Source organism: Podarcis erhardii, assembly GCF_964252035.2.
Source record: "Podarcis erhardii genome assembly, chromosome: 9".
Taxonomy (NCBI): Eukaryota; Metazoa; Chordata; class Lepidosauria; order Squamata; family Lacertidae; genus Podarcis; species Podarcis erhardii.
In genome coordinates this window covers 27,764,420-27,836,508 of record NC_138512.1, presented here as the reverse complement: position 1 = coordinate 27,836,508, position 72,089 = coordinate 27,764,420, and the positions used below count along the sequence as shown (strand labels likewise).

The window sequence follows — 72,089 nt, the reverse complement described above, 5'->3', positions numbered from 1 at the left end:
AGCTTTTCATTCCCTTGGCTCCCTTGCCTTCCATCACTAGACAATTTTTTAAAATTTTCATTAAGATTCCCCCTCCCTGGCCTGTGTTTGAAGATACAATCAATAACATGCAAGGAATACCAGAATCATTTATTTGTAAAAATCATTGTAATGAAGAGACACTTCCTTTATGAGGCAAACAGGCTGCAAGGTGACCTTTCATAAACTCATTAACCAGTTGCCACAATCTTCCTCCTTTTTTGCTCCCAAGCTAGTACACACTTGAGAACTACAAAAATTAATCTGAGGACAGGGGAGCACTCATAGCAAGCCCTCCGGTTTTCCAGGGAAGTGCCCAATTCATGCAATAACACATTGTAAAAGCTGGAGACATGAGAGATCCTGAGCTAGCAGAATGTCTACCACAGAGCTTGAATCAAAGCCTTTTAGAAAAGTACTCAAGATAAAGTGAGTTAAGAGAGATAGGAGGTTGCATCCCAATGAAAATAAACAGCAATTTCCAGACTTCATACCATGAGTGTTTTTAAGGAACAACAGCATCCTTATTTGGGAACCCTCTGGAGGATGAAGCCAACATGCTGTGATCTTTAGGTGTTGCATAAACAGAAGGTGGAATCATTTAATCAGCCAGGGTCACATGGATGATAATCTTAACACCTTGTTTTGCAAATGGAAACAATTTTAAGAGGTGTAAACTAGAAGAAATGTCACTCTTCACTTTCTGCTAAATGGATTAACATGGGAAAACGTTATCTTGTTGCGTTTTTTGGGGGGTATTTTTGCAAAAGCTCTGATTTAGGCTACCTTGTTAGCCATCTTTCTCCTGCTTAAGGATAGAGTAGATTTTAAGAAGAAAACAGGGTTGAAGCTTTGGATTCCATCGCAACACCTAATATGGAGATGGGGAATCTGTGGCTACACTGGATGGTGTGGGACTCTGGCTTCCATCAGCCCCAGCCAGCATGGTTAATGGTCATGGTTAAAGAGGCTGGGTTCTATAGCCTCTCTCTGTAAATACTGAATAAAAATCAGATGGTAAGAAACATTTCCTTGTCTTTGTATGGCTGGGAGTCGCTGGCAGCAGCCTGACAGCACAACATTCACTACTAAAGGTGCAGACAACACTGAGTTAGCTGTATGAGTTTCTTTCCTGTGTGGAGGCCTACTCTGGCTCCTGAAGTTGGCAAGTGGCCTGGAGATGTGTGCACTTGAGGATTAGGAAATAGATCCTTGCTCAGGAACACTATAGAATCCTCATTGGCAAAAGAGAGAGAGAAAGAAATCCATCTATTCTCAAGTGACTGAAGAGTGCAGAGGACTAGACGTTCACACAGGCAGAATTTTACAAAGCAGTTGATGGGAGTTGATGTGCAAAATGTCTGGAGGGTCTCAGGTTGGCATGAGATACCCTAGAAAGAAATGCAAAGTTACTGTAAATTATGAATCCAGATAAATTGCAGATATCAGATTGGATCCAGGCTGCAATCCTAAAGCCACCTACCTTTAAGTCCCACTGAATTCAATGAGACTCCTCAGAGTAGACGTGGTTTGAATTGCAGCCTTACTCACAACTGAGGTTGATTTCAATGGGTCTACTCTAAGCATGGCCAAGGCTGGATCCAACCCATCCATAACCATAGAGATATTTTTGTAATTATGAAATAGTCATGCCCTTTCGTGGTCTCCATTTGAGGAGGGGAGAGGAACCTGTGAAACAGCCAAATCCTATTTTAAAATACTGAGATGCTCTCCCATGGAATCACACAGTTTTAAATGGCTGACTTACTGCTAGCAGCAAGTGTAGGCTTGCATAAAAGGATTTAATTTATCAAGTGCTTGGGGACATTATCCAATTGCTTAATACCTCCTTGACTGACGGTCAAACAAGATAATTGTAACGCTGTATTTGCAAATATCTGAATCTTACTAGAAGTGTGGTGTGTAATCCCTTAATCTGAGGGAAAAGGTACCATAATGATTATGATAACTGCCTGACAGCCCTTGAACATTCCTTATGTTTTTAAACATAAAGTAAACACTTCTATTGAACTGGGCTGTGCTCAGCATGGATTACTTTAGCTTTGAGAACAGCAATAGAGAACAATAAAACAAGGCTTGCTTGGAACACACTCTGTTTATCAGATGCAGTCCACACAACTTCAATTTTGGAACATCACCTGTTGAATATCAATAAAATGTTTACTCAGATGCTGAAAACACATTTTCAGTCCTGCTGAGTGCCATAAGCCTTACCTTTGAAAGCTGGTAAAAATATATAAAAATTTTTTGGAATCAATTGTCTTGTAGCTCACAGTCCTTGTTCTTATGATGTGAAAATATTTTTCCCCAGCTCTTTTTCAAATCTGTTTGCAAATGATTAATGTCATTTTCAAAAATGTGTTAGATAATGAGCCATATTAGAAAGGCACTTTAAGGCTTGTCCTACATTTTCCCCCAGCTGTACTGATGGTGCAATATGTTCAAATTGTTAACAACAACAACAACAACAAATTTTATTTGTATCGTGCCCTCCCCTTTCGGAGCTGGGCCCAGAGTAGCTAACATCATATAAAAACACAATATACATAAAAACAAACAATCAATCAATTAAAATGCACCCCAAAATTAATTCAATTAATTAATTCAAATAAATTAAAATGATGGTGGTGAGGCAAGGGAGAAGGGCTACCCCTATGCTATCCACATAATCAGTTATCAGAAACCAATATATTCAATATATTCAATATATATCCACACATGCTTATACAAATCAAGGATTACAGTACTTTATAATCCATTTTGAATCAAAAGGGAAGCTGTGCTGCAAACTGCTTGAAACGGCAAGAAATTAGGAGCCGACCTTTCCCCTAAATATCTGTGCACCCCGGACAAGGGGGAAAGACATGAATCAGAGATTCTGGTACAAAATCCCCTCAGATACAGGCTAAATTAATCCACAGAACAGGAAGAGCAAAACCACAAAATGTCCAAGCTCCCTGTCCTGTCATTACTGGGGGAAAGGTTAGACAGAGCGTCACTACAAGCATCGGAAAGCAGAAGTAGAATCCGGTGCCGACCAAGGTTTGACCGGGGGTCAAGTAGCGTGACAACCGCTTGCTGATTGGCTGATTCACGCTGACAATATTGTGAATCCTTCCTGATTGTCTCATGATCAATGATTTGCTGTGTTCTGCTCAGGTATAAAGACCTCTGGATTTCTGTCAATCGGGGTTCCCAGTTCTTTGGAAAATATTCCAACTGGGTACCTTATTGCCTGGCAATAAACCTCACCTTCTTATTCTCCATTGCTGTCTGGCTGATCTATTTTTAACACAATGCGAGTACCTCTTTGCTTCATTTGGTGCCGTGACTCGGATCAGACAGGCCAGTAGGGTTTTTTTTAACCCAAAAGAGCCTCGCTCGGTTCTTGCGGGGGGGCGTGTCGGGGACCTTGCTCACTCCAGGCGCCACTCGGACATCATTTCCGAAGGAGGGGGGCAATCGCCTCGGCCCGGATCCCCGGCAAGACGGAGGCAAGGACCGAGGAAGGAGAATCTGAACGTGAGCCAACAGGAAAAGCGCGCCACGGAAGGAACTCACGGTGAGTTGAGATAAAAATGAGTGCTTGATCAACACTCGGGCGACCCACTAGTAACCTCCCGTTAAAGGGAAAAGGATTCCCAGAAGGGAAAGGGAGGAGAAGCTGGGTGAGCTCCAAAAAGGAGGAAATAAGGGAGTTTCTGCAGGAAAAGGTTAGGAAAAACAAGAAACAAAACAGCTGTGTGTGTGTGTGTGTGGGTTTCTCTGCCAAAGTTGTTTCGCCGCAGGCAAAGGGGGGCGAAAAGGGCGGTGTGTATGTGTATGATCGAATGGAAGAGTGTCCCGGGACTTGTGGTTGAATGAGTAAGGACTGTGATATATATAAAAGGAAGAGTGTTTGAAAGGAAAAAAAAAAAAGGGGGAAGTGTGCTGTGGGTTTCCTTGTCCTATTTTTGAAACTGCCTAGCTAAAAGCTTGCCTGGCGAAGAGGGAAAGTTTTTGCAAAGAACAACTATGGGGGGAAAATGTTCAAAACCAGTTCAAGCCTGTACACCCCTAGAATGCATGTTAGAGAATTTTAAAAGAGTTTTTCCAGAAGAACAGGGAGAGGTCAAACCAAGTAAGGAGGTTTTAAAGAAATATTGCCAGCAGATTTGGCCCCAACAGGTCAAAAATTGGCCACGGGGAGGTACCTTCAGGATTGAGCTATGTCAAGCAGTTATGGACTCAATAATGCAGAAACCGGATTTGCTTAAGGAGCAGTTTTATTATATTTCAAAATGGACTACTATTTGTTTAAAAAATCCGGACTGGCTCAGGATAAAGGGGAATAATAGCAACTGTGAGATTTTTGCTGTAAGACAGGAAGCCAGGAAAACCACAAATTCTTCTGCAACTGATAGGAAAATTTATGTTGCTCCGCCAGAGGAGGAGGGAATCCCTCCACCGCCATACAATTATAGCAGCACAAATCAAGCAATGCAGCCGCCTTCAGGGCAAGTGTTGCCAAGTCAAAATGCAATGGCAGGACAAGCCCAACAGATACCTGTGCTCAGCCCATCTCAGCTGGCGGTAAATAACTCACAACAAGCTTCTCAGGCAGCCCCACCTTTTCAGGCAACGCTGGATGTGCCTAGCCTTCCAAATTTGCCTTCCCAGCCAAATCAAGCGGCTGCCTTAGATCAAGGCATGTTACCCTCCCCTCCCGAGGAAAAATTCAACCAGGACATGTCAGTCCGGCAGACACAGACAGAGGGAGCGGAAGGAGGAACCAGTACATTTCAAATGTCTGGAGCATGGGGGGAACAAACTAATTCATTAAGAACCCCAGGAAGCCATGACAGTTCAAAATAATGGAAATTAATGGATGCAATTACAGATTCAGGCCTTTGATCCAGAAGCCCCAGAAAGTAAGCAAATGGTAAATGCGGCATTTGTGGCTCAGAGTGCTACGGACATTAAGAGGAAATTACAAAAGTTAGACGCTTTTGAAACATTGCAAATGGATCAGCTCCTAGCAATCGCTCAAAAGGTTTTCTTGAACAGAGAGAATGAGGTTAAGAAGGACAGAGTTCGGGAAATGAAGCAAAAGGCAGTGTTTTTGGCTGCAGCCATCAGCCAAGGATCGGCATTTGATGCAGGTGCCCAAGGGAGAGGTTCAAGTAGGGCACGTGGAGGTAGAAGTGGAAGGGGAAGAGGACTGCCATTGGGAAGGAATCAATGTGCAATTTGCAGGAAGGAAGGTCATTGGAAGCAAGAGTGCCCTGATGCAAGGGAAGCAGAGGGAGAAGGTGGATTCAGGGATCAGAGGGAACGTGGACGTGAATGGGGATCGCAGAGAGGAAGGATGCAAGCAGGAAGATATGTGAGAAACAGAGGAAGTAGCAGAGATTTTGTTGGATTAGCGCAATTGGAGGAATATGAGAATGAGAATGCATAGGATAGACCGGGCTCAACTCTTTCTTTAGGCTCCCAGGAGCCCATGGTCTCGGTTAAACTGGGGAGCCGTTTAGTAAATTTCATGATAGACACTGGAGCGCAATTTTCGGTGCTCACGAAGCCATTAAAAGCAAAAAGCAACCAAGCAGTGACAATTGTGGGGGCCACAGGCAACAGGGTCCTAAAACCGTTTCTGCAACCTCAAGAATGCCAGATAGGAGGGAAAACACTTACACATCAATTCCTGTATGTGCCTGAATGCCCAATTCCCTTGCTGGGACGTGACTTTCTATCAAAGGTCCAGGCACAGATTACATTCACACCAAAAGGGGCAGAAATGAAATTACCCCAGGCTGCATCTGGGATAGTCACAGTAGAGGTGCCTAGGGAACAGGCATGGAAAATGATGGTGGCCTTGTCAAGTAAAGACTCTCAAAAAGAAATTTCACAGATTCCCAAAAATCTGAGAGCCCCACCTGGAGTATGGGCAGAGGACAACCCACCAGGCATGGCAAAGAATATAGCCCCATTCATAATAAATTTAAAACCAGGGGCAAAGCCGATAGCAACTCGACAATATCCAATCCCAAGACAAGCAGCAGAGGGAATGCAGTTGCATATAGATAAGTTTTTGCAATATGGGCTTTTGGTAAAGTGCCAGTCCAGCTGGAATTCTCCATTTTTTCCGGTGCGCAAGCCGAATTCAGATCAGTTTCGCCCAGTCCAAGATCTGAAAAGGATTAATAATTTAATACAGACTCTGCATCCATGTCTGCCCAATCCTTACAACCTCCTAGGATTGATTCCCTCAGAGGCAACTGTGTTTACAGTATTGGACTTAAAAGATGCATTTTTCTGTTGCCGTGTTGCCTCCCAGAGTCAGCCAATATTTGCATTTCAATGGGAGGATCCTTACAAGGGGACAAAGACTCAGTTAACTTGGACAAGGTTGCCTCAAGGATTCAAGAATTCCCCAACACTTTTTGGCATTGCAAATACAATGGAAACTGCATGCGGCATATAGACCTCAAAGTTCAGGAAAAACAGAAAGGATGAATCGGACTCTGAAAGCGCAATTAGCGAAATTGTGCCAGGAAACTCATTGTAAATGGATAGACATGTTGCCTATAGCTTTGTTTAGGATCAGATGTTCACCAACAAAGAGACTGAAACTTTCTCCGTTTGAACTTTTGTATGGGAGACCACCTCCAATAGCCAGGGGGAAAACAGCAGACTTGACTCAGGTGGGGGGGCAGATAACAGCAGAACAAATCCAGGCTCTTTCTCGTGTTTTTCTTGATTTAAACAGGTGGTGTCTCCAGCGCATTCCCATCTGCTTATCCGACCCAGTTCATACTTTTCGGCCAGGAGACCGAGTGTGGGTACGAGATTGGAAAGACGAACCACTGACGGCTCGCTGGAGAGGTCCCTACACGGTTCTGCTGGCCACACCTACTGCAGTAAAAGTAGCGGAAGTAACCCCGTGGATTCATCATTCTCGTCTGAAGCGGTCTGAGGGTCATTGGAACTGTGAGCTGAACCCGTCTGACCCTCTGAAGCTGAAGCTCACCAGGAAACCTTGCACCTAGCCCCTCCGGAAGCGGGCAGGAGCACGGGCAACGGGACTACAGGTCTGCTCTCACTGCACCTGGAAGCCAGTGAGTCTACGCACACCGGAAGATTTTGGAGCTGCACCGGCGTATGGGAGGACCCCTACCAGTTAAAATTTCGGTCAATCCTAAATTCCAGCCAGACTTTGCTCATAAACCCTTAGTGCAAATAACAATAACAAGGGTGGACAAAAAGGGGGACATTCGTGACAAGTGGGTGGATTGGGTAACTGCATACAGTTGTTACATCCCTTTCTTTCTTTGGGAACTCTACATACCAGATTGGGCACAAGCAGGTCCAAGACAATAGTTCACATACAAGGAAAGAGTACATGCCAGGGGAACCAAGGAGAGCCATACGAAGCTTCTCCTACCCACCTCCCCAAAAGAGCTTTTCCTGGTGCTACACTGGTCACTGTAGTTGTATTTCCTCCACCACCCACAGGTCCCTTCAAGGTAGCAGTTGCAGAGTGTATACAGTGTGAGTTGACCTCACCAGTTCGATCAGAACCTGGGGACCACCAATAAGTCCACTGGGTGCGGCCGAGCGGGAGGCTATATCTCACTGAAGGGTATGTTCTGGTACCTGCTACCTTATTTAATTGTTGCAATTTCGCTCCTTCTGGTCCTGATCATTGTATTTTGTTTATACAAGAAGGATCACAGTATTAACATCGACCTAGAGCCAGAACTGATAAGGTTCAACCTTGAAGGCATACATGGGGAAAATGAAAATGAAGCTTCTGTTGATATTGATGTGCTTGTGGCTCCAGAGAGGCCCAATGGTAGTAGGTAATGTCTTTATAAACCATGCTAAACACATGTTCCAGATATATGGGGAGAATGCTACCCTATATTATGAACACCCAAGGAAGGTAGCAGACATGTCCCTTATACCAGGATTAATCAAGGATCCTGATGTTGTTTTGGCAGGCCTACTTTACAATCAGAGTGGTCTCTTTGCAGCCCCACCTACTGAAATGAATGACATCCCCTACCGATATATCAGATATACCAGAACCACAAAAGGTCTATGTTTTTGTTGTCATGCCACTGGAGTATGGAATTCCAAATGGAAGTATTGGCCCCAAGTTAAGTACCACATTGACAAAGGATGGCTGGGAAATTATACCCAATGCTCGGATAAATTTTGGCTTTGGGGATCCCACAATGCCTCCTACCAGGGCAATACGACCTCATCAGATTTATACCCATACTTTCCTCAGTATTCAGTTAATTTCACCGGACAAGGGTCCATTTGTTCTGGTTGGATGATTAAAGATCCTAACCTCTGGTTTCTATATGATGGATTGGCGACAAATTTCCACCCAGGAAATTTCCAGTGTGTCGGTGTAGGGGCATTCACCTTTCCGGTTGCAGTGGAGGTCAACCACATGGTACCTCGTCTTGCAAGCAGACGGAAAAGGGCGGCCCTAGGCGAACACTGTGAAGATGAAATTTATCTGACAAGTTCTGTAGGGAGCGTTGGGGGTGGATTTATAGGATTCCTCTCAATGGGAATTTACCCAGGAGTAGTTTCCGAGCAAAATAAGAAAGCACTGTTTGCTCTTACATGCAGGCTGGAAAAATCTATCAATGCCACCACCCATGTCTTGCGCTCTTTGCAGTCAGAGGTTGAGGATTTGAACCAACTGACGATGACCCATAGATTGGTTTTAGACTACCTCCTTGCACGTTCAGGTGGTTTTTGTAAAATTGTCCCAAAAGGTCAATGCCAGGTTAAGTTCCACGACCTTAACAAGACAATCGAGGATGAATTGGAAAAACTTCAATCCCTGGTAGTTGACAACACACCCACTCAGAATCCCTGGGGGAAGATGTGGTCATGGATCCCAGGAGAGGGGTGGGTGCATGGCCTTCTGACCGCCTTAGCTATAGGAGGAATTGTTTTTCTGTTGTTTCTTTCTGTAATCCCTTGTTGTCTGTCTTTGCTTAGAGGAATGATAGCCCGCAATGTTAAACATCTCACTGACCCTCAGATTCTGGCAATATATCGAGCTTTGCCACCAGCGCCAGATGAGCCAGAGGAAGACGATGGTTACGAGCGAATGCATAGGAAACCGGTTCCGGTGCAGGAACAAGCCCCATTGCAGGAAGCAACGGTTTATTCTGATGTCTTGAGTGGTGTTCAAGCTCAGGAGTCAGATGAATCTTCTCTCTGAGCTTGAAAAGGGGGGAATGAGGCAAGGGAGAAGGGCTACCCCTATGCTATCCACATAATCAGTTATCAGAAACCAATATATTCAATATATTCAATATATATCCACACATGCTTATACAAATCAAGGATTACAGTACTTTATAATCCATTTTGAATCAAAAGGGAAGCTGTGCTGCAAACTGCTTGAAACGGCAAGAAATTAGGAGCCGACCTTTCCCCTAAATATCTGTGCACCCCGGACAAGGGGGAAAGACATGAATCAGAGATTCTGGTACAAAATCCCCTCAGATACAGGCTAAATTAATCCACAGAACAGGAAGAGCAAAACCACAAAATGTCCAAGCTCCCTGTCCTGTCATTACTGGGGGAAAGGTTAGACAGAGCGTCACTACAAGCATCGGAAAGCAGAAGTAGAATCCGGTGCCGACCAAGGTTTGACCGGGGGTCAAGTAGCGTGACAACCGCTTGCTGATTGGCTGATTCACGCTGACAATATTGTGAATCCTTCCTGATTGTCTCATGATCAATGATTTGCTGTGTTCTGCTCAGGTATAAAGACCTCTGGATTTCTGTCAATCGGGGTTCCCAGTTCTTTGGAAAATATTCCAACTGGGTACCTTATTGCCTGGCAATAAACCTCACCTTCTTATTCTCCATTGCTGTCTGGCTGATCTATTTTTAACACAATGCGAGTACCTCTTTGCTTCAGTGGGATTGTGATGGGATTACTTTGAATGTATGGGGTGTTTCATGAAATGGTGAAAGCAGATTTTTTTTTGCCATTTATATTCTGATCATTAGCTCTTTCAGTGAAAGGGGACTGTGAGTAGTAGTAGTAGTAGTAGTAGTACAGTGGTACCTCAGGTTACATATGCTTCAGGTTACAGACTCCGCTAACCCAGAAACAGTGCCTCAGGTTAAGAACTTTCCTTTAGGATGAGCACAGAAATCGTGCTCTGGCGGCTCGGTGGCAGCAGGAGACGCCATTAGCTAAAGTGGTGCTTCAGGTTAAGAACAGTTTCAGGTTAAGAACGGACCTCCGGAACGAATTAAGTACTTAACCTGATGTACCACTGTAGTAGTAGTAGTACTACTAGTAGTAGTAGTAGTAGTAGGAAGAAGAAGAAGAAGAAGAAGAAGAAGAAGAAGAAGAAGACGAAGAAGACGGGCCCCAGATGGTATGTTTGATGTTGTTGGGTCCAGTGATTGTGTTGTCTGGGTGTATGTGGCAGCAAAGTTGGCATCTGGGTTTATTGCTACTATTGCTACTAGAATTACTCTTTCAAAACTCCAACAATAGGTACAAGTGACGGTACATAGTTTCAAAAAAGTAATTTCGTTATGGGGAAAAGAGAGGAGGTAAAAAACAACCAATATAATATCCAAGAAACCAATGTTTTCCCCTGCCTTTCTTCTCTTCTCTCTCTCTTTACTCATTTTCTCTTTCCTGATGTGTGCAGAAACTGACACACTATTCCTAATGAAACACTCTTCAAATGCCATAGAGAGGCAGTGGCTTCTCTCTACTTCACATCAGGATTCTTTTATCTTGTCAGCTGTTATGTGACATAAAGGAGGGGGGAAAACCTTTCCCCCCCAACACTAGATATTTTTCAACATCTACAGTTTATGAGTTTCTCTCCATAGTTTGAACTGGCAGATATCGCTCATTGCTTTCCTGGCAATTAGCTTTTGGCAGGAGGACATTCATAATAGATAGACAGCCTGGAAAGCAGACGACACAGTATTGACATTGCATGGACTTTTAGATACTATTTGGTTTTATTTATTTTTTTTAAAAAATGACGTTGTTTTGGCCGTCAGAAAAAGCCCGAAATGCATTACAGGATAATGCTTTTATCAGTTTAATTAAAATGTCGCAAACGAGTGAGCAAACTTTTGAATTCTCCATGACCCTTCATCAAATATTTGATGAAGAACTCTGGAGAACTTGACCACGATTTGGTGATATTTTGTTGGGCTACTGATGGCATTGCCCCATTATGGAGTTTGGTTTCTTGTGTGTCTATGGCAGTGTTTCTATTTTTCTCAAGCCATTTCACTCCAGGGAAGACTAATTCCTGGATTGTGACACAAAGTGAAGGAACTTGGATAGTAAACATGCTATGATTCGTAACATCCACAGTGTAAGGGTTGCCCACCAGCAATCAGCAAGTGAGAGTGCGGCAGTGTATCCTTATTCCCTAAGAGATGTGTTCCTTTTCATGTCTCCAGACACTCTTCGAAGAGTGAGCTTCAGGCGTGGTTGTAAACTCGGGGTTCTAAAATGCACTGCAGAAGCACATGAGATTCCCCGCCGCCCAAACGGCTGTTGCGATGGATGTGAACACACCGAGTGGGACCAAAAATGGTGCCGACAAGAAGCGCTTTGAAGTAAAGAAGTGGAATGCAGTTGCACTCTGGGCTTGGGACATCGTGGTTGACAACTGTGCCATTTACAGAAACCATATTATGGATCAAGCTAACCAAGCATCAGATACCTTCGAAGAATGCACTGTTGTCAACACACTGTTGGCAGGTGTGTACATTAGACAATCGAGAATGGGAATTCCAGAAGTATGGGCACTAGTAGGAGAGAGAAGACCACCAAGTTTATTGTTCTGTCTTCAGATAAGCCTTTCACCTTGCAAGCAGGTTGATGAAGTCTGTGTAACTTAATAGACACTTACCCTGCTCTTTGTTTTCACCTTAAAATAGTTATTGTGAATAGTAATAAACAACTGTGTCTCCTGTCAGGAGGTTCCCCACTGCCCATGTTCACCCTCCACCTCAAGGAAGGCTATCAAAATACAGTGGTACCTCGGGTTAAGAACTTAATTCGTTCCGGAGGTCCGTTCTTGACCTGAAACTGTTTGTAACCTGAAGCACCACTTTAGCAAATGGGGCCTCCCGCTTCTGCCGCACCGCTGGAGCACGATTTCTGTTCTCATCCTGAAGCAAAGTTCTTAACCCGAGGTAATATTTCTGGGTTAGCGGAGTCTGTAACCTGAACCGTCTGTAACCTGAAGCGTTTGTAACCCAAGGTACCACTGTAGTGAAGACAGCATGCCAGCAGTGCGGTCTCCTCCCCTGCTTCCTGTGAATAAAGAATAAGTTTATTCCTGTAAATAAACAAATTCCAGCATATTAAGAAGTCGTTAGGATTACAATTGCATTAAGTCTCATTGATTTCAATCGGACCAAAGCATGCTCATTTAGACTAGATCCAACCTGTTTAGATTTTCTCTTGTGAAAACTAACATACTGGCTGAGTGAAACACTTATGATTGACCAGCATCAGCTTTATATAACACCAAGAGCAATGTTGGAACTAACCTCCTTATCAGTTTTGCCTGCCTACGATTTCTTAATTAAGCATATCACATCTGCGAAGTGCAGAGCCGGTTTATAAAAATGGCTTCAGGTTCTGGGGATGGTGGAATTATTCTAATCTCATCTGAACAAAACTCTTCAAGATTATTCTACTCAGAGTTTTCTAGGACAGAGATATGATTCTGAAATTATATTTGCTTGTCTGGCTGAAAGCTGCTTGTTTGGAGATTATTTTTTTGAAGTACAGCTGCATGTTTCATTGTCAGATTAAAATGACCACTGTAGGGGTGGGTGGGTTAATAAATAAATAAATCTCAATATAAATGGGTGAAATTTGTTTCTGTGGTGGGGTGAGGAATGCTCAGTTGAACCTGCATGGCAGCAAGTTTTCTTCTTTTTTAATCACTGCCTATGAAGTTCTGAAGAGACTCATTTTGGAACCCATAATTGCTAATTTAGTGAGGTCTACAGCCACTCATCACCACCATGTGGAGGAAAGCTATCTATAGAAAAAAATGTTAAACCATTTGTATGGGATGCCAGCTTTTCAAAACACAGCATTCTTAAACATATGCTTTGTCTTATTATTTCCCAAAATAGTACTTTGGAGCCACACTTAAAAGAATGCTGTAAACTTTGGTGAACCAAAAATTGGGCACATCTTGTTTCGTTCTTTATAAACATCTGTTGACGGCTGCCATATTTATTGTTCACATGGCATATTATGCAGGCAAGTCTTACGATGTGCAAATCCTTTTCATCTATTGGCTTATGGGGAAATATTACAGAAAAGATTCTAAATTTCATGTGAATAAATTAGTCTCCCACCTTCTTCTTTTTCAGAACGCCTCTTGTATGATATGAAAACAGAACTGGAGGTACAGGCCAGTTAACTTATCTCTGTAGTGAGGTCCCAAATGTTTTTGAGGAAGCAAGCCTGCAACTCTCTCTACCTTCTTCCAAAGCATGGCATTAGTCCCAGCTTTTGCAAAACTTTTAAGGCTCCTTCCAATTACCTATTGATTGCACATTAATCCTGATTTGCTTGCAGGGGGATTAGATCATATTCATTCTTTAGTGAGCACTCATAGTGATTTGGTTTCAGGGAAGTTATACAACAAGGAGGGTTGGTCCTGCATTCATCTTGATATGTTCATGCCACTCTTTTCAGTAATTTTCCTAAAAAGTCTGCTTCTTTTTTAAACTGGATTTGTTGCATTAGGATGACCGAGTACTTTAATCCATCATCATCATCATAGTCCAGCATTCTAGATTCATAGAATTGTAGAGTTCTAAGGGACCACAAGGGTCATCTAGTCCAACCCCCTGAAATGCAGATTTTTTTCACCAAACATGGGGCTTGAACCATGAGATTAAGAACCAGCTGAACTATCCCAAGTTGCTCTAATTGTGCAAACTTAAATTTCCCAGGATGCATGTAAATCCCTCCCACAAAATACCAACGGTTTACAGGTACTCTTAGATAGTGGGGAGGGATTAGAACAGGGTTTCCAAAACTTTGGTCTCCAGCAGTTTTTAGACTACAACTCCCATCATCCCTAGCTAGCAGGACCAGTGGTCAGGGATGGTGGGAACTGTGGTCCATAAACAACTGGAGGCCGAATTCTGGGACACCCTGGACTAAAATATAACATACTGTGTAAGTATACTTACTTAGACCTCTCAATTAATACATCCCCCTGCAATGGCCATCAACTCTAGAGATATCCGCCCCCCTCAAATATTTTGTTAGGGGGCCCCTAGAAGTTGGCTCCGATGATGCCAAGTTAATGTAATAATTATTAGTCTAATGGGGGCTTGTCTTATTCATGCACTGGGATTCTTACATGGGGAAGGGACCCTTGGCCAACCAGTGTTTCCATCCCTCTGTTGGAAACCCTGTGCATAAGTAAAGCAGCCTTCCTCAGCCTAACACCAATAATGCATTATCTAGGGAGGAACAGAAGGAGCATGGACCTCCAAAAGATGAAAGCAGAGGCCAGACCAGGCTGCAGGTCAAGGGAAGCAGGAATAGCTAAAAAGAAAAGAAAAAAGAAGTGGAAGAGAGAGGGAGGCTCCACAAATGAGGGGAAAGGAGCTGGAACATAGGAAGCCAGCCCATTCAGTGTTGTCTACACCAGGGATGTCCAACAGGTCGATCATGATCTACTGGTAGATCCCTGGGAGGTTTTGGTAGATCACGGTTGATCGCTGGGTCCCTTTCCTTAGGGCTGGTGAAACAGAATCCTGCCCCACCCCTTGCCCCAACCTCCATTGTTGCACAATCTGCAGAATGGAAGACGGGGTTCACTCAGTGAGGCTGTTTGTTTCCCCAGTGATCTGCTGGTGAGTGACTGTTCCCCTTCCTCCCTAGAGCTTTGGCTTGAACCCCCGAAAACTGGGGCTTTCCTCCCCCAAGAAAGCTTAACAACTTTGACCTGAACCCCCCAAAAGGGGGTAGATCACTGCCAGTCTTTAATTCTGTGAGTAGATTGCAGTCTCTTGGGAGTTGGCCACCCCTGGTCTACACTAACTATGGCGGCTGCCCAAGGTTTCAGACAGGAGTGTCTCCAAGCCTTAAAGGGGATGCTGGAGTTTTCACCCGGGACTTTCTGCATGCGAAGCAGATGCTCTACCATTAAGCTACTGCCATGAAGGAAAATTGGAACAAGCAAAGAGGAGAGATGGACATGACTACAGATGAGAGAGGTTGAAGTTTCTATATGGTTTTGTAATAACAGCCACATTTTTGGCTTCAGGCTTGCGGTATTTATGCATTGTATGATAATACAATCTGACAATAAAACAGTGTTGTAGCCCAGCAGGGATGATAACTCTGGAATTACAGCTACTGTCTCGAAATGGCATAATTCATGGAGGAGGGGGACCACTTTGAAGACATATTTGCAACAGAGGCGTCATTGTTAAAGTAGGTTTATGAGATTTTTATATATATATAAAATACTTCTCTGCATCTTTCTTTCAGGAGAATCTGCTCTCTTTTTCTCTCTTTCCATAACTGCATTGTCAGAAGAAAGACAGCAATTGTCGCTTCTCCATTTTTCATACCTGGCTGGATGGCATAATTGTAGCTGAAAAGGAGAATGAAGTTTGAAAAAGAAAAAGAAAAACTAGTATAGTCAAACGATCACCAGTTTGATATTGTCTTATTTGAAGGGTGCTTGCTTTTCAGTAGAAATAATCTCTTGGCAAACTACCTAAATAAAACTTCAGAAATGTAGCAAAGCGTCTTGTGTTACTTTAAAGACTAAGGACAAATTCAACATAGTGCTAAAGTTATTGTTGCATGAGTGCAAGCATTTCTGTGATAGAACAATCTCCCTTTCCTCATCTGAATGCTCTTCTGGTGTTATCCCCAACACCACCCAAACTGATTTGAGGGGCCCAGGGGCACACAGGAGGAGAAGAGGGGGTGAAAACCCAATTGCACTAGTTGAACCCAGTCCTAACCTATTTATTATGGCATAACCTTCCTTTGAGCACTGTCCTTTTCATCAGATGTATAATGTGTTGTTCTCATATATATACAAATGGTGTATGTGTGTGTGAGAGAGAGCTCTCAGGTCAGAGGGAAATGAAGTGTAGAAAGTACATACAGTGATATCATCATCATCAATGCTTTTTTTCTAAAAAATGTTTAGGGGTACTCTCATTTTGACTCAAGAAAATCACTATTTTATAGTTCAAATTGTGAAAAATGAATACAGTAAATGGGCAAAAGTACAAAGATTCACGAAATGTTTAGGGTATGTGTACCCCTGCGTCCCCCCAGAAAAAGCACTGATGATGATGATGATGATGCTAACGATGATGATAATGTTAATAATAATAGTAATAATAATAATAACAACAACAATAATATAGTTATTAATGATAATAATATAGTTATTTATACCCCACCCGGCTGGCTGGACCTCCCCAGCCACTCTGGGCGGCTCCCAACAGAATATTAAAAACACGATTCCAACATCTCATTCTAACACTTCTTGCATTAGCACAGATATCCTGCCATTGGTAAGCCAAATAACAAATACAGGTTAAGAACTTTGCTTCAGGATGAGAACAGAAATCGTGCTCCGGCAGCATGGCGCGGTGGCAGCAGGAGGCCCCATTAGCTAAAGTGGTGCTTCAGATTAAGAACAGTTTCAGGTTAAGAATGGACCTCTGGAACAAATTAAGTACTTAACCTGAGGTACCACTGTAATATGTAATGTGCCACCCCAGATTCCTTTGAGAGGAAGGGTGGGATACAAATTTAATGAATTATTCATCGTCATCATCATCCTGAAACTTGGTTCAGTCCACTAGAGATCCTCTTGATGTATTGTTATTCAATGGATTTATGGTGCAGTTTCCCATTGAATTTCCTAGGTCTGGAAATGTATAGCAAGTCTTCACTTTTATGTAGTTATTTGTAAAGGCTGCTTTACATTACATATCTCCAGTGACCCCCTTGTTTAATGGTACTTTTTTATAGTGTGGCAGAACTCAATTATATGTTGTCATGAGAGAGCAAGCAGGGACTTGCACTCCTAATGACAATGTGGCATCTAATGTCACACAAGTAGAACAGGGTAGTATATCTTTCCTCCAGTAGCTTTTGAAGAAGCCATACAAACAGTTATTCCCAAGCTGTTTGCCAAGTCACACTTGAATGCTGTAAGATGAGTTGAAGTGTACCCTGGAGAATGAAGTCATATTACTGAACACATATTACAGGAGGAGCCAATGAGATGCTCTACAGACATTATTGGGCTACAATTCCCCATCACCCCTGACTATTGGCCATGCAGGCTGGAGCTGATGGGAATCCAACAATGGTTGAAGGACCCCAAATTGGTTGTCCTTGCTCTATTCTATGATTGCAGTCCCTGAGCTGCACTGAGCTTTATTTTCTCTCCCAGTATATGAACCATGGCATCCTCCTGAGAAGGGATGCTGTAGGATCCCCTGAGCCTGCCAGATACCTGGGAAACTCAGAAGCATCCCTTTGATGAAGTTTGCAATCTTGGGTGTCTTGTAGTTAAGACAGAAAAGGCAAGATATAACAAAAGAATGTACAATTACAAAACATGCAGTCAAAAAGTAGGGTGGCAAAATTCCACAGTGGTGTACAAATCAATAAAAGCATGCAATATATAAGCAGCAGAAAATTCAAATTCAAAACCTGCTTGATAAAAAGAAAAGAAAAGTATTAGGGTGATCCTGATCCATGTATATAAGGCTCACATTGGTGTGTATGTGCATTGATGCATATGTAGGTTCCCTTCTCATGCTCCTCAAACATACAGCAAGGTCAGTGCCTGCATTGACAATGAGGTGATGTGGAAGTTTCACCAGCTCTGTGGTGCTATATCAGAAAGTGACCCATTCACACATGCAAACCATTACTTTGCATTATAATTACTGAATAGTGAGCCTTTACAAACCATCCCCAGGATTACAGTAAATCAGCTGTCAAAACATTTAGGGATGTATGTGTTTGTGTGAACCAGTCCCCTAGTCCCCTTCAAAAGGCGTAAGGCAGAGTCAAGTTAGGAATGACTGTTTGTTCAATATATATTGTGGCCAAAAACAAATAGCCATTAGCAAATGGGACAGTTTTTGACTTGTAGCCATGAAAACACCTTTGGCTATCACCGAAAATTTCATTCCTCACGCAGATTACTATCTAGAAAGAGCAGGGGATGAAGTACAATAACGATAACATTGTACCAATTTATAATGTTTATCAAATAAGTATTGAGTTTTCCTTCCAAATGCTGGGATTGATTTTTAACCTCCTCCCCTTTCCACTTTTACAGCTAGGGCAACTATAAATAAGTTGCAGGAAAATTACTTCTCCACTGTTTCACAATGCTTTTCTTATCTAACAGGCACAGCTGTCACAAACCTAAATGCTTTTATTTACAATATCTATTGCTGAAAAATGGTAGAGACGGTGTCCTTTAATCAAGGGAGTTAGCATTATCAAAAGTACTTTATGAATTTTAACTAACTTGCCAATTTGGAACTTATTACAGTGCCCTGTGCCTGTTTATCTTATCCAACTCAAAATATTTCATCTTTCCTCCCTCTCTTGGCATAGTAGTTTTCTGGTGGCTGTATCAGGACTAAGCAACTGAAGTGTTAAGTCTCTCATTTCTGTCTATATTAAAGGTCAACTTCTATCTCTGGTTCTTCACCTTTAACAAAAACTGGACCAGGGAAAGCCAAAATGAAGTGTAAAGTGGTGCTAAGTAAATATGCTCTGTGAAGCCCACAGCTGTACAGGGTTTGGAAGAACTAAAAAGGAAAAAGTCATTCCGAAAAGAAGCAGCAAAAATTACCTTTCACAATTTGTCTTCCTTATTGATATTTGCATTGAATCCAGATAAAACCTGACACCAGTGAAGTTCATTCAGTTTATGATTATTATAAGTAAATTTGCTCTGCAATGTCTGGTTCACGCATAGTGTGATCTAGAACAAGGGAAATGCTTTTTAAGTCCCATTGATTTCAGTGTGAGAGATGTTTCTTTCAAGTTTAGTTTCAGTGCTAGGAAGGGCTCTATGGGCACCAGGAAAGGGAATGTGACAACTCCTGGTGACATGCAATTATTCTGCGGTATAAAAATGGCAACCACAAAAAAGGCTCTTCAAGTACACTGACCGCAATGCAGCACAGAGTTCAGAATGACTAAATCTATTGAAATAAATAGGTCTGCACATGCCTAACTTTGTGTTGATTGATTCCACTGCTTTTTTGCAGTTGAATATTGAATGTATCCAAAAGAGCAAGTGAGCACACACACACACACACACACACACACAAAATGGCTATCCCGTCCCATTGATTGCTATAGGTTTCATTCTATTGTAGCCAATAGAATAGGTGTGGGTGGGTGTGGGGGAGAGAGAGAGAGAGAGAGAGAGAGAGAGAGAGAAAGAGAAAGAAAGAAAGAAAGAAAGAAAGAAAGAAAGAAAGAGAAAGGGGTCCACGAGTTTCTTCTCTTTACAAAAATGCCCATGAGCCAAAAAGAGACTGGCAAACCCAGATTGTGTATCTAGTACCCAGGCCTACATAATCCTTTATAACAAAGTTCACTACATGGATAGAACTAGTGTGTCTGTCAGAAAGACTGAGGATAAATGCAAGTTCTGTCATGCTGGCTCTGTGATGGCTCCAATTCCAACATCTCTGAACCTTCAGGTTCCTTTAATGGTAATGTTTTCAAATGCTCTGTGAACATCATTATTCTATCTCTTGTTATAGTTCAGTACCAGGGCAATATTTTCTAGTGTCCAGGCCATCAGATTTCCTCCCCCCACGTTCTTGCGAATTCATGAGAGTGGCCACACCTTACAAACTGGATGGGGTACTATTCTCTGATGGCTATGCCATCAAATTCCATTATCTGTCCAAATCCATTACTCTGCTTCCTGTATGTGGAGGGAGACAGTTGAATGGCACTGTGACAAAAAGCTTGAAAGGCAAGATTTAAAAAAGGGATTTCCTGATTCATAGTCCTTGATTCTATCCTACACAAAATAATCACTTGTATATGGTACCCATGGGCATATCAGCTTAAACAAAATGGATGACATACTATAGGTAGATTCCATCAGTAGTCTTTACAAATGAGATTTTAAAAGCAAGTAAAAAAATACAGGGTTGTATCCAATGGTGTCCATGCACAGGACCCTCTAGAGCAGATTTGGGTCCACAAAAACGGGTCTTCCTGTTCATAACGGGGGGGGGGGGGCCTTCTGTGTATATTTATTCTCATATCTATCCTGCCTTCTCCCACATCATAGAACTCAGGTTAGTGTACACATGTCTCCAAAGTGATATCCCATCCAGGCAGTTAACCAGACTCAGACCTGCTTAGATTCAGCAAGGTGATGGCCCCATGTGCCTTCAGGCCACTCACTGGTGTGAAAGTTAGATTATCCATCTGTAGATGTGAAAATGTATTAGCTACTGGTAATAGAAAGGGATTTGGAATGGTAAAAGAATCGCCAGCTATAAACAAACCCACCTGCCAGGAAGCTAGAATAATGGCTTTCCCCAACCCAAGCCACTTCTGATGAGGCTAATTTTAGGAGGAAAAAATATAATCCCTGTGACCCACACATGTGGGGTAAAAAAACAAAAGAATTGGCTGGGTATCTGGGTTCAAACTATGGGGCTAAGCTCACTCTCCAGCAGGAGAGAGCCACCAGTAACAGAGTTTAAACTCAAAAAAGTCAAGCAGCAGTATAGTGTTAGGAATATAAGTTGTTGGAACCCTTTATCCCATTTAGTCCACTTGCAAACAGTACTCCTCTTTCTACCTCTCTTGCAATGATCTGACCTCCCACTGTTAAGTAAGTTTAAAATGCTTTACTTACAAAATGTTACAAAGGTCAAATAGATGCATTTATCCAAGCAGTAGCAAGGAGAACACAGGCATTTTCATAGAAAATACAGAAAGATAGCTTCAAACATGTGCTCTAAGCTTTGAATTTTCTTAGGCACACCTTCCTTGGTCAGTTATATGTCACAAAGAGAGTGAGAAAGAGAATGCTTCACTTCTTCCCTCATCAGAGAAGAAGGAGCACAACCAAGGTAAGTCTAGGAATGTAACTCTGTGGTTTTAACCCCTCATGCACTAACTAGGACTCACACACAGTTATGTTTGACTACTTTCCCCCACAAGTACAACAAACAGTAGACCCATGTCGCATTTCTCACTCTCTATGGCTATGTGAGTTCACCTTTTCCCCTGACCTGATGCCATTACTGCGCATGTTTTTGTGTCCTGCTCATAGTATTGGTTGCTGCTTACAGGGGTGGGGGTGTACTCAATTTAATGTCACCAGGATCTGAGGTACAGTGAACTCACAGCTATAGAGAGGAAGGGGGAAATCAATATGAGGCTGCTTTTCTGCAGCACCAGGCCAATAGTTTTGTAATGTCTTGCTCTGCTCTCAGCTTTTGAAAGAATGAGATTATACATTTTTAAAAGAATGATTTTATTCGACCAATTAAAGTTTTATGAATTATCATAAGAATTTGTGATCCTTCTCAATGTTCCATTTATTGCTCCCTTAACATGAAAGAAGCATGTGTGTGTGTGAGAGAGAGAGAGAGAGAGAGAGGGAGAGAATGCAAGTGCTACAGACTCCTATCATAATTCATACTGCAGATCAAGCATTCAGAACTCACCTGAAAAAAACATGAAATAGAAAATGGCACATCGTTAAACCGTTCTCATAACAAAATCTCTCAAGAGACTGCAGGAAATATCACATTAAAAAAGGAATGCTCCTACACTCTCATTTAACCCGCCTCCTAGTAATTCAATACCACAACATGTTGGGCAGAAATGATCACAGGACTTTATTTACAATACCTAATGCATAGCCAGGGTGGCGGTAAGCAATAATTCTGCAGAATGCACTTGACTTGCAGGAAAACCACCATAGCAATTATAGGAAAGCGGCCTTTTCATAAAGGAGGATTGCATCTCACTGAAAAGCTGGGCCTCCTACACAGTGCACAATGGATACATTTCATTTCATCCATATTGCAACAAGACAGTTCCGCAGATGTAATGGAGATAAAAACATACACAAATCCATCATTTAACCTACTTATGCTAGAGATTTCCAAAGGCCTGATTTCCAAAGTCAGTGCAATTGTCACCTGAGCAAAAAAGAATTAAATATAAAATCTTCTCAGCCAGTGTAATTCTCAGTTGGAATTGCCATCCCATTGTTACTGGACCATTAAGCAGCTCCAGTGCAGTGTGGTGTGCTACCCAGGCCCAAAGGAGCTGGTAGAACTGATGCTTTCTGCAACTTTTTTGCAAAGCATTCGGAGGATAATATTGCTTGCATCTGCTGAGACCTTGACTCCACTGTTACAGCAGATGGATTTTGAGAGGTGTCCAGAACACTCTGTATAACTGTTGTGCTGGATGAATTTCAGTAAGCAGGGCCTCAGTATATGGACAAGATGCTTGGATTGGCCCATGCACCTGCCTGTGTCCTTGCTCTCTTGACTGATAAAATCTAGTATGGAGGGGATAGCTGGCTGGGCCAGGGAGGTCACTGATGCCTCCTTGTAAGAAGGCGTGGTCCCTGCCTGCTTGAAGGAGGCAGTGGAAAAACTGCTCCTCAAGAAAAGCTTACTGGAGAGTTGTCAATCTCCCCTTCTTGGGAAAAGTTCTGGAGTGAATGGTTACAGACCAAATCCAGGCGTTCTTGGAGGAAACTGATTTTCTCAATTCAAATCAGGGTTTAGGCCTGGCTTTAGCACAGAAACTGCTTTGTTGGGAGGGAAACAGGAGAAATGTGTCCCTGTTAATCAGTGCTTTTGTTAGAGGAGACATAGGGATACGCATACCCCTAAATATCTTGTGAATCTAAGTTTGGCCTCACTGAGGGGCAGTATCTCAATATGAGTAGGAAAATGAGAGTATCCATAAACATTTTTTTTTTTTTTTTGGAAAAAAATGTTTTGACCTCTCATTGGCTTTTAATACCATGGACCATGGTATCCTGTTGTCTGAGTTAGGGATGGGTGGCCCTGCTTTGCGGTGGTTCTGCTTAAACTGGGATGGTTGTTTTCAGAGGCTGATGGTTGGAGGGTGTTCTTCATCCCCATGCAGCCTTCAGTGTGCACTTCCTCAGAGTTAAATTTTACTCCCCATGCTGTTTAACATCTACATGAAATTGCTGAGTAGGGTCATCCAGAGTTTTGGAGCACATTGTCAGTAATATGCTGGTGCCACATAGCTCTAGTTCTCCTTTACATCTGCAGGTGTGGCAGTGGATGTGCTGGACCAAAGTCCTGCTTCAGTAATGACTGGATGAGAGCCAATAAATTGAAGCTCAAGCCAGATAAGACTGAAGCACTATCCCTACACTAGATGAATGGGAGGTGGCCTATCTGGACAGGGGTAGCATAACTTCTGTTGTCTGTACTCTGGTAACCTCTAGGTTAGATTACAGCAATACATTAAATGTGGTGCTATTTCTGAAGATGGTTTGGAAACTTCAGCTGGTGCAAAATTCAGTGGCCAGGTTGCCACTGGGGCAGGACAGTTTGAGCATATAATGCCAATGCTGGCCCCACTGCACTGGCTGCCAAATAAAAGTGCTGGTTTTGACCTATAAAGACATAAAGGCTCAGGACTACAATACCTCAAGGACCACCTCTCCCCTTATGAAGTGCTCCAAGCCCTGCAATCATAATCAGAGGTACAAGAGGTCCGGAGGGTGCCAACATGGGAACAGACCTTTTCTGTGGTGGCTCCCATTTGAGGAATGCTCTCCCTAGGGAGACTTGCTTCGCACCATCATTATCTATCTTGAGATGCCAAGCCTTTAGCTATCTGTGGCCTTTTAGAAGTTGATGAGGTGTTTTTAATGTATTTCTTTCCCCCCTTCTTTTTAATGTATCTCTGTGTGGTTTTTTTTGCCTGTTCTGTCTTATATTTGTTATTTATATGCTGCCCTTCTGACTGGGTTGCCCCAGCCACTATGGGCAGCTTCCAACAAAATATTAAGAACACAATAAAACACCAAACTTAAAAAAGCTTCCCTATACAGGGCTTCCTTCAGATGTCTTCTTACAGTCAAATAGTTGTTTATTTCCTTGATATCTAATGGGATGTCTGTTTGTTTGTAACAACAACAACAACAACAACAATTTTATTATTTGTACTCTGCCCATCTGACTGGTTTGTCTGGACAGCGTTGGGTCACTTTAGGTTGCCCTGGGCAAGATGAAGCAACTAACAAGTTTAATCAACAACAACAACTTATTCACCTTTTGGACACAAGCACTTCAGTCTACTCCATTTACAGCACAGTGAGAGGATGGCAATAGATGGTCATAGTAGATACTGGACATTTTCTAATGAGCAGGAATAATTTTATGAGCCATCCCTCAGTTGGGGAATCATGCTCTCTGCTATCAAATTGGATGGGCTGGCTTCCATTCCAGAAACAGCAGTAAATGTTTTTCATTAATGTGCTGCAATGCATTTTCATTCAATTAGTCAGTGTTAATTGATATTTTGTTGGTAAGCATTGTTGTCTTTACAAGGTACTGGGAGAGTTCCACCAGCGTATTTGTCATGGTGGAGGTGTACCTGCTGTTACACTGGCATAGCTTGTTTCTGTCAGATCCTAAATCCCTCAAGTCATTGCAGGAAGGGTGCCTAATGGACACATTCCCTTCCAGGGGCAACATGCCAATAGTGGGTGAGACCAGAGGCAAACATAGGCAGGGCAACAAATATAAATATTACCTTTGTACAGTAGGCTAGCTTCTTCATACTCATACTTCCACCTCTGTGCACCATCCAGAGAAGCAAGAGGCATTATCAGATTTGAAGGACACATTTCAGTAATGCAAAAGCACATGAGGATGTTGTGCAGTTCTGGAGAGGGGTGTGGCCTGGGGAGAGTCCCAAGGGCCAGATAGAAAGGCCTAGGGGCCACATTTGTCCACTGTGCTTCAGGTTCCCCATTATAGAATAGCACCTTAAACTAGAATATCATATTTCAAAAAGTAAAAACTGGGACACCCCAAAAATTGTCGAGCTTTTTTTTTAAAAAAACAAAAAATCGTGACAAAGTGCCACCTTTTGGAATTTCCCCCCAGACGTCAGTTCCGCCTTTGAAATTCTGGTAATGTCCAGGGAAATCTGGATGTATGGAAGCCCTACCTTAAACGATCAGACTGCTAGTCACACAACCAGAAGCCGCTGCATTCCTCTCCAGCCCTCAGCCTCTATCAATTAAAAGCATATCAATTAAACTGAATCAAATGTGTCTTTTTCTCTCTTTGCATTTAAATTCTCACCTTTTGCTCCCAGCATTGCTTCTTTATCTGTTGTTATGGCTTCTTTTTCCATTTGTTTAAAATAACATAGGGCTCGTTGCAACATGATAAAGAAAACAGAAAGGAAAGAATCCATCCAACAGCTGAAAGCAATCTCTAAAAATTCAAAACAGGTAGCTGCCAAAATACAAAGCTGTGACTCTCTAAAGATGCAAGTTTAGTCTGTCTTCTTTGTTCATCTTGCTGATGCTGTATGTTGGGAAGATTTGTCTGTGATTAGCCCAACTAGGAGGCTCTTGTGGGGTTTTTCTTTTCTTTTCCTTCTGTTTTTAAATTCACTGTATACACACCAAAGCAGAAGGATGGGCATATGTACTACAGATGTGTGAAGTATTTATGTCAGGATTGAGAAATCCATGGCCCTCCAGATTTCTTACTATTGATTATGCTGGCTGGGGCTGACAAGAGTTGCAGTTCAACAACCTCTGGAAAGGCAGTGGTTTGGGGCCGAGGAGAGATAAAGATGTACCTTATCTCCATAAATAAACTTTAACTCCCTCTTGCTATTCTGAATGAGGAGAATTCAAAGCCAATGTTTTGAGCCAAAATAGGCCCTTGGTGCAGTACAACAGGCCCATTAGAATGTTTGAGGCACACAAATATTTTTACAGATTCAAACCTCTTTGTCACTGTTGTATGAAGAAAAGTGCTAAGTAAGCTTGGTGGCTCATGAATATAAATGTCTGTGTGAGCCAATCAGATAACAACAACGCCAGACATGTATGAGTTGTTGTTCTTGTTGTTATATTTACATCCCACCTTTCCTCCAAAGATCTCATCTTGCCCTCTCAGCAGTATCCTTACAAGAACCCTGTGAGGTAGGTTAGGCTGAAAGTTGGTGACTTACACAATATCACCCAGGGATCCTCATGGCTGAATGGAGACTGGAACTCTGGTCTCTCAGATCCCTAGTCTGTTTTGCTGTGCAAAATTCTATGGAAAGCTGAGCCAAGCTGTCAGCTGTGGAATGGAAATAGGATCTGAAGATACTAAAATCTCGAAAGAAGCCTCCATCTGTCCCCATTCTTCACATAGAGGATGGCACCAGACTCTATCATTGGATTTATTGCTGATTTCATTTATTACTTCAGGAACAATCTTTATATCATATCTAAATTTATTTCATATTTATGTATTTAATTTTGTTTTATTATTATTTCTTACAAAAGTCCATGTTCTGAATGTATAGATTCAATCAAAGAAGTATTAAGAGTTTTCTTAAGCTTTCAAATCAGCCTGCCCCACTGGCACCTGAATGTGCAAGGAAGTTTTCTACATAACATGTTTATTAGCCATGCCAAGAGACTGCTGGCATTTGGCCAAAGCCAAAGAAAAGGTGGGCAGGTGTCATAAATGCCAAGAATAACCAGCAAACAGCATTAGGAGACACTGACGAACCTCAGTTTTAGGGCAGAACAATAGCAGAAAGTCACTTTGTTTCAATATAAAGCAAAGCGGATGGAAACAAGACCTTGAAGCACTAAAGATCCATATTCAGGAACTTTGTAAGATATTTCCACATGCCTTAATATTTGAAACAATACATTTCACAATTCTCTCTAATGCTCCTCTTAAGCCAGGCCCTACTCAGGATACAGATGGCACATCATTACAGCCAACTGCTAACAAGATTTCTATATTTTATAGCTCTCAGTTTTATATTTTCTCTGTTTACAGCCCCATCTGTGAACTACTCCACTGGCACGGAAGCATTTAAGATAGGATGCGACCATCACTGACGCACCACAGCCTGGTATCCTCAGACAATGGAGGGAAAAAAATTCACACAGAAGTGCAAATTAGTAGCAATAACAGCACAACATTGTGGTGGCATCGAAAACTGGGTGTGGAGGGTGGGACTAGGAATTTGGAATCAGGACTGGAAATGGAACTAGTGATGACTGAAAGTCCATCTTACATATCACCAAGACAGCTATCATGGAACAACTCCTATTCACCTCATTCAGGAGTGGGGAACCTCAAGCCCAGGGGTCAGATGCATTCCTCCAAGCATGTCTGTCTACCTGACCAACATTTTGGCTGGAATGTGTCCTTGTACTGTAATAAAACCCATTGCTTGTCTGGATAAAGAATGGACAGAAGAGTGTGTGTTTGTGGAACACACTGTCTTGTGTGGATGGAATGTACTCTACTGTAGAAAGGTAAATGCTGCATTCATGTTCTGGCCACCCTCTGTCAGGCTTCAGGAAATCCAGTCGCTCCCACTGTGGCAGCCAAGAAGCAGATAAACAAGAAGAGTTCTTACCAAGTCTTTTATTCAATATTCACAGAGAGGCATAGAAATGCCATCACTCTTAGATAATGGCGTTGCTCAGAGTAAAGTCCCACCCCCTCCATCTCTCCTATTATATGTCATTCCTGCATCAGCTGATCTGTGCTTTCTGCCTCTGAGCTGTCTGTTCTACTACTCTCAATGCACACTGGGTCCTGGGAGAAGGGGGGTGGGTCAGGAATGCTTTCTGAAGACACTGAGTCTGTCAGCTGTCTCCCACCCCCCGTGCTTATTCTTCCTGCTGCTCCTCTCCCAATATTTCCCAGCTTCTCCCCTCTGCAGCCTCTGTACTGTGACCTTCTGCAAACCACTGTTGTAAATCTATACTGTCCTCTTCTTGGGAAGGTTCAGGAGTGGGGATGGTCCCCACCATTCCTCCTCAGTCCAGTCCCTGACACCCGCCCTCCTTGCTCCACCCAACAATGGAAAGTAGCACCAAGAAGGCTATCCTTGAGGGAAAGATTTTCACTTGGCATCAAAAGGACAAACAGGGCGCCAGGCAAAACCATTGTTTAATAAGCAAACTTAATTGCCAAGGATGAGAGATAATAATAATTTATTATTATTATTATTATTATTATTATTATTATTACCCTGCCCATCTGGCTGGGTTTCCCAGCCACTCTAGGTGGCTCCCAATAGAATATTAAAAACACGATAAAACACTAGAAACTTCCCAAAACAGGGCTGCCTTCAGATGTTTTCTAAATGTCAGGTAGTTGTTTATTTCCTTGACATCTGATGGGAGGGCGTTCCACAGGGCGGTTGCCACTAATGTCTTTCTGAGACCCATTTGCATGTGTGTTGTGGCTGCTGAGGATGGTGGCAGAATGCCAGGCCCTGCAACCGCTTCCCACCTGGGAAAGGTGCAAGCAACCATTTCTGGCTCAAAACTCGCACACTTCAGCTCCTTGTTCCTCTACAAGAAAGTATTGTGTGTATAGTTTTATAACATGGCTTACGATGGTTAGGGAATTAGGCAAATATTCCACATCATTTTATGAAAACGAATGGAAGAATTTGATTTTATATCCTTGTGTCAGGCACCTAGCCCTCACAATAAGTCTGAGCAGAAATAAAATAGAAGCTTAGCCATTTTCCTGCTGTTGTCAATATGTCAGGCACTTAAATGGGTGATTTACCCATTATTTCTATTCGTTCCATTTCCGCATACACTATTCTTATCTTGCAATGGAAAGATAGAATGGAAAGATAGGGTTATTGCTGCTAAATCGACATGAAAGAACTAATTTAAGCTACGTATGGGAAGAAAAATGTCTTTAGCATATCTGTGTCTTGAAAAGCACCTTAAAGGTACTAAAAATATGACAATATGCACACTGGAATGTTCCGGATGGTCCAAATATATTGTTAAGATTCTAAATCATAGCACATAATATAAATTACAATCTTAACTCAATAATAGTGTGCCAATGGAACAGCTAGCATTCTTTTTCACCTTTGTAACAGTTATACTGTGTTACTGACTGAATATTTTCGGTGACGTTTTTCAATGGCAATTGTAAAAAAAAAGGCCACTTTGGCAGTTCAGCTTGTGTGGTTGTCTAATAAGTACTCAGTTTTTCATTGGGATGACCAGAAATTAGGTTCTGGTCCAGCTAAAAATAAAAGATGGGTTAAAAATTTAAGCTCCTTTTTATCTATAGATAGGGAAGTCACAAAACTGCATCATAATGAGCAGTCTAGGCAGCCAGTAGCAAGATGCATGTAGGGACCATAGTTTCTCAAATCCTGACACACAAGCTTCCAAACAAACCTTTCAACACAAACCAGAGCTTTCCAAACTGATGTTTTAATGTATTTTTAATCTCCTGTTGGAAGCCGCCCAGAGTGGCTAGGGAAATCAGATGGGCAGGGTATAAGTAATAAATTATTATTATTATTATTAGTCTCGCGACACGTTAGTGTGTCGGCTGCATTGTGTAGGTGTGTCACACAAATGCTCCCCACGCTCCTCCTGGGGCTGGAAAGGGGTTAGTTGAACCTCGGAGTGGCTGAGGAGACTCAGCTAGATGGACAGGGTATAAATAATAAATTATTATTATTATTATTATTATTATTATTATTATTATTATGTTAGTAATTACTGTGTCTCGAAGTGATGCATGTCTAAAAAGTGTGTCACCACAATATAAACTTAAACCTCTGCGAGAAACTTTGGAAAAATGATTTGAATTTTACTGCATGCTACACATTGAAAGAGAATTATATGAAAATGATTCACATGTGGCATTTAACTTTGAGTAGGTTGGCTAAGATGTATAGAGCAGAATCAGATATGTGTTGGAAATGTAAAGAAATGGAGTAAACATTTTTTTCATATGTGGTGGACATGTAACAAGGTAAAAGAATATTGGGAAATGAACTACAATGAGTTGGAAAAATGTTTAAAATAACCTTCCCCAAAAGACTGGAGTCCTTCTTGTTGGGAATAGTTCAGACAGAAATTCCTAGGTGTCAGAAAAAATTATTTATGTATGCAACAACGGCGGTTCGAGTTTTCTTAGCCCCCAAATAGAAAGTAATGGAGGTCCCAGGCAGGGAAGATTGGCAACTTAAGATGTTTGAATATACAGAACTAGCAGGTTTAACACATATAATAAGAGAGAAGAAGAACATGTATTCAAAGAAGAGTGGAAAATATTTATTAAGTATATGGTGAATAATTGCATACAGTTGAAAATGCTGGCAGCATTAAGATAAATTCAACAGTGTAGTTAATATTTGAGTAATGTAAAAGTGGAGAATCATTAAAATGGTTAAAGTAAAATATGCAGGAATGATAGAAAAGCAAAATGAACCATGAAAGGAGAAGAAGGGAAGTCATTGGATATATAATATTATGTAAAATATTTTATTTGAGATGCTAAATTGAAAATTCATACATATATATACAGAGAGAGAGTGCATGCATGTCACCAACATGAAAATTTAAGAAAGCCCTGACACAAACACTGAACATGTGGAGGAGAGGAGCAGGATCACACCTCTTTCTGCTCCACAGATTCATCTGAAGGTGTAAATTATAGATTTATTCAGATGAATACATAACAACTGGGGAAATTATATGAGGTCTTGCTCCTCTACACCCGCATTCAGGGATTTCTGTGTGAACAGTTTATTCAGAAGAAAAATGTGTAGTGCTTTGCGAGGTGGAGTCACTGTAGAAGCTGGGAGGACCTCATAATCCTGGATACTTTTTAATCTGCAGTCCTAAGTAATTCACCACAAGAGGGACTAGAGCACAGAGCTTGAATGAAATGGGAGTGGGACGGGGGTTTGAGAATGTGATTGACGCAATATATTCAGAACAAAAGGCTAAACTAATAGTTAACAATGTGGTTACAGAAGAGTTCAAAATTGAAAAAGGAACACGACAAGGCTGCCCGATTTCCCCTTTGTTATTTATTTCGGTTCTGGAGGTGCTCTTGAACTTGATCAGAGGGGACCGGTTGGTGGAAGGGATTCAGGTCGGAGCGAAACAATACAAATTGAAAGCTTTCGCAGATGACCTAGTTTTGACTCTGCAGGAGCCAGAATCTAGTACGAAAAGAGTATTACAACTGATACAGGATTTTGGTCGGGTGGCAGGATTTAAATTAAATAAACAGAAAACTAAAGTGTTGGGAAAAAATTTGACAGATATAGAGTCGGAACGGTTTCAGAGAGAAACAGAACTAACTATGGTTAAAAAAGTAAAATACCTAGGGGTAAACATAACAGCAAAAAACCTGAGTCTATTTAAGGATAATTATGAAAAATGTTGGTCTGAAATTAAGAGAGACTTGGATAGTTGGACAAAATTGAAGCTTTCTTTGTTAGGCCGAATTGCTGCTATCAAGATGAATGTATTGCCAAAAATGTTGTTTTTGTTTCAAACATTACAGATTGTGGACAAAACGGAGTGCTTCCGGAAGTGGCAGAAAGATATATCCAGATTTGTCTGGCAGGGCAAAAAGCCCAGAATTAAGTTTAAGATATTAACAGATGCGAAAGAAAGAGGGGGCTTTGCCCTGCCAGACTTAAAGTTGTACTATGAAGCCGCAGCTTTTTGCTGGCTAAAAGACTGGCTACTTCTCGAAGACACTGACGTGTTGGACTTGGAAGGTTTTAACAATGCTTTTGGTTGGCATGCATACTTATGGTATGATAAAGTTAAGATCAATAAGGCCTTTAAGAACCATATTGTCAGGAAAGCAGTGTTTAATGTCTGGACAAAATACAAAGACTTACTGGAAAATAAAACTCCAAGGTGGCTCTCACCTCTGGAGGCTAAGGCCCTAAAAAGACCCAATATGGAGGCCAAATGGCCAAAATATTGGGAAATATTAGAAAAAGATGGAGACAATTGGAAATTGCAGAGTCTAGAGAAAATGAAGGATAAGGTGCGAGACTGGTTACATTATGCTCAGATTAAAGAAGTTTTTAAAAATGATAAAAAGTTAGGGTTCCAGGTGGAGAAATCGAAGTTAGAAACTGAATTGTTAGAACCAAAGACTAAGGTATTATCTAGAATGTATAACTTGCTGTTAAAATGGAATACACAAGACGAAATGGTTAAATCGGCTATGATAAAATGGGCACAGGACATTGGGCATAACATCATGTTTGAGGACTGGGAAAGGTTGTGGACCACTGGGCTGAACTTCACCGCATGTAATGCTCTGAAGGAAAATGTAATGAAAATGATATATAGATGGTACATGACCCCAGTTAAACTTGCCAAAATATACCATTCGTCTGATAATAAATGTTGGAAATGTAAAGAAAATGAAGGAACATTCTTTCACCTCTGGTGGACATGCCCTAAGGTGAAGGTCTTCTGGGAAATGATATATAATGAGCTGAAAAAGGTATTTAAGTATACCTTCACTAAGAAACCAGAGGCCTTCCTTCTGGGTATTGTCGGCCAGAAGGTGTTAAAGAAGGACCGAACATTCTTTATGTATGCAACAACGGCAGCAAGGATACTCATCGCAAAAAAATGGAAAACTCAAGATCTACCCACACTGGAAGAGTGGCAGATGCAGCTGATGGACTATATGCAACTGGCCGAGATGACTGGCAGAATCCGTGACCTGGGAGAAGAGAAGATGGAGGAAGACTGGGAGAAATTCAAGAAGTATCTACAAAAACATTGTAATTTGGTTGAATGTTAAGAAGGATGCTAGATTATAAAAAATTGGCCACCACTAAATTAGATTTGAAATTTGATGATAAGTGAGACTAAAGAAAATATAAAAATTTTTGGAAGAAGTGCTAGATTATATTTGAATGTGTGGACATGAGATTGTAAACAAGTTGATAATTTGTTTGGAAAAAACTTTTAACGATGTAAATGGGAGCGGGAGACGCGAGGGAGTCCAAAGAAGTGATGAAATTATGTCTGTGATAGAAGTAAGATTGTTTATTATTTGTGCATTTATATTTAAAAACTTTAATAAATATTTATAAAAAAAAAAAATAGAGCACAGAGCTAGATAGTCCTGGTTCCTGTTTTCCCAGATGCGATCTACTGTCATAGTCTCTCCAACAGGTCAGTCAGTCAGAGCACGAGACTCTTAATCTCAATGTTGTGGGTCTGAACCTGACGTTGGGCAAAAGATTCCTGCATTTCGGAAGGTTAGACTAGATGACTCTTGTGGGCCTTTACAATTCTGTGATTCTAAGGCATTGCCTTAACTCATAAGGATATTTACTAAAGCAGTTGACTAAGCCAATCAGTTTGCTAAATCAATTAGTAAATGTCTGATAGCATTTATAGGAATCTGAGCATGACAAGGCCGAAAGCTTTGCAAGTTTGTCTGCTTTCAGCTTCGATACCTCTCCTTTCGAGCAAATATTCAAGGCAGCTTACAAAAGAATGATAAAAATGGGGAACTTATTAGTAAAACAACAGAACAATCTAAATAAGGCTAATGAGGGAACGGAGGGGTCCTAAAAGGCAGTAGCAGCATAAATGAAAACTTTAAGACAGTACTTTGCAAAAGTTAACTTTCATAGTCATACTGGGGAGAAAGCTTAAAATTGAACATACTTTGGGTTGATCAAACTATTTTGTACATACACAAGTAAAAACACATAATGTTAAACTATCTCAACATGGTATTAATTACTAACCTATTTATATAAGGTGTCCCACCCCTGAAACCTGAATTCTGCTGCCATTGGAACATCTATTTTCTAATTTTGCTTTCTATGGGGAAGAAAAGAAGCTTGTAGTATGTCACTCTAATTACCCTAATTTAGCAACATAACTGCAACATAAATTTAACAGAAGGAAGAGGGAGGGAGAATGTTTTCTATGATCCAACTTGGCTGTCACCTCATAAGCAAACAATCTTGGCACTGGAAACTGCAGTATAAAATATGTGTGTTCATTGATGTAGGGGGACAACTTGTGGCTGCTTTTTTTGAAGATCTGCTAGATGTGTTTTATCTTTGAGATATTAACTGGTTTTTGCAAGCCTTCCTAGTATGTTGCTTCTGGGTCAAAATTCACAAAAAAGTGAATTAATTATCAATATACTTCACACAATTCCCACCTCCCTCTCATTGTTCATCAATTTACAGGGGAAATTACAAAAAAGGTTTTATGGATGCATAATCAGGACCAGCATTGAATAGAAAATCTTCCAGCTTTATCTTCTGTCTTGGAATGAAAAGGAAGTCAGAGTGGAAATGTGTGCTTGGGAAAGTGGTGCAGATCATGGGTGCTGGTCCTGTCATAACTTCAAATCATTGGTTATAATTTCTGCACAGGGGGACTACATACATTCTCCCCAAGATCTGAAGCCTTTGAATGCATGAGCTGTACTTTCCATTGTTGCAGGGTACTGATCACACAGGCCAAGCCTACACAACTACCCTACACAACCAAAAGACAATTGCTGCCATTCACAGGGGTCAGTGTTATACATTATACAGTCATACCTCGGGTTACAAACACTTCAGGTTGCGTTTTTTTGGGTTGCAGAAGTGCCGAAACCTGAAAGTACCGGAACGGGTTACTTCCGGGTTTGGGCGGTCATGCATGTGCAGAAGCGCCGAATCGCAATCCGTGCATGCACAGACGCACAGACGCACAGACGCAGGTTCCGAACACTGCGGGTTGTGAACGTGCATCCTACATGGATCACGTTTGCAACCTGAGTGTCCATTGTACCTTGGGACTTACACGAAAGTCTTGGGCCACTTCTTGGTATCCAGTTGTAAGGATCCTGTTCAGGCCCCCTAGACACCTTGCTTTCTCTGTGCTTTAAGTGTGTTTTCTTGTAACATGTAAGGTTAATAAATACGCATTGCCATAGACATTCTGAAGCAGGGCTGGGGGACCTTGGACCTGGGGGATAAATGAGTCATTCAAGGCCTCTCTGTCTCTCTAAAACATTATCCTTTCCAGGCTTCAGGCCTCACCAACCCTGATCAATACCTTCTGTGAGTGATTCTGCCTATCTGGAAAGTTTCCTTCAACTGTAGTTATGCCTCACATTTGCCTGGATAGAGGATGAAAGTGTGTGTGTGTGTGTGTGTGTGTGTGTGTGTGTGTGTTGAAACATCTGACTTTTTCTTCTGACAGACCACTGTCATGTGGACTCTGGAAGTCTGCCGATGAAAGGGTGTGGCCCTTGAATTGAAAAAGATACACTACACATTTATGAAGAATCAGTGCCACATTTGCCACTGCAATGCAAAAAAGTAAATCTATTACAGCCCTCTGTTTTGACCCTGTGGTGACCAAAACGCCAGGCCATTGTGAGAAAATGAAATCAGTGTGCAAGTGCTTAATGTAAGCTCTGCTGAACTTTTCAACTAACACAATTATATTTCTTCTGACCCATTTTACTCTATACTTACTCTCATATTGCTTTGTGACCTTTATTGTCATGCCAATTCATTGAAAATGGCAGCATGAAAAGTGCTGGGCTGCTGCAGAAACTTCAGACCAAGCACATAACAGATTTCATCATTTTGTTCTTGTTTTCCAAAACAAATCTATATGGCATTGCTGTCATCCCAGTGCAATGAAAATGAAATCAGAGCTTGAGTGTTCAAAAGCTATAGAAATATAAGAAATAAGACAAGCATACTGGTGCATGAAAGGAAATGAGAGTGTTATGATTTATTATCCATATAAATTATAAATAAACAAAAGCAGCATTTGTAGTTTTGGTGATCAATGGTGCTCATGGCTGTCTTAGGTTCTGGGATATTATTCCAGTGTGGGAAAAGCTTCAATGTGCATATTGATGTATGTATGTAGAGCTACTCCATGCAAGGATTAAACCAAGTCCCCTCCTAGTATGGAGGATCTCTATGTGCTTTCAGCACTGTGTGCATGGAACCATTTCTCACACTATCTGCATGCATGGGCAATGGGGAAGCATTTCTGCTGTGGGTGTTGGGGACATGACCATAGCATGCATTGACTGCAGGTGGAAGGTTAGTATTCATGACCTCATGACCCCAACCTCTTTCCTTGTGTTAGAGATGGGGGTCATGTGAACCTCTGTCAATATCACTGATGATGTCATGACAATAGTATTGTTTCCATCAATGGTGATAGGAGTTGTCCAAAATAACTGATGAGCACATTGTTCGGGAAGGCTGATCTAGTCCACTCTGTTACAAGCAGCAGCAGCAGCAGCAGCAGCAGCAATAATGACAACAATTTTATTATTTATACACCACCCACCAGGCTAGGTTGCCCCAACTACTCACAATGGCCAGCAAGACACTGTTGGAAGTTTGCCATAAGGATAATGAAGGTATTGACCATCCCTTGCTGATCAGCCCAGGGTTCTGGTGCTTGAAAGCATTACTCTTATTTCTTATTTTAATTAATCAATTTTGTTGTGCGTTCTCTTGATTCAGCAAGTCCTAGGGCAGTGGTGGCCAAACTTGGCCCTCCAGCTGTTTTGGGACTACAATCCCCATCATCCCTGGCCACTGGTCCTGTTAACTAGGAATGATGGGAGTTGTAGTCACAAAACAGCTGGAGGGCCGAGTTTGGCCACCACTGTCCCAGGGCAATACATATTAAGCATGGATTGGAGCCTTGCAGCAATTCTAGAGAATTCTGCCACCATTGTTACATACCATGTAGTCTAGTAATCCATCTATAGTCCAGGGTCTAGAATCCTTTTCTAGACAATCAAATACTCTGTGTTGTTTTTGGAGTAGCTATTTGTGCCAATTTCTATAAAGAGATGTGGGAGATGACCGGAGGTGAATGCCTTGGTAATGAGAGTCAATCATAATAATGAAGTGAGGCAATCTGTGCAGGTTTGTGGTTTTGAGAGAGGCAAGTAGCTACAGCATCCTTGAACCACATTACTTGTGCCCATCACCAAATGACTTGCTCCTACCCAGAGGGTAAAGCGCCTTTTACATCAGGATGCGTGTTAAATGGAGCAAGAGGAAATCCAAATCTTTGAATTTGGCAAATTAAGCTAAACTGATGCTGTATTAAAAACTCATTTAAGTAATTTGTTATTTGAGAACAGAAAAAGTAGCTATTAGATAATCCTTATACTTTCTTTTCTCAGTCTGCAATTCACAGTGGACTAATTAATAAGCACAAAGATGTGAATTGCTCAGATTTAATAAAAGTCGGAACATTCTCATTGTTTCCAGAATAATGATTTGTGTGTGCCTTTGATGACTTGTTGTAACCTGGTTACCACATTCTTCAGAAAAATCTTCTGAACTTTGTGGATACTAATCCATATAATGACATTACTATTGGGAGACTTGTGACTGAAGATAATTTGCAGGGTTTTTTTCTGAGTAATTTGCTAATCACGCATATTTTAAAATAGCTTTCCAGAACAGAATGACATGCTTCTTCTTCTTTCCTTTTAAGATGCTCTGTGATTTAAAATAATGGTTTAGGTTGGGTTTTAATTTCCACACAGTAGCAAATTGTCTAGTTAATAATATTCTTATGATCAGGGCTTTTTTTCTTTTAAAAAAAGTTTAGGGGTACTCTCATTCCATCTGAGCCTCAGGAAACACTGTGAAAGGAAATGAGGCCGCCATCAGCGGTAGCAACAGAACTAACAGTTCACCATGCTAGAGAATAAATTATTTTTTTAAAAAAAATTCTCAGTTTCTTCTCCCGTTAGGTTCACAAAATGTTTAGGAGTATGTGTACCCCTTCATCCCCCCCCCCCCAGAAAAAAGCACTACTTATGATGCAGAAGAATGAGAGCCACAAAACTACTTTGGATACAGGAGAGGCCATGTCTCAGTGTCAGTGACCAAGCTCTGAATATAGAAGATTCAGTCTCTGGCATCTCCTTGTGGGGTGAGAAATACCCCTGTCTGAGACCCTAGACAAACACTGTTCATCACTGTAGAAAAAACTAAGCCAGTGGGGACCACATGAGGCAACTTCTTATGTACATTCAGTCTTCTATAATCTGGGGCTCTGCAGGTGCATTCAGACATGCATGTCCATCTCTGAATGATTGCTCAAATCTTGCACATGCATTAACCCCTCAAATCCCAGATTCAACTGCATGCGTACATCCTGGGGGCTGCTTTGAATGCACAGCCCTGGCCAGATAATCAGTGATAGAAGTAACAACACTGCACACAAAAAAAGGCCAAAGAAATTAAAATTTTGATTATTCAAGTTAATTGTCCCTGCCCCCTGTACTGCTCTAATTAGGTATCATTATACATATACTGAAGGAGACTTCCACACATGCAATCCTAGCTGGATGCAGTGTTGTGCACGTAATTCCCCTGACCAGTCTAATAGCTCTACCACCACATAATGGCGTTCCACATGCTTAGCCCTATAAAGATATGTGATATCCTTCCAATCAGTTACTTGGGAGGTGTGTCAAGATTAGATTCAGTCTCCTCATCATTTCCTTTCCCCACCAACATCTCCGTGGTATGGTTCTGTCTTCCCCTAAAGCAGGCATGGCCAAACTTGGCCCTCCAGCTGTTTTGGGACTACAATTCCCATCATCCCTGACCACTGGTCCTGTTAGCTAGGGATGATGGGAGTTGTAGTCCTAAAACAGCTGAAGGGCGAAGTTTGGCTATGCCTGCCCTAAAGTGTTGCCCACACATAGCCTAGCCGCTACAGTCACATGTTCTTGGACCACAACTTTACATCATTATAGGGTTACCACCTTTGGTCGGGCAAAATATGGGACCGGTCAGGGAGGAATTGGGGGGCTAAAAATTACTTTACCTGGTGCAGAAATGTGTATTTAAAAACATTGCCACATTGGAAAAGAAACTATTGCGCCCCACATAAATCTCATTTTGTAAAATAGATGTCATAAATACAATCAGAGAGCTCTCCTCCTTCCATCAGGCCTACCCTCTGCCTGCACAGTTTTGAGGAGGAAGAAAAGGATGAGCTTGAATATGTGAAAAAGGGCATCTGTTTGAAGTCCAAACAGAAAAGGGAACATTTTTCTCCAAAAAAAAGGATGGGCACGTGGCAACCCTAATACATTGAACCCATGCTGTTGAGCACTGCAGTCACCATAGTTTGTCCACATAATGCCCTGAAAAGTGTATGGACAACATCGGATGACATGAGCTTTGTGTTCTAAATTTGTCTCTTATTTGCACTCTACAATTGTTCCAGAGTGTTGCAATTAAGCAAATGGTTTGAGCAACAATTAAGCAAATGGTTTGATATACCCAGCACCACATGGCTATGCTGACACTTAACAGTCTAGCTAAGCTGGTGAGGAGGTTTAGTCCATCAAAATCATCACGGCAGTTGTGCATTTTGAAGGCCTGTTTCCAGGCATCTGTTTGTTTGGCCTTAGAATCTCTGGCCAAAGCCATGCAAGCCCATGCGTGTAGCTAATGTGCCACATTGCATCATGTTTCTTTTAGATCTCTTCCCCTGAACCCCATGTCTCAAGAGCACATCATATTTAATAGCTCAAATGCATGCAGGAGAGTAATACCAGATGACTTTCTTTTTATTTAAAGTTGAGGTTGCTGGGCAATTAGAGTGTTTTGCCTTCCCCTCCTTGCTCAGTTTTGATGGAGCCTGGTGACCCTGTGCTTGGCAATGTGTCGGATGGAGTGAACAGCCTATAACAAATTGAGAGGCACTCTCCCATCTGCTAGGCTCATAAACAAGCAGATAGAAAAGAATTCTTTCCACGCCTCCTCTGAGGAACCAGCTTGACCGTGACAGGAAGATGGGCAGTAACCAGAGCTATGAAATGCCAGTGGGGAGGTGGGATGAGAATTGACCATTTTCTACACACAACCATTGATTAAATGGCTGTGGTTGAAATGCTGAGAGCCCCAGGATGGCCAGCTCGACAGCTGTCATGTCTATGGGAGTATGGGAGGAATATTTTTTTTCCATCATTGTTCTTAACAGCTATAGAATGGGAATGTGCCCAAGACATCAAGAATTGGCTTCATTTCCTAGCCTACATATTGGCCTGCTTCTGTGGGAGGCAGCATTCACTCATTATTTTTAGTAGTTCTGGATGCTCTGAGGATTAAAATGGTCAAAAAGCTCTGGGACTAAAGATAATTGAAGATAGCTGAAGAAACGGAGTAATTTTCAGACAGGGTTGGGAGAAGATTGTGAAGTAATAAGTAGGATTTGGATGCTAAATCAGGTGGATATTTATCATTTGAAGTATGGGGGGGGGGAATCCAATTCATTGAATATAAGGGCCTTCCTTATCCAAGCAATTGCCTGCTTGCAAATCCTCTCATTAGAATATGCCTTTTTATCAATTGGAGTCAACAGAGGTGGTGTTTGTCATTGTATTCTATTTTGGTTTTTGGTTGTTGTTTTTTGCTACTGCATGCATTTTTCTTATATATTTCTTTTCTCTTATTTTGGTACCACAAACAATTGTGGCTTTAGAAAGATTTCTCTAGGACAGGTATTAATCATGGCTTGGAAATGGCAGTGAGAAGCTGCTTGGCTGTTTCCCCGAGGAGAATTGAAGACAGAGATCATGTGTTGGCCAAATGACTATTTGACATCAACCACTGACTCACTTTGGAAAACAGCTGGGAAAATGCCAAAGGCTTTGGCTGCACTTGCCTGTTTCCAGTATGGGCTAAGATGATGCAAAGCAAATGTGGATGTCCTTTGAAAAATAAAGATATTTTTTTTAAGTGACTCATTTTGCAGCAAAGCTGAATAGATAGATGCTTGTGGCCTATTTTAATAATTTATTTGGAACTATTTTTTGGCTTGTAGCCTTTTTTTTTTTTTTTTACTCCACAGATACGCCCACTGGAATGCAAGTTAAAGGTAATTAACATCATGACCCATTAAAAATGTACGTTGGTGCTAAATTAACTAAAGCACCGTGGTCACTTTGGCCTTCTCCTCCATCTTTGTGAATTACATGGGTCTTACTCCTGAGAGGACAGCTGGTACTTTCAGTCTTCAGTTAACCATGGCAGATAATCAAGGCTTGAGGATCACTCTAGATCAAACAAACCCACAGTTTCCCCTCAGTATAAAGAGGTAATGAGAGGTCTAGGGAGCCTGGGAGGTTGCCTAGAACAAACCATACCATAGCCTCCAACTTTGAATTTAAACTACTGGTTGCCTCCTCCCATCAATCAGTTCTGAAGGAGAATTTAGGCAGATCAGCCATTCCAATTTGCCACAGAGTAATGTCTTCTCAGTAGTTTGACTCTGTGAGCCTCCTTTCGTCTGTTCATGACTAGCCCACAACCAAAGGAGGCAATTGGTCTCCGGGTGTTGTGAGAGGAAAAGCATTTGAGTTTGGGAAAGGGAAGAATGTTTGTTTTCCTAGAGTTCAACGGTTCCTTCCAACTCCACAACTCTATGATTTCTCTCAAAGAACAACTGTGCACCCCCCCCCCTCAACAATTCTCTCTCTCTCTTTCACCTGACCTTTACACTGAGATGTTTGCCTAGTGGTAATGGAGTGAAAGAAAAGAGCATAGGAACTTGGACGACATCAGGTGAAGGAGTGACAAGGGACAAATGGGCTGATTCCTAAAATATCTCCTCAGGAGACAAATTGGCAGCAGCCACTTTGCTTTCTTACGGCGCACCCAAGATAGCAATTCAATAAACTTATATGAAACCCACTTCAAGACTCATAGGTTGATATCCAACTAAATCGTAAACAGACCCATTAAAGTAAATGCAACTAAGTTACTTAACTCCTTTGATTTTGATGAGTCCACCCTGAGTATGGTTTACATTGGATATCACACATTGTTTCCTATACTTATAAGTAAAATAGTATTTTTTTTAAAAAACCTCACATCTTGCTTAAAATGTGGTAGTGGTCACATGAAACCAGATAATATTGTTTTGAGGGCCAGATCTAACTTGAAGTCAGTTAGCTGTCCATTGTTATCCCATAAGCATGGAGCATTTAGATTCTTTCACCTGCTTTTCAGCAGTCTTCTTTTCTGAATGTAGATATGGGAGTGGGCTGGAGTCATGGTCAAGAATGCCTCAGGTGGATGTTGTTGTTGTTTTTTTTTTTTTTTTTTTTTACACTTTCCACTAAGTACTAATTGCTAACATTACTACTACTGCTACTACTGCTACTAGTCCACCCTTCACCAAATGTAACCCAGGGTGGGTTCCCAAAATATCACAATTAAAAACAACATCTATCCTCATTAAAATTGTTAAGTTGAAACCATGAAACCAACAAACTTGGCAGAACAGAGCAACAGCATAGGTCTTGTGAAGCATTTTTGCCAGAAAATATGCAAGGTTTGCCTGTATGTTTTCCTCTGTGTGGCTGATAACAACTGGTGGTGGTAAGGATTTGAATTATGAAGTCACAGCACAGATTAGGTGACCACTTGTCTTTGTTAAAGGGGAAAAAAGAGGAAAAGGAGATACCTTTTCACCTCAGCTGTCGTGTTGCCACCATTGGATCTGGAAGAAGACCGATAGTCAATGGCTCTCCTCTAACGTCATTCCTGTCAGGAGATCAGATAGTTGATGTCCTGTTACACTTGTAGTTGTATTTCATTGCTGCATCCTCGCATCTCATCCTCACAGTTTGTATTAACTATTTACAGAATAATAATTAAAAAAATGAAGTCATAGGAAGAAACCCCAAACCAGCCAAGTCATGCACAGTAGGGCTGCTTCCTTTAATATTTCATCCAAAAATATCTGGATGTTTTCATCAAAAAGTATAAATATCTCTAAGAAATGTAACACACTTGAACTTCCCTTAAAAAAGAAGGCATTTTGAACACTTGAATCCTATTCATCACATTGAAAGATGCACTACCTATGGAGGAGGAAAAGCAAAGCATGTTTCTTTCAAATGAAATACTTTTTAAATGGAATACTTCACATGCATCTATTTGCATTTTTAAAAATATATATATAGCACTTTCAAAGATAATCTTTACAAAACATGCTGCACTTTGCTTATCATCAAAAGACATCCCGGTTATAAAAAAGGACTGCTTTTTCTTTTTCTTTAACCCACACATTTGTCATTATAGCAGGCACTAAGTGGTTATGTAGGACACAAATCACCCACCAATATTGCTTCTTTTTTAGAAACTGCCCTTCTTAGTGCTTTACCTTCAAAGCTTAGGTGGACTCCAATATTTGAACCCTAATTTAAAGAGACACTATAGCCAAGTGATTTATAACTTACCCCATTTTATAGGGAATTTTACCCACATGACAGATAATTCTCTTATAATAATTCTACTGATATGCAATTATGTACACTTGGCTTTGCGACACCTTTGTCTTCGAATCTGGAAGTAAACAGTGGAAAACAATTGGATAAGCACAGGCTCCATAGCATGAAGTGAACAGTCTCAATTTTGTGCAATCACATGGTATTTTAGAAGGAATAATACTAATAATACTAATACTAATACTAATACTAATACTAATAATTTATTATTTATACCCCACCCATCTGGCTGGGTTTCCCCAGCCTCTCTGGGATACATTGTAAGGATGGGGGTGCAGTGGGTGTGGCTTGCCCCAGGTGTCACCACTGGGGGGGTGACAAAATGCCGGGCAGCACTCACCTCGTGGCCTGCAGTGCGCCCGAGCTACACATCTCTCCTGGGAGGCTCTGCATTGCCCCAAATGGTCCGCCCACTGCCTCCCCCTAGCTGTAGGGTGGCTGAGTGGGAGGAGGCAGGCAGACTCCAGAGGCCCCGCCCCATGGGTGGCTTGCCCCACCCACCCTGCCCCTATGGGCAGTTCGCCCCACCTCTGGATGCATCGCCCTAGGTGCCCGAGGGGCTTCCTCCACCACTGATTGTAAGCCATATAATTTGTTACTCGTACCCAAATTGCTCTCCTTCATGTGGTGGAAAGAGAGATCCTTTCCCACGTACTAGGATGACACTGTGACCTAACGGCTTACTGTTGTGGCAGATCCTCATGGAGTATCTAGAGCACAATCTAGTCGATCCAAACAAGACTGAGACACTCTCATTCCTCTGTCCTGATGAGTAGGACAGTAGGATGAGTAGGACCCTGTTTTAGATGGGGTCACACTGTCTCTGAAGGAGCAGGTCTGAAGCATGGGGGTTAAGTTATGCCCATAGACTAAACCAGACCTCCCCAACCTGGTGCCCTCTGTAAGCTTTGGACAACAATCCAATTCACCTCAACCAGCATGGGCAAGTGATAAGTGATTGTGGGAGTTACAGTTCAAAACATCTAGATAGCACCAGGTTAGGAAAGAATGGACTAAACCCAGTCATAAGTAGTGCTACCACTGCAATGTCCTGGTTTGAAAACATATCTTGTTATTCATAATATAATGATCACCTTCAATCCAAGGCACACATGCACTTCTATGAGTTCTTCTTTAGCTCAGTTTGTGATTAAAGCCAGGGGGGTAGAACTTGTTTCTGTATCTTTCTCTGTCTCTCCCTGTCTGGCTCCATTTTAATTTACTTGTCCTGAATATCCTCCCTTTCTGGTGCCTGCTACAGCATGTCCCAAACTCTAATGGACTGAGATAATGCAGACCCTAGGAAATGTAATTTTCTCAGGTCACCTGAATTCCTTATACGGACACCAGACATCATGGGAAATAATATTTCCCAGGACTCCAGGTGCATGGAGAACTGACACGGCAACATTCCAGTAGCTGTCTGTTGCTGCTAGCCTGCTAGGCAAGTTGAAAGGTGGACAGGGCAGGCTACATAAGCTTGTGGATACAAGTTGAGAACTCTTCCCTTGTCACATTTGGTGGGGACGTGGGAGAGGGATGTCAGGATTCACAGAATGCTGTGTAAGTAAGTCTGCAGGCTTGAGTTTGCTAGTTGACAGGCTGATGCAATACTTTCTATGGAGATGCTGGGTCAGAATGACTCAGCAGTAATGTGCTGACAGTGGATTGGCTGTTTAAAGGGAAGCCTGTCCAGCAGTAAGGGTGGTGGTGTGGAGGTGTGTGGTCAGAGAGAGTGAGTCTTCCTATTTGCCATAAGGTGCAGCCAGGTACTCTGTCTGATTGTATGAACTGCTTCTGTAGATATTTGTGTATACAGTGGTACCTCGGGTTAAGTACTTAATTCGTTCTGGAGGTCTGTACTTAACCTGAAACTGTTCTTAACCTGAAGCACCTCTTTAGCTAATGGGGTCTCCTGCTGCAGCCACGCCGCCGGAGCCCGATTTCTGTTCTCATCCTGAAGCAAAGTTCTTAACCTGAAGCACTATTTCTGGGTTAGCGGAGTCTGTAACCTGAAGCGTATGTAACCTGAAGCATATGTAACCCGAAGTACCACTGTATATAGCTCACAATAAAAAATACTGCACTGAAAAACCTGGGACTCTGAGCATTTCTGCTAAAGCACCGCAAGGAATTCGCGACAAGGGAGAGGGCTCAATTCCAAATCAAGATGTGACAAGTTTTTCCATTTCTAGTCACGACGAGTCAATACTTAAATTATAATAAAATATATGGTAGACTATATAAAGCCTCACTATTACAAAAAGAGGACACATATTTTTAAAGCAGGAAAAAGGAGATACTATATAGTGGGCTTTTTTAAGGGGATGATTTTTGAAGAGGACAATTCAGTGTTAAGCAATGTATAAATTGTTAAATTAAATACTGTAGTTTACCAGGGTTGCCTTACCTATCCATCTGTCCACCTACTCATCTTTTATATTTTAACACCATCACACAGGAGCCTTAACTGCTGTGTGTTGGTTTTGCAGAAGGAGATTCTGTGGGTTAGAAGAATGATTTCATATACTCTTGGCGGCCAAATATCAGAACTCCACTTCCGTGAGAACAGCTGCTAAAGTGACTGTATCCTTTACCCCTAGCCAGTGAGGTTTGGCTGAGGAAACAACTTCCTGGTAGGTATTGCAGCTCTCTGCTTCTTCAACCACCCCTTAGGTATTTTGGCTAGAGATCACACAGCGCAGGTTTATTGCTAACAATGGGTGTGGAGTCATTTCTGCATTTTTCATATCCTGTTGCCACTCAGTAGAACACAGTCCACTTCCACTATATTTTTTACTCCTGTCTGCCTCGAGGGATGGAAATGGAGAAGCACTGACCTATAAATATTGGAATTCCCCTCTGCAGTCGGTGTATTTTCCATAGAATACAATACTGTGTGCAAGGCTACTAGCAATCATAGTTTCAGGGTTTTTTTCCACATGTGTAGCTTAAATTGGTGAACCGATTTATAACAAGCCAATTTAAAACTGGCATTGGCTGGAATGGACATAGTGGTGCTATTGTGTTCAGATCACATGATTCCTCTTAGGAGCACATATATTTATGACCAACCCACTAGATGAAATTTGGCTGAAGCTTCATTGGTCGCCCTGGGAGATAACATGTGCAGGGAAAGGAACAGAGAGACTGCAAGCTTGTTGGTTCTTCTGAATCTCTCAGCAGTATTTGATGCTATCAATTTCCAGATTACATGTCCAGCATAGGATTTATGGACCACTGCTCATTGATGACTCAACTTCCATGCCACAAGCAGATTCCAGATAGTGCTGGGGGAATTATGGTCAAGCACCATGACACTTGTATGATAATGTTCCCCAAAGATTTTCTCTTATCCTCCTTATTGTTTAATATCTACTTTAAGCCTTTAAAGCACAGATGGGAAACCTGTGGACCTCCAGAAGTTGTTGGACCAACTGCTATAAGCCCCAGCTAGCACTACCAGTGGCCAGGAATAGTGAGGGTTGTGCTCGAACAAAATCCATACAAAGTACCTGAGTACCTAAGGAAGGCATCTCCAAACTCTGCCCTCCAGCTGTTTTGGGACTACAACACCCATCATCCCTAGCTAACAAGACAGTGGTCAGGGATGATGGGAACTGTAGTCCCAAAACATTTGGAGGGCCGAGTTTGGGGATGCCTGACCTAAGGGCTGGTAGCCTCCCACATGAATCTGCTCAAAATTTAAGCTTTGTCTCAGAGAATATTCTCTAACTGCTTTTGCTAAATAAGATTAGATAGGTCACCCAACCAAGGAGAGGGTCTTCTCAGTGGTTCCACTCAGGTATGCTCTTCTTCAAAAACAAGGGAGGCACCAACTCTTTTACCATTAAAGAAACAAATCAAAACTGTTTCGCTCACCAAGTGAGGAAAAGCTACCAAGCCCCTGGTAGCTTTTAAAATTCCTCTGCTGCCGTTTTTTAATTCTTAATTTAATTCTTGTTCTTTCTTTTTAATTTTTCTTTACTCTTTCTGTTCAGAAGGTCTTAATTATTAAATTTCTTTATTGCTTATTCATTTTTACAAAGGGGGAGAAGCAAGGAACATAGCAAGGAGTGGTTAATATGTAATAATAATTAATAATAATAATAATTTATTATTTGTACCCCGCCTATCTGGCTGGGTTTCCCCAGCCACTCTGGGCGGCTTCCAACAGAGATAAAAAATACACTAAAATATCACATATTAAAAACTTCCCTGAACAGGGCTGCCTTCAGATGTCTTCTGAATGTCACACATCCAGCGACATGCATTTAGATTTGTTTCGGATAAAGATGGGAATTTACAGCTTAAACCAAAGGTGTCATTGGCAGAGATGAAGTTGAAGAGACTTGATAAAAGATGGAGAGGGGGTGCTCTAATTACATGTTCTAGGTCAGAATTCCAGCAAGGGAGAAAGAAGATTCCACAGGTGTAGGAGACTTTTGACCAGGCAGAGGGCAGAATTTAACTGCTCCCCTCTCACTCCTTTTATTGGCCATCACATGCAACCCTTCATAGAAGTGACTGCTTGAAACACTGCTCAGCTAATGATTCTGGTTGCCTTTGCTGCTAGGCTGAATACCTGCCACTATGCTTGCTTCACAGGTTATTTACATAAGAGATACATTTGTGTAATTCCGTAAGGCTAAGGTGAAGTCCTCCACTGCTGATCTAAAATGATTTAATTGAGCACTCGTCTATCAGGCATTCTAAATTAGCTGTCACTTGTAGAACGGGCTTCGAGAAGGTCACTCGGCTCTTTCAAACATGGCTTCTGACTTGAAAACACCAACTATGATAAATTGCTTGATTTATGTTTTTCTGTTTCTTTGTGCACTTAGCTACCTTGAACATAATCAGGGTAGCCTGTGACCGCCAAGCTCATTTGAGTCTCAGCTAATCCCTTTATCTATTAAACCCACCAGCTTTCTGCATATGATCTTTTCCTCCTTTAAAGGATCTCTCACAGGCAGCACAGAATGGGCATTGATGATGAAATGCAACAAACTCTTCCTAGAGTTTCTGTGACATGCTTTCTAAGGCTAGGTCCCTACAAATAATACAGATTTGTGCAAATACTCAAGGTTAGTCCAAGGATTGTCACTGTTTATCTATTACTATGTTAATATCCTTCTAGAAGCATTGTTGTCCTACAGTGCGGTTTCACCTAGGGATAGGAGCAGAATTCAATTCAATTTACATTTAAAGGCAAGCCTACCTCTTTCTCACTTTCCAAAACAATATGTCAACTCAAACACAACCATCCTCTGAAATCCATGCTTCTCTGAATTTTGTAAGGCAGTTCTCAAGTCAAGTAATGTTTACAAAGAATGCATATACTAGGAGAAGGTGTGCATAAAAACACATATATTAGTGAATATCATATTTACGATGCATTATAACAGGGGGAAATGGCCTGCAAGAATTCACAGGCTAGGCAAAATTGCATAGGAAAATGTGCATATTAGGATAAATTAATTCCAAAATACTGATTTTCACAGGGACCAATGCAGAAATGTGGCGAACTGAACTTCAGTCTGGAAAAAAATGGGAATCCAAACTGAACGATTAGTTGAACAGTTCCCTCTCCAAAATAAAAAAGTAAAATTAAAGGAGATACACAGAAACACTTTCCATAAATGTGCAGAGGTGAATGCGGGGCTGAAGAGGCTAGCCCCACCTGTTACCATCATTGTGTATCATTGTCATGCTCCCCTGATTATGTCTGATGTTCATCGGAAATAGTTCAGTTGTGTTTTGCAAGTCTAGACCTTGACAGTCCTCTCCAGTTCTTTGATGTCCATCTTACCTGCTTAGCTCCAGCTCCCACACTAGTGGCTGGTGATGTTCAGTGTATCTTCCTACTGAGGAAAGGCTACAGATCCTGGAACACTTTTTTTTTTTTTTAGTTAAGAAAAGAGATGGTCAAAATTTCAGGGGAGAGGATAGAAGTGTTTATATGATGATGAATGGTGCAGCCACAAGAAACATTTTCACTCTTTCTCATGATGCTGATCCTTGAGGTCACCCAATAAACTTGATTTGCAATAGATCCAGAACCGACAAACAAAAGTATGTCAAATAGTGCAATAACTAGCACAAGATGTGCTGATGCCAGTAGCTTAGATAGGTTTCAGAATCCTAGTGCTATTTTGGAGGTGTTTATGAATCAGCTTAGTTCTCACTTTCTCTCAAAAATTGATAAGTACAAGTCTCAGTTAATCAACACATCGTATTTTTTTCTTATTTTTTTTAAAGAAGAGAATTTACCCTTTACAAAAATAAAAAGAAGGATTTTTTCCCAGCTATCATATTTATAACTCACTTTATTAAATTTGTGAGAAAGGAATCATCCTCTCTCTTCTTTCTCTTTCTCACATACACAAACACCTACACACCTATCCTATCTTTCAAGAAAGAGTGAGAGACACCTTTGGAAAGGAGCATAATATTTTTCTTCCTGCGTCATTAAGAAAATGTACAATGTGCACATTTATAATTCCATTAGAGCTGGTCCACAGGTGAACTTCAATAAGAAAAGAGTGCATAGTTTTCTCTCATCTTTTCATAAGATACAGAGCTAAAAACAAAAAGTAGCAAAAAGTAGTGTACTATCTTACAGATTAGCAAGCTTATTATGACATGAAAATTTATGCACAAGAATCCACGTGTTAACTTACTTGGTAAGTAGGTGGGTAGAGAGAGGAGGAAGTAGAATGTAGACTCAAGTGCCAATGAAATGAAGAAAAAATACAGTCCACGACAATTCAATCAGTGCTGAAATGTATGAAAAATAACCACAGTGACCATTTGCTATAGCAACAAGGTGATAACACAACCATTGTTTTTGTTGCAACAGACTAAAATGGCTACCCCTCTGGCAGGGTGAAGGGTGTACAATCTCTTAGTTATACTTAGTGGTGGAAGGATTCCTGCTCATACAACACAGTTCCTTCCTCCCCATCCCTTGTGCTCTCCCCAAATCTCCCCCAGAGGGTGGAGAAAACACCAGAATGAGATATAGAGGGCACTTTGTTTTCAGTAGCATGCCACAGCAAACAAAATGGCTTTGAGCCTCTTTTCTGTACTTTGCTTGCTTGGTCTGGGGCAGACTTCGGTCTCCCAAATTTCAACGGCACCCTGTGTGAGGCCAAAACTCAACATCCTCCCATCTCTTGCCTTTTGTTCTGCTCAGTTCACTATGTCATAGTTGCAAGCCCCTAGGCTTGGAGGCCAGTGCATCAGAAATGGTTGTGCTGTCCTAAATCTGCCTCTGGCTTGGTTTTAGACACAACTTGGCACTATTTTATTTTGACAATTAACTACAAAAAGTAAACCTTTTGTTTGAACTTTGGTTGCGTTAATTAATAAAATAACAGAGTCCTGTGTGAGGGCTATGGCTTCTCATTTATAGCCAGCATGTGAACAACATTTATAATTGCATTCTTGATATTGTCCTAATGCACGTAGATGAACAAATCTTTATGCAGAGGACAAATGGATTTTGTTCCCTTAATATGTTGTTCTCAGTGAAGCTGCATTTTAATTATAATCAGTTGCTGCTATCTTTTGAACTGCCCTTGTATATGTTGACACTGCTTGATTTATTTTACAGCTGATAGTATTCTTGCCATTGCCAGCACTCAACATGTGTCAGTCGGCCTGGCATATCATTGCTCTCTGACGATGTACTGATCCAAAAATAAAAAAAAATTCTCCCTCCGTCTAATAGTTATGGTGTGATACTGGCAGTAGGGTCAGGTATATTACATTCTCTCCTGTTAGTCATAACATGCCGCTGCTGGATTTGCAATTAATCATTTTGTGGATTCATGTGAGTGCCAGTTTGAACAAAGAGCACATTTCCCCGAAGTAAATTAATGCACATCTCATAATTATAAGTGTGAATTCTTCTTGATATTGGATTTTGACTATGACTGTTCAGAGAACTGGGAACAAAAAACACATTCACTTTACTGGAGGGTGGGGGAGAGAGATGAACACGTGCATGATGTTCTGACTGCTTTTCAGAAATTTCTACAAATATCCTGAACTAAAATAAGCAGTCACTGAAAACTGTATTTGTAAGACAAGGCTCTAATCCAATGTTTGTTTAAGATATCATTGTTGATACTTTGTTTTTTTAAAGGCATTAATCCATGAATATTATTTTTTATTACTACTACTACTACTACTACAAATAGCTCCAGCTTTTGGAGGGCTCAGTTCAAGAGAACTTCAGTGTCCCACTCCCTCAATGAATCTAACCCCTGACTGCTATTGTAGCTGCTCCTCTGCCTTACCACTGCTTCCCAGTCAGAGCCAATGAGCAAGCAAGTAGTGCGCCTCCTTCTCCTTCTGACCACTGCTGTCATTTGCTTAGTCATTCCTTCTTAGCCAGATGGAGAAGGAAGTGAACAAACAGTTTACTGTGTTAAATACAATGAGCAGGTCCAGGGAGCTTTTGCGGGTGAGTAACCTGCTGGAGTGTGGGCCCTTAGCAGGTGCCAGATCATAACAACCCCTTGACACTTGCCCAGGTTGATGACTTACCATAGCATGTAATATTGGAAGCAGCCATTTTAAAAAGTTTTGAACTAGCAAAATGGTCTCCATTATGACAGATGCTGATTGCATTCAGACAGTACTATATTCCCTTTCTCCAGTGTTTCCTTCCCTGGTGTCAGGAATGTGGCTCACCAGAATGCAGGGCAAGAGTCAGACTCAGAATTGAGCTAAGTGAAAGAGGGACTGACTCTTCAAATGAGGACTGGCTGACAGAGTCTAGAGAGGGCAGTTCAACCCCCCCCCCTTCTCGAGGAAGACACTGTTGGCTCTCAAGAAGAGGAAGAGTTGGAAGGCAGCCAGAGCATTGCTAGGCAATCAGCAGATAAGCAGAGGTCTGAGACTATGTTAAGTGAAAGTGGGGAGGGTGGAGGCCAGCTTCTCAGTCCCTGTTCTAGGAGACTGGATAAGATCAGAGGGCAACAGAAGGGCAAGAGGGGAAAGGCGGGAGTTGGCATCCTTCCTGTGTGGGAGGGGTGAAGATTCAGATTGATCTACTATCATCAATGTGAGCAGGAGAGAAGCCATGCTTTGGATGTGTTTTGATGTAAATAAACATACGTAAAACTGCCAGAGAGTCATTACTTCTTAGTGGGGCTTGCTCGCCTGCCAGAGATCATAACACCTGATAAAATCAAATGGGTGCCGAGGAGAGTGGCCTGGAAGTGGACTGGAGTGAAAACTGCCACTGTCAGGTTTGCCCCCAAAGCTCTATCTCCCAAGGCGCAGCCCGATTGGCTGAATTCAAATTGCGGGTTTGGCAGGAACAGCATAGTGCCTTGTGGACAGCCTAGTGATTTTCAATGGTCAGCTGCACAACAGAGTTTGCTGGGGGGGGGGGGATTGCGCGGCCTGACACAATGGTCTGTAACTGCTGCCCACCTCAAACCTGGTAAACATCCATTCTTGTCATAGAGTTGTAATTCTCAAGATTGATTTAACAGTCAATGCTTCTTCCCAGGGAGCTCTGAGAGTTAAAGCTCTGTAAAAGGAATAGTAAAGCTAAAGGGACCCCTGACCATTAGGTCCAGTCGTGACCGACTCTGGGGTTGCGGGGCTCATCTCGCTTTACTGGCCGAGGGAGCCGGCATACAGCTTTCGGGTCATGCGGCTAGCATGACTAAGCCAATTCTGGCGAACCAGAGCAGCACACGGAAATGCCGTTTACCTTCCCATCGGAGCGGTACCTATTTATCTACTTGCACTTTGACGTGCTTTCGAACTGCTAGGTTGGCAGGAGCAGGGACCGAGCAATGGGAGCTCACCCCGTTGCGGGGATTCGAACCACTGACCTTCTGATCGGCAAGTCCTAGGCTCTGTGGTTTAACCCACAGTGCCACCCGCATCCCTGTAAAAGGAATAGGGGTCTCCTAATAACTCTCAGCACCCTTAACAAACTACAGTTCCAATGATTCTTTGTGAGAAGCCATAACTGTATGATGCCACTTTAAATGTGCAGTGCAGCTGGGGTTGATAAGTGATAAGAAGCTGCCTTATGCCCCCTCAGACTATTGCCTAGCTAATTCAGTGGCTGTCAGCAGCAATACACAGTCTCCAGACAGAGATGCTAGCAACTGAAGCTGGGATTCCCAGCACACGAAGCAAGTCCTCTGCTAATAATATCTGATCCCCCACCCCCCCAAAAAAAGAAAAAAAGAAATCTGTGCTGAATATCAGCTGAAGATTGGAGATGGTCTTCTGTGTGGGCACTTCTTTTTCCCCTTCAAAGATCCTCAAAGCTACACAAGACCCATGTAACACTGTTCCTCAATTATGCATTGCTGTGATCTACTTTGTTGGGTTGAGGGCAAAGAAGAATGGCATCAAATAGCCCACCTATCTTTGGGGGATTGCCATTTAAACAGTTATTTTCTTGACAGAAATAATGTTATACCCTGCACAATGTCACTGGACTACAAAGGAGATGGCTTTACTTCGCACTTATACTTAGGGTTTAACAAGGGCGCTGCTGAAACCATCTTTGGTAGTAAACAATCTGTATTATCTGTATCTCGCTCAAATTCTCTATGATCGTTGTTCCACAGCAATCAGCCTCTTCTAAACATTGAAAGAACAACCAAAGAAAATGGTGCCTTGAAATAATTTTTCTCCCTACTTTTGGAAAAGGAAGAGTGCATGTGTTCACATATAACACACTTAAATGTAGCCTCCCTTTGATAGGCTTATTTTAACTTCCCTTTATGGTATCTATTTTTGTGCCTCTTCACATTGTTTGGAATGGTAGCTAAAAGAGTTTGCACGCTCTCTGATTAAGAATAGGAGCAAATAAGCAGTCTGCTCATGTAGTCTGCTTTCTTTTTCTAGGTCTTACAATTTCAGACTATGAGGTGGAAAAGACATACTAGATTTCCCATTTTACCTAAGTGGCAATCTATAAGCAATTATTTGGTTTTAGTGGATTAATTCTTTTTATGCTGTTTTTTATGCTGCTATATTCTATGATGAAGTTGTATATGGTGGATATTTTTTGCAGTTCTATGTTGCTAGTAGGTTTCCTTTGTATAGTAAGCCACTTCGATGATTGGTATAAAAAGTGAGGTATAATTAATCTAAACAAATAAATGCATCAATCTCCTCTGCATTAAGAAACAACACCATAACACATACCCACCCCTATACTCACAAAACAAATATGATAGGGAAGATAGATTACAACTCTTTTCGGTATACAGTTTCCCTTTCTAGGTACTGTATATATGTACCAGGAGGTCTTTTTATTATTATTTTAAAATGAAAGCATTCAAATATGTAACCCCTGGCTTGCCATCTAAAATGGTACAGCCCATCAGTAGATACTTTGAGTGAGTGCTATTACTGTTTGAGCTGCTCCTAGACTATGCACATTTATGATCACATAAAATACTGCCCAGATCTATAGTATCTATATCCTGCATTGCAGGGTGTTAGACTAGATGACAATTTGGACCCTTCCAACTCTAGAATTCTATTAATTATTTAAGAGGCCACACAATGTTCTGTCACAGTCTAGTTGTATAGTCTGTTGAAGTATGAGATCACTGCTTTCAGGGTCCATACATGTGTTGGTAAATTAGCAGGGTTATATACAGATCCTTGGTGGGACTCTGATCACAGACCTGCAGCAGAGTTTCGCCTAACAGAAGTGGTGAAGAGAAAAGGGAAGTCTAGGAACTAGACTGTATTGTGCATGGTTAATTCGCTGGATACTGACTAAGACAGTGAACAAGAAACTCAGCCCAGGAACGTGACTGTGAAGATAGGAATAAATTTTATCGCCAGTGGCTATGAAAGTCATCAAGCAAAGCTCTTACCTTAATAAATGGGATGCAGGTGGTGCTGTGGTCTAAACCACTGAGCCTCTTGGGCTTGCCAATCAGAAGGTTACCGGTTCGAATCCTCATGATTGGGTGAGCTCCCGTTGCTCTGTCCCAGCTTCTGTCAACCTAGCAGTTTGAAAGCATGCCAGTGCAAGTAGATAAATAGGTACCGCTGTGGTGGGAAGGTTAACCTCAGCAGAGACAATGCAGGAGAAGGCTAAGCTGATTTATGCATGGTTCACCCTGAACGCTATATATGAGCAGAACTCTGACATTGCTTCAGCAACAGTATACCTGAGACCTTGCATAGGAGCAGCAGTTCTGCCCTGATTGCTAGCTCTGTTTTCATGCAAGGAGCCTCTGCCTCTCTGCAGTTCTGTCTAAAATTGAATTTTTCCACCCAATCTTACCCACATCCACCCACTCCACAGAGAGGTGTGGAAACGGTTCTTGTATAAGTAGCTCAGACAGCTGTAAGTAGGAAGAAATGTAAAAGCTGTGCTTCATGTGAAGCATGGGGAAGAGGGTCCACCTATAATTGTGGAAGAGGGTCCACCTATAATTACTCCTGTGTCCCATAATGTGAAAGACACTTGTTGAAACTTCTGCAGGTAGACGTTAGTGCTTGGCATTTTGTATATTTCCCACAAAACTTTGGAGGGGGTGGACTCTCAACAGAACCCCTGCTGTTTCTTCTTGAAGTTTCCCACCCATGAAATAAATATTGGGGAAAGGGGTTAACAACTTACCAAATTGAAGAGCGTTTGCCATCATTGTCAGCTTTGTAATCATTAAGAGAAAATACTGTAGTGGTTCGCCGTGACAAGAAGATAAATGATGTGGAGAAATTCATTAAATCTAGCTTAATTCGTTGACAAAAGAGCACTGTAATAGAAGGTGTTTTTCTTCTCAATTTTTGTGTGCAAGTGACTGGATGCTAAGGGCCAGACATTATGCATTACCTATACAGAAAGCACTTCTGGAGCATGAAGGATGGAACACATAGTCATTAAAATTGCAATTCTGTCTATTTCAGTACAACCAATGCACTCTAGGCGGGGCCACAATTTGTGTCTGGTCTGGAAACTCCAGCTTGTGCAAAAAGCTGTGGCTAGGCTGTTAATGGGGACAGACTGCCACCAGCACAAAACTCTGGTGCTTAAAGTTTGTTACCTGCTGCCCATATGCTGCTGGGCCAGATTAAAAGTTATTGTATTAATTTAAAAGCCCCTTAACAACTTGCGTTCTGGATTTCTTAAGGACTGCCTGATTCTTTATATCACTGTCTGATCACAATAGGGATGGAAGGATCTGTCAATTTCAGTTTTCACAGTTTCTCATTTTCACAATCTTAAATTCAGTTCTCCACATTTGCAAATTTCTTCTAACAAACACATTTTTGTATGCAGTTTTGAGTAACGTATACATTTCTGCAATTTATCCTAACATTAGGATAAATTTTTGTATGGGATTTTCATCGATATGCACAATTTCCCCATATATAGTCATCTTTGTAAACACTGGCAGGTAGGAGAGCTGCATCGCAAAATTCAGATAAGTGCAAATTGCAAAGGCCATTTGGTTCTCCTATAGTTTCAGAACGTGTGAATCTGATGGATCTAGCTTTAAATGTGAGCTGAATTTACTTCTCCCCCTCTACCTACTGATCACCCAGGTCTTTGCAGAAGTCTCTTTTGGTGCCTGTCCCCCTTAATTAAGATGCACAGCTCCTAACTGTTACAAACCATGCATTCACTATTCTGTGCCCAAGCTTGTGGAAATTCTCCTGAATGAGATTAGACAGGCCCCTTCCTTGCTGAACTTCAAACATCTGACCAAGACTTACTTTTTTAAATTTCAGCAAGTATTTTAAGGTAGTATTTGGCTTTATGAGCACTTTTCATTGTTCTGTTCTCTGTATGGTTCATTTTTATGTACACCACTTAGAAATGCTACTGATTAAGAGGTATATAAAAGCCTTCAAAAAAAAAATTTTTAATGTGGCAAATAAGAACTTCAGCATGCATACTGACACACAGAGAAAATACGTGTGTGTGGTTGTTAAGCATGGTGATTTATAGCCATGTAATATTTGAATATCCCCTCTGCTCAAATCATGGCCTTTCACACAGGTATTTAGCATGTACTTGCACTGTGAGGGAATCAAATCTATTTTCATATCATGTACATTGGGTGCATACGTGGCAGCAACCTGCAAATTGTAGCCAATGATTCCTTTGTCATTTGTTCATAAAAAAATACCTCCCGGCATCCCCATTTTTGTTTTGTTATGGAACAGTTGTGACACACCTTAAACTCCTTTTTTTACAGAAAGAACATAGGATGGAAACTCAATTTAAATGAATAACTAAAATACCATTTTCCCAAACATACCAGGACCTGTACAGAAATGATTTTGCCTGGAGGCGAAGCGGAATACAGTGGTGCTTCAGGTTACAGATGCTTCAGGTTACAGACTCCACTAACCCAGAAATAGTACCTCGGGTTAAGAACTTTGCTTCAGGATGAGAACAGAAATTGTGCGCTGGTGGTGCAGCGGCAGCAGGGGGCCCCATTAGCTAAAGTGTTACCTCAGGTTAAGAACAGTTTCAGGTTAAGAACGGACCTCCAGAATGAATTAAGTTCTTAACCTGAGGTACCACTGTACCTGAAAGCTTTGATACTGTGTCTGTGGGTCAACAGGAATGTTTTTAAATTTATCCTGAAAGTGTATAATGAGGGAGAGTATTCCACAAATGGGGAACTCCCACTGAAATGGCCCTGTCATGGGTCAATGCCATATGAGTAGTCCCAGGTGGCAGTACCGTCACCTGCCAATCCTAGGGTCCAAGATGGTTGATACTGGCGAAGGCAGCATTTTAGGTACTTGGGTCCTGCCTGAGGATGTCACATACTGTCCTATGACTCGTTTAGGGCTTTATATACTAGTTTAAAGACCTTGCATTGAGCCTGGAAGCTCACTGGCAGCCAATGGAGTGCTTTCAGGCCTGGTGGGTTCTAATGAGCATTCACTCAGCTGTACTTTCTCCCGTCTTCTAAATGCCAGGTAAAGTGTTGGTTCAGAAACACTAAAGGCACCTCTCTCACACACACTGTGCAAATTCATAACCATCGAAGAGCTTTTCATGATTCCATTTTCTTCAGACTATGCCCAAAGCCAGAGTAATAAAATCCAGAGTTCTCACAAGAAATGCAGGCACAACCTAAGAAGATATTAATATTCACTCAAGGATTATATTGTTTTTCTAACTCTCTTTGGAGCTTCCAGACGAACGGCACATTCACCCCGGGACACAGGGAAGCATTTTTAATGTTTTGTTTTGACATGAAGAGCATCGCAAGCTGTTTGCCACAAACCAAAAAAATCTGCACAATCAGAGGCGCATATGCCAAGTTAATGGAGGCAATAATTGAATCTGGGCTTATCTTTTGGAATTTGCTGAATGCAATTTAATATACTCAATATTAAAGGTAATTGGTGTGCAGAGCAAAACAGCACTATGATAATGCTGTCTACTATGATATAATGGTCAGATTCCAAAGAGAATATTTCCCTTTATTTTCTCCTCTGTGCTGCTGCCTCTTCAAACAGCGCTCCCCCCTTTTATAAAAAGACATTTCCTTCCAGGATGCCTGTGTTAAAATGGGCTGGCTTTTTAAAACATCTGTGGACATAAACCAAGTATTTATTTTACCATTGGCTTCTGTACCACTTAGCTGAGCAATACTTTTAGTTCCTGCTATGATATTTCAAGTTATTTATGCATCTGTTTTCATAGAGCTACACCAGTGACTAAATGGAGATGTTATGAGCGCTAATGGGCTAGACTTTCAGACAATTAAAACGTGGCACTGCTAGCAGTGCTGATGTGTTAAGGCTACAAACGCTAGCAGCTGCAGCTGTTGTGGAAAACTTTTAAATATTCCACTTCTCGCATGCATCATTAGTGCAAGTAAACTAGCTCAGTGAGGAGCACCTCACATTTCAATAGGTCCTATCCACGCTAAAGCAAGGGTAGCCAGCATGGTGTCTTAATGACAGTAGTGAGGCAGAACTCCCATCTTTTACCATTGGCCATGCTGGCTGATGGCAAATAACATATGAACAGCTGCATTTTGGCTTCCCCTGCTCTAGAATAAAAGTTCTCAACTGTGTCTGTTGGTCTTGGCAGTAGCTAGATTGGCACTGACACTTTTTGCATACATCTTCTTTAACCTGGGATGCATAAAGGTAAAGGGACCCCTGACCATTAGGTCCAGTTGTGGCTGCCTCTGGGGTTGCGGCATGTATCTTGCTTTATAGGCCGAGGGAGCCGGCGTACAGCTTCCAGGTCATGTGGCCAGCATGACTAAGCTGCTTTTGGCGAACCAGAGCAGCACACAGAAACACCGTTTACCTTCCCGCCGGAGCAGTACCTATTTATTTACTTGCACTTTGACGTGCTTTTAAACTGCTAGGTTGGCAGGAGCAGGGACTGAGCAATGGGAGCTCACCCCGTTGTGGGGATTTGAACCACCGACCTTCTGATCAGCAAGTCCTAGGCTCTGTGGTTTAACCCACAGTGCCACCTGCGTCCCTTAACCTGGGATGCATAGCACTGGTCAAATCTCTTATTGTTGCAATGTTGGCAGGAATAGTGGTCGTACCTGTCTCCTCTTCCCCTCCCCAAGCTACTGGGGAGCTTGCTGGGACAACATTTGAACACTGTAGATTTCCTTATTGGCAGACTGTCCCAATTTGAAATGGGTGGCTCCATCTAAGCAAGCCTGTCCTGTGGGAAGTGGGGAGGTTCACAACACCTTTCTATTTTCTTGATTATTATTTTTTAAAGGAGCTGGTGTTTATTTATGGTGATCCCTTAGACCTATCCAATTACCGCCCAGTTTCAAATCTTCCATATCTGGGTAAAGTAATTGAGAGAGCGGTTGCTAAACAGCTTGGTAGGTTTCTGGAGGAAACATCGGCTTTAGATCCATTTCAGTCCGGTTTCCGTCCTGGTTTTGGGACCGAGACGGCTCTGGTTGCCCTAACAGATGATCTCTGTAGACAACTGGATCGAGGCGGGTCAGGACTGATGATCCTTTTAGATTTGTCAGCAGCCTTTGACATGGTCGATCATGATCTTCTCGACCACCGCCTTGCAGACGTGGGGATACAGGGCATAGCCCGTAACTGGCTGTGCTCTTCTATCTCTGGTCGGGGACAGAGGGTGGCACAGGGCGCAATTCTCTCCCCGATGCTTTTTAACATCTTTATGCGCCCCCTTGCCCAGATTATCTGGAGCTTTGGGCTGATGACACTCAGCTCTATCTGCTGATGGATGGCCACACCGACTCGGCCCCGAACACACTGACCAGATGCTTGGAAGCTGTGGCTGGATGGTTTCGTGGGAGCCGATTGAAACTAAATCCTTTGAAGACAGAGGTCCTATGGCTGGGTCGGGATGGCATGGGGATGAGGGACCAACTCCCTTCTCTTGTGGGGGCCCATTTAGTGTCATTGCCTTCCATTAAGAGTTTGGGTGTAATCCTTGACGCCTCCCTTTCCATGGAGGCGCAAGTTACAGCAACAGCCAAGGCGACATTTTTCCACCTTCGCTGCATCAAGCAGTTGGTCCCTTACCTTTCCCGCCCCGACCTGGCCACAGTGATCCATGTGACGGTCATCTCCAGGCTTGACTACTGTAATTTGCTCTACGCAGGGCTGCCCTTGAAGCTGACCCAGAAACTCTAAAGGGTGCAGAATGCTGCAGCGAGGCTCCTCATGGGGTCTCTGCCATGGGAGCATATTCACCCAGTGCTTTTCAAACTGCACTGGCTCCCGGTAGAGTTCAGGGTCAGATTTAAGGTGCTGCTTTTGACCTTTAAAGCCCTTCACAGCCTAGGACCCTTGTGCCTATGGGACCGCCTCTCCTGGTATGCCCCACGGAGAGCCTCAAGGTCCATAAATAGCAACACCCTAGTGGTCCCGGGCCCTAAGGAAGTTAGATTGGCTTCAACCAGAGCCAGGGCCTTTTCAACTCTGGCTCCGGTCTGGTGGAATGCTCTGCCTCATGAGACCAGGGCCCTGCAGGATCTGATTTCTTTCCGCAGGGCCTGTAAGACAGAGTTGTTCCGCCTGGCCTTTGGCTTGGAGCCAATTTGATTCCCTCCCTCTCTTTCTTTTTTCCTTTCCTTCTCCTCCTGCGATGAGGCTGCATTTTAATATTTTAATGTTTCAATATTTTAATGCTGTATTTTAATCTTGTTTTTAAGTTGTATTCATTCAACTTGTTTTTATTATTGCTTGTTAGCCGCCCTGAGCCCGGCCTTGGCTGGGGAGGGCGGGGTATAAATAAAAAATTATTATTATTATTATTTGGCACAACACATGCTAGTAAGAATGCTTCTTTCCCTACACTGAGTTCATGTTTATTATTTATCATTTATCATTTGTGATAATACATTAGGAATTTGTCTCCCATAGTTTATGTACTCAACAGCGGCATTACTTCTTTGGACAAAACAAAGATCACCAGGGTTGAAGCAATGATTTTTCAACATCAACTTCGTTGGACTTGTCATGTTGTTCGGATGCCTGATTATTGTCTTCCAAAGCAACTGCTCTATTCCCAACTTAAGAATGGAAAGCAAAATGCGGCAGACAACAAGAGGTTTAAAAACACTCTTAAGGCAAATCTTTAAAAATGCAGTATAAGCAAAGATAATTGGGAAACACTGGCCTGCAAGTGCTCCAACTGGAGAATAGCCTCTACCAAAGGCATCACGGACTTTGAAGAAGCACAAACTCAGGACGAAAGAAAGAAACATGGTAAGAGGAAGGCATGTTTGGCAAATCCTCACCATGATCAACTCTCACCTGGAAACCTATGTCCCCTCTGTGGAAGGACATGTGGCTCCAGAATTGGCCTCCATGGTAGCTTATGGACACACTGTTCAGTGTGTTCAGCTACGAGTGATAGCCAAAAAAGAAGAAGACATATTTGGGAATCAAACAGTTATAGACTTTTAATTTGTTTTAAAAATGCAAAAATGTCCTGCACAAAAATCTGTAGCTTTATCTAGCTATAAATTGGCTGGATTGAGCCACTCTGAAGGAGTTCATGCACCTGTAAACTTTATCCACTTTGATCTAATAGTTATAGCTGTTTGTACATTTCCACATTATAGTGATTGAGGAACACAGAGCTTCATTTTCTACTGCGTGGCTTGGAACCCAGCATACAGACTGAAGCAGATAGTGCAGAAAGTAATGAAGAAGAGATAGGAAAATTTTAAAATGTACAGATGCAAGGCAAATCTTACAGCCTGTGCATGGCTGTAGTATCTGTAAATCAAATAAGAGCAACAACTAAGGCCATTATTATACGGGGAGTAATTCAAAACTGGCAATTTTGAATAAATGTTTCTATAAAAGATAAGCATGTCTCTTCTAACTTCTGCTGAAGCCTTCTAGGCAAGTTAGGTTTCTGCATTACAGTATCTAAAGCAGTCAGAAACTGAAATACTGCAGAACCTCAATCTGAAAATCCACATATATAAATATCATCAGAGCCCAATGACTGTTATTAAAATAGAATATGTTTAAATAAAATAACATTAAAAGAGCATTGTAGTTTGTAAGTAGAACATTGCTATCCATGTGCTCACTGTGCATGCCCCGGGAAATATCAGATTTTCAAACATTAATCCTGTTTTTTGTGAGTTCTCCTGTAGATGAATCCTAATTTCAGAGAATTCTTTGTAATCTGGTGCAGAAAGCTGCTGCCCAAAGAAAACCATATCAGATATTCTGCCGGCTGCTCCCAAGCCCCTGAGCACCTCCTAAAATCTACTTACCAGACTGTGGCTTTGAACCACAAAGCACCATCTAACGACAGATGCTGCAGTCCAGGAAGAAGTATCTACAGATGGAAGCAAGTTTTCAAACACACATCCCCTTGCTGGATCTATAAACCCATGTGTAAGGAACGCACCTGCATCTCAGTGCTCATCCAAGTCCCATAGATCTTGATGGATGCATCTCCACCTGGAGCCATTCACTACCATTGGCATGCAGAAGCTGAGCGGAATTACTGCCAGAGAATTCAATATAATGGGGAAATTTAACGGGATGAACTAATGTTACCTAGCATGTATGTTTTGCAACCTAATGGCTGTACAAAGTCGTAATCAATATATGATAAATAAAACCTAAGAGGAGCAGCCTGCCATAGCGGTGGAGTCAGTGGTTACCATATTTTTCTGTGTATACTACGCCCCCATGTATGTCAACCCCTACTTTTTTAAACCCAAAATTAAGAAATTAAGCTGTTTAGTTTTTTGGGGGGGTAGGGGAGGTCACTTCTGCCAATTACTCACTCACCTGCCTGACACTGCCAATTGCTTGCCACGGCCACGGCCAATTGCACACCTTGCCGCAGCTGCCAATTGTCTGCCCATTTGCCACCACCAACAGCCCACCCTCCCGCCCACTTGCCATAGTCACCAATCACCTGGCAGCCTCGGCACAGCTGCCAATCACCTGCCCAATTGCCACAGCCATAGCCAATCACCAGCAGGCCTTGCTGCAGCCACCAATCACCCACCCAATTGCAGCTGCCAATCTCATGCTTGCTGATGCCATTAATCGCACATCCCCCCCTCTGAATTCACTATCCGTGTATAAGATGACACCCAATTTCTGCCCTTTTTTTATAGCAAAAATCATTGTCTTATACACGAGAAAATATGGTATGTAGTAATCCCACTGCTGATATCAGTACTTTGTAGCAACCTGGTCATTTGACTTTTTAATTCTTTATTTATATGTAGGCGTTAAGAGCTCATGACACACCATCGCCTCTTTAGCATTTGTGTTCTAAATACTGTTCCTTTAAGAACATGTGCTTGAGATTGCTCCCCCCCCATTCTTTTTACCTGGTGTGTTACCTGCTTTTAAAATTGCAAGCCTGAAGGTCTTAGCAGCAGACCCCAAGAGTGTCCTGGAAAAACCAGTAACCCCATTTTCTTATTGCAAGAGAATAGCAGGCATTTGGGTTGCTGTGATCTCATGTAATTTTGCACTACAATGCCTCCCTCTCAAGTGTTTTTCTTTTTTGGGGGGTGGACTCCAGCCAAAATCATGTGAGATCATGGCAACCAAAATGGCTGCCAAGTTCTTATGATAAAAAAATGAGAAGATAGCGTCTAGGGTTTTGGCTTCAAGGCTTGGAGGGTATATAGTAGTGATATCTGTAAACCACTCTGGTGTTTTCTTGTTTTTACTGAGAGGTGGGGTATAATTGCTTTAAGCACACAAACATCACTAGCCTAGTTTGTTCTTAACCAGCTGCCAAATGCAGAACCTCTATACAGTGTATGTCACTAGCTTCAGATGTAAGTAAATGGTAAATCCTTTCCCCATTCAGTCAACTATATACAAGGAAACAGGAATATATTTCTGTTTCTTTGTATATAGTCTAGTATAGAGAGGATATAACATATTAACATGCACACTTCTCCTTAGAGTGTTCCACTTTCTCCACAGGCTGCAACTTCCCTTTTAATATAGAGGGCATTCCAAACCACACTCTTGTTCTGTCAGGGACTGTCTTCGGAAACTGAGGGAGAATGTTACCTAGGCTTTGACTTTTGCAGAGTACAAGAACAGTGAAGAAGAAATTAGCCTGAAGAAAAGGGCAGAAGAAAATAATCCCTTTGGTATTCATGCTAATTCTCTTTTAAAAATAAATTATGTGCAACAGAACTGACAAAACTACCCAAGGACCAGCTTTAGCAAAAAAAGAAAAAGAAGAAGCCCTTTTGATATATGCTTTGAGATATGGAATATGCACACTTCCCTAAGACATTTCCCTGGACAATGCAATGAATTATAATAATAATAATAATAATAAAAACATATACAAGCATATCACTCACTATGAGGTTGTTTCCTTCAAGGGCAGGCTTCAGAAGGTTTTAAGGCCTGGCCTTTGCCAGGGCCTCAAAAGAGGCAAAGAACCCATCATGCCATGATCCCACTCTTTCTTTACAGGGAGAACCCAAGAAGAATAAAGAAAGGGTGAGAGAATGACTTGCTGAGACTCTTTGAGAGTGCCTCACCCAAAGGGCCCCCAAATCCTCAATCCGGCATTGTGTCTTCCTTTGCAAAGAGCAGATAAAGTATCATTTTACTGCACATTCTCCTATTCTGCAAAACACTTCAGCCAAAAAAGTGCCGCTGTTCAATTTAATAGCTTTCCTTGCAACCGAAAAATAAGTGTTTAAGTCTTTAACATGTGGCTCAGAACTGCTATTTAGTTTCTGTCATTTAGTCATGTCAAGCTCTTCACATCTCAACAACAAAGTTAAGGCAGGCAATCATGTGCCTATTTCCCCATAATGTAAAGAAATATACTTCTATTTCCTCCTGAATATAATTCCATTTGCAGCTGAAGAAAATACAAAAATAACAGCACCCTACTTTAACACCTCAGAGAGCTGGAGAGATCAAATCCAATTCTAAGGAAGTGTGTTTGGAGTATTGGATGAGGAGGAGGAGGAGGAGGAGAAAGGAAGAAGAAGAAGAAGAAGAAGAAGAAGAAGAAGAAGAAGAAAGAGGGGGAGGATGTTGGAATTCCTCATGATTTATTCTAATGAGAGATTATTAGAGAAGAGCTGTTTTTTCAAGGCTGGCATCCACTGGCCTGCCTTCACATTCTAGTATAAAACATTTTGAAACATTTTCCTGGCCAAAAACGTCTTCTGGGTTTGTTTGTTTATTTTTCCTTGTGATAACACTTCATCCCATTCAATTCACCATTTTCTTTAATTGCTGTAAAGTTACCAACTCAAGGTAATGGTTACAGAACTCCATCTGCTAGAAACAACTATGAGTATTCCAGCCCCCACAAGATACGAGCTGGTAACATTTGATTTTTTTTTCCAGCAGTGACTGCATGTTCTGCTAGAATATCTGTTTGATATCCAGAGCCAGAATGCACTCGCAACCTAGCAGCTGCACATACAATGCTGAAATACTGTTTCAACCTGAAGCAACCTTTATAAATTCTATATTTTTTGCATGATACCTCTTGAAGGTGAAAACAGTTGTAAATTATTTTTTCCCACCCATCTCCTTCTCTCAGGCTGCTAGCCCCTAAACTTCTTAAGCCAGCAGAACCACCAATAGGGCCCCCTCCACTGAGGTGGTGGTCTTATTCTATTGTAACTATATTTGATGCTCTGCGGTAACTTATAATTGGTAGCTCTTAACATTCAAACAGGGAGTGCCAGTGTTTGAATGCAATGCGCTTTGCTGAAGGAGACACACTGCTGTGTTATTATTAGTAGGAATCTTTATGTATTTCCTATAGGATCCTATGATAGTCACCCACCTACCCAATGTCTACCCAATGCTTTTCTGTTCACCTTTGGAGGAAATCCTCATGATATTCATTGCCAAGCACACTGTCTCTTTTTTGGATATATACATTGTCATTAATATAATTTCTTTTTAATATTAAAAGCTGGGCATATGGTTAATCCTGTTCTGAATCTCCTGTGGGTTCTTGTGAGAGTGGAAGAGGGGCTGAAGCCTTAAAAACCTCACCCATGAGGGCTCAGGGCCACTCCCCCCCCCCCCCGAAGATCCTCTCACCTACCCACTCTCAGGGTTAGAGCCTTATTGAGATATTTTAGTCACTGGTTGTTAGGGCCAGAAAGGACTCCCCTCTTCCCAACTTGAGTTGGCTCTTGGTTGGGTTTTCTTTCACCTTTACCGCACTGAAAATGCTTCATTATGTTAGTCGATTAGACATTTTTGTCACAACTTCTGCACAAACGGCAGTGGGCAGAATCAGCATGGTAAAGGAGCACCCCATATTTGGCCTGAAGGGGAGAATTAGCTCAAGAGATGTCCTAAGATGGAGTAGGTCCTCTTCCTGGCTAGAATCCCTTCTTCTGGCTGCCCAGTGGGACACTTGCACTACGACAGGGTTCAACACTGACCACCCCCCATGGTGGAGGTTTGGGATGCTTCCCAACCCTGACAGAGTGCCCTTCCATCAAGCAAGGGCTGAGTGGAATAAGGAATTGATCCTTGACCTGCTGTTATGCCACCTCCACTTAGTCAATAAACTTGTGGCCTGATTTTGCACAACACTGGTGTCCAGTTTGAGTTATTTCCATTGAGTCATAATTACGCACCTGCCTGGGCAATTTCTCAGGTGTGCTGGATGTTAGCTGCCATAATGCAGGATGGAATTCCTGTCTGTAGGTCATCGCTGGGACAGTTCCTGACTTTGTGCACTCTGGCGATATTCTGGAGATGTTAGGAGCAAGTCTGCCCTTTTGACACTTGTGATTTTACACTGCGATTCCCCCCTCCTTTCTTGGGCTGAGCAAGCATTTGATATGGCGGCCATTTTGCCAGCATGTTGCAGCAGCGTATCTCGAGTTCCTGTGAAAGATGATTAAGGGTAAATAACATGTTATCCTTTATATTCTGTTGGATTCCAACTCCATCAGCTGCAGGAAGCAAAACCAATGCTTATGGATGATGGGACTTGTAGTTCAACAGCATCTGAAGGGTACTACATTGCCTTCCTCTAGATTGCTCTGACAGAAAACTGCATTCCATTGTATTAGGGCATTTTTGTTTTATCGTCTCCTATGCCCTTTTACGCAAAGCATGCAAACCTTCAGAAGATTAAAATTGATGGCAACTCCAGTTAAGAACCAACTTTGGAGTTTATGTATTAAATGGATTTTCAGATTAATGGAAATGGTGTGCAACTGAACATTTATGGGCTTATTCATTAAACTTCATTATGCCCTTTATAAATCCTTTATGCTTGCGGGAAACAAATGAAAACAACAGTGGATTTGTAGAACATTTCTAAAGTGAATTAAATTTAGCATTAGTGCAGGATCAGTGCTCTTATAATCAGAGCCCTTCAAACTATTTCAGCACAATTCCCCAAAGCAGAAGTACATTGCAGAAAACCAATACTGACATCTTAACCATGCTTTGCAGCAAACACTGAATGAAATGGACTTCTTCACACCAAAAGCAGATCAACATAGTTGTGTGCTATCAGTTTCACACAGGAACGAAATACTTTTAGGAAAAGCTTTATATTTTTGTGTTTTGGGCATGCTTCTCCAGGTAAAATTTAATTCAGAGAAACAGCGCCACAGAATGATCCTATCATTTAAAGTGAAAACAAACAGTTGATTGTGTCTAAGTTCAGGTGATATCAAGTTTTGTGAATGTCACCAATCCCAGATAAATTTGGTGACTGTCCATATTTCCTAATAAAAAGAACTATGTTGAATTATGCCTAATGAGAAAATGTATCTGGATCTTTTAGAACAAGGCTGAGAATGAGCGAGTTAAAAGAGGAGCTGTCTGGCTTCTCCTGGGATCTTAAGAGGATGAAAAATAAGCCATGGTACATAATTATTTCCAAATAGGTACCTCTGTTAGTCTGTTGCAGCAAAAACAACAAAGCATCTAGTGGGACCCTAAAGACTTACAAATTTATGATGCCATAAGTTTTTTCTGACAAAGTGGATTCTAGTCCACAGAAGCTTATGCCCAAATATACCTTAGTGATGTGAAAGACAACTTTCCGTTTAATCACAGAACTGTCTGCAAAATGGGCTGCTCTTTCATCAGACCTTCAAATTGCAAAGCTTTTGCAGTTCAGAATCAAGAATCTGAAACTTAAAGGGTTACAAGGACAATGTGTCTACTAATGATGTATTTAAAAACTAACTTGAAAGTTTCAAGAATAAGGGTATATCAGGGGTCAGCAACCTAAGGCCCATGGGCCGGAAGTGGCCCATGAAGGTCGTTTGACCAGCCCCCAAGCCGCCCCCGAAAACCACGGGCACCCATGCGATCCGGCCCACGGAGGGATCTCTGCAGGACCAATCCGGCCCAGGCAAGATAAACATTGCTGACCCCTGGGGTATATGATCCAGCTATAAAATATTTTAAGTCCCATATAGCACATTGGGTACCAGTTCAATGCTTGCTTGACTCTTATGTAGGGATGGAGGAGAAATCCAGTTCAGTTCACATTTAAAGGCAAATCTACTGAATTTGCACTTTCTGAACAATATGCAAACTGAAAATCTTTAGAAATTCACTCTTCTCTAAATTTTCCTGTGCAGCTCCAACCAAGGGATGTACACCTACTGGGGTAAAAAATAAATGCATATATACATGAATATAACATACAAAAATAAATTATATTAAGAAAATTTCTTTGCAAACATGTTTCTCTTAGGCAAAATTGCATTAAAAGGTGTATATTAGGATAAATTTGGACTGATGCTGATGGACTTTCATGAAGACCTTAAAAAATAAACGGATATGGAAACGTGGAGAATTGAATTTAGGGCTGAAAAAAATGAGAAACTGAGAAAATCTGAAATTGACAGTTCCCCCCTCCCATCCCTACACTCCTGTCCATCTCAATGGCTTAGATCTTGAGAAGCACTCAGGGAAGATGGTTGTCAGAATGTGATTCCACACATTCTCCCCTCTGCAACCCCATGCCCTCAAGACCACTCCTTAGGGAGAGAGGACCAGCTGATTGGAATGGCTTTCAGCATGGGAGACTGAGTTGATGGACCATCACTCAAAAGCAAGTGGAGTCACCTTCTGTAAGCAGAAGTCCATAATTTCAGGGAACCTGCCATTGGGTGATTGCAAGGGGAGCTGGTTTCAGTTTTGACTCCATTCAACATGTTCCAAAGCTTTAAAGCCACAGCCCCTTGCCTCATGTTCAGGCAGCAGCTGTTATAAAATGTTGGCTGTAGAAACTCTTGCAGACTCTTCAGGTCCAGTGGGAGAAGATCACAGGTAATAAGGAACAGTGGGAAGCAGTTCGGGAGTATTAAGGTCTAACTGTACATTTTCTTGGCTACTTTTGCTTAGTTATAGCTTCCTTTCTGCTCCTACGCAACTCCCCCTAGAGGATGTTCTACTGCCATATAGCAATGTATGAAGTTTTGTGTTCCATGGAAAATAATAGATTTCTCCCATTTTCCAGGTAGTTCTAAACTTAGTAACAACCCATATGATTTCCAGTAACGCTGTTGTTACAGTTAGTCATGAAAAAAGAGGAAAACCAGTATAAATAAATTAGCTGCATTCTGAAATGCATCGTGAAGAGACCAGAATTTCATTTTGCCACCATTTTCAAACTGTATCTTGTTTATTTTGCAGAATTGCATGTTGTTTTAGATGTGCTTTAAAACACAGCAGCTACTGTAAGTTCCACTTCTTCCAATTTGTCAGTATGTTAAGGGAAGTTTTCTAACATTTCTCATTAATATTATTTTTCACTTTCAGCAGACCCCCAAACTTAACCTGTTTATTAAATGAGACAACTCACTGGGAGATATGTGATTGGAACTCCTATGGGCTCACTTGTTTTGTTTTGAGTTCAAAGCAGCTGTAAAGGTAAAGGTAAAGGGACCCCTGACCATTAGGTCCAGTCGTAACCGACTCTGGGGTTGTAGCGCTCATCTCGCTTTATTGGCCGAGGGAGCCGACGTACAGCTTCCGGGCCATCTGGCCAGTATGACTAAGCCGCTTCTGGCGAACCAGAGTAGCGCACGGAAACACCGTTTACCTTCCCGCCTATTTATCTACTTGTACTTTGACATGTTTTTCAACTGCTAGGTTGGCAGGAACAGGGACCAAGCAATGGGAGCTTACCCTGTCGTGGGGATTCGAACTGCTGACCTTCTGATCGGCAAGTCCTAGACTCTGTGGTTTAACCCACAGTGCCACCCGCGTCCCTTCAAAGCAGCTGTAGAGGAGCCTAAATGGGATCTAAATATCTCCCAAGCTACTAGTTCTCACTTAGAGGGAAATATTGGTATCTATATGGTATGTCCCACAGGATAAATAACATCTGCAAGGAAGGAGATTTAGAATGGGGAAATGGCACGGGTTCAACCCCTCACCCAACTGCCCACCTCTGATCCAGTTCTTCCCAAAGCATTTCTGAACTTTTTTTTTTATAATATTTTTATTGAGTTTATGAAATACAGAAAAAAAGAATAGAAGACAGATATAAGAAATAGAATAAAAAAGTTGCAAATTTCCATGTTCTTTTTTTTTCAACAAATCTAATGGACTTCCCCACATCCTCCAAACCCTGCGTTCTCTGTGATACAAAACATCAGCAATTTGTTAACTTATTTCAAAGCTTATTGTATCTTTCATTTTATCATGTTACCTAGTTTCAAAAATGTTGTAACCCAAAACTTATACGTTTTAGCTTAAACACAATAAAGTTATTTCATTATTCCACCTCTGACTTCTTGTACCTTAATTTTCATTTCATTAATTTACAATTGCTGAAGCTAGAATTTCCTAAAAAGTGCATTTTTTAACATTCATACAACTTATAATGTTTTTTCAAATAGTCCTTAAATTTTTCCCAGTCCTCCTCAATTGTTTCTTCTCCCAAGTCTCGGATTCTGCCAGTCATTTCGGCCAGTTCCATATAGTCCATCAACTGCGTCTGCCATTCCTCCAGCGTGGGTAAATCTTGTGTCTTCCAATGCTTTGCAATCAGGATCCTTGCTGCTGTGGTAGCATACATAAAAAAAGTTCTATCTTTCTTAAACACTCTCTGGTCCACAATGCCGAGAAGAAAGGCCTCCGGT

At 41.7% G+C, this 72,089-nt stretch overlaps 1 long non-coding RNA gene across 2 annotated transcripts; it reads right to left on the bottom strand.

Moving 5' to 3' along the window:
* Nucleotides 1-12,316: 12,316 nt before the first annotated feature.
* LOC309349729 lies at nt 12,317-65,911 on the bottom strand. Of its 2 annotated transcripts, XR_014160141.1 has the most exons (4): nt 65,334-65,911; nt 42,681-42,852; nt 15,569-15,695; nt 12,317-12,367 (listed from the first exon to the last, which is right to left on the bottom strand). It is a non-coding gene; the product is annotated as an uncharacterized lncRNA (long non-coding RNA). The 2 variants fall into 2 exon arrangements; XR_014160142.1 differs by lacking the exon at nt 12,317-12,367 and having other exon boundaries at nt 15,525-15,695.
* Between the last annotated feature and the right edge of the window lie 6,178 nt (nt 65,912-72,089).